General features: G+C 44.3%; 1 protein-coding gene across 2 annotated transcripts; it reads left to right on the forward strand.

Moving 5' to 3' along the window:
• The first annotated feature begins 5,549 nt into the window (after window positions 1-5,549).
• On the forward strand, window positions 5,550-57,545 carry LOC139407850 (metallophosphoesterase MPPED2-like). Of its 2 annotated transcripts, none has more exons than XM_071151723.1 (7): window positions 5,550-5,811; window positions 6,875-7,129; window positions 31,516-31,697; window positions 34,113-34,338; window positions 53,301-53,416; window positions 54,443-54,556; window positions 54,906-57,545. In XM_071151723.1, exons 2-7 carry the CDS (start codon window positions 6,948-6,950, stop codon window positions 55,013-55,015), a joined length of 930 nt encoding a protein of 309 aa, XP_071007824.1. In that variant the 5' UTR covers window positions 5,550-5,811; window positions 6,875-6,947; the 3' UTR covers window positions 55,016-57,545. The 2 variants fall into 2 exon arrangements, with proteins under 2 accessions (XP_071007824.1, XP_071007832.1); XM_071151731.1 differs by having other exon boundaries at window positions 5,607-5,666.
• Window positions 57,546-72,089: the final 14,544 nt, after the last annotated feature.

Consider the following 72,089-nt stretch of genomic DNA (forward strand, 5'->3'; position numbering starts at 1 on the left):
CCGCCTGTTCGGCGCTACGAGAGCTACTCAGTCCGGCGCTTCCAGAGCCTTCCTCCTCTCCAGCGCCGCCAGTGCCGCCCGTCTGCCCAGCGCCGCCAGTGCCGCCCGTCTACCCAGCGCCGCCCGTCTGCCCAGCGCCGCCAGTGCCGCCCGTCTGCCCAGCGCCGCCAGTGCCGCCCGTCTGCCCAGCGCCGCCCGTCTGCCCAGCGCCGCCAGTGCGCCCAGCGCCGCCAGTGCCGTCCGTCTGCCCAGCGCCGCCAGTGCCGCCCGTCTGCCCAGCGCCGCCAGTGCCGTCCGTCTGCCAGGGGCCGCCAGTGCCGCCCGTCTGCCAGGGGCCGCCAGTGCCGCCAGGGGCCGCCAGTGCCGCCAGTCAGCCAGGGGCCGCCAGTGCCGCCAGTCAGCCAGGTGCCGCCAGTGCCGCCAGTCAGCCAGGGGCCGCCAGTGCCGCCAGTCAGCCAGGGGCCGCCAGTGCCGCCAGTCAGCCAGGTGCCGCCAGTGCCGCCAGTCAGCCAGGGGCCGCCAGTGCCGCCAGTCAGCCAGGGGCCGCCAGTGCCGCCAGTCAGCCAGGGGCCGCCAGTGCCGCCAGTCAGCCAGGGGCCGCCAGTGCCGCCAGTCAGCCAGGGGCCGCCAGTGCCGCCAGTCAGCCAGGGGCCGCCAGTGCCGCCAGTCAGCCAGGGGCCGCCAGTGCCGCCAGTCAACCAGGGGCCGCCAGTGCCGCCAGTCAACCAGGGGCCGCCAGTGGCGCCAGTCAGCCAGGGGCCGCCAGTAAGCCAGGGGCCGCCAGTGCCGCCAGTCAGCCAGGGGCCGCCAGTAAGCCAGGGGCCGCCAGTGCCGTCAGTCAGCCAGGGGCCGCCCGAGCAGCTGCCCCTCTGTCCAGAGCAGCTGTCGCCCCTCTGTCCCGAGCTGCTATCGCCCCTCTGTCTCAAGCCGCTGCCGCCCCTCTGTCCCGAGCAGCTGCCCCTCTGTCCCGAGCAGCTGCCCCTCTGTCCCGAGCAGTTGTCCCTCTGTCCCGAGCAGCTGCTTCACCTCTGTCCCGAGCTGCCCCTCTGTCCCAAATAGCCCCTCTGTCCAGTGGGGTCATTGAGAGGGGTGGCCATGGTGAGAAAGCCACGAAGGCGGACAATAAGGCGGACTAAGACAATGATGAAGTGGAGTCCGCGTCCCGCGCCAGAGCCGCCACCGCGGACAGACGCCCACCCAGACCCTCCCCTATAGGTCAAGGTTTTGCGGCCGGAGTCCGCACCTTTGGGGGGGGGGGTACTGTCACGTTCTGACCTCTATTTCCTTTGTTTTGTATTTATTTAGTATGGTCAGGGCGTGAGTTGGGTGGGCAGTCTACGTTTGTTTTTCTATGTGTTGGGGCATTTCTATGTTTTCGGCCTAGTATGGTTCTCAATCAGAGGCAGGTGTCATTAGTTGTCTCTGATTGAGAATCATACTTAGGTAGCCTGGGTTTCACTGTGTGTTTGTGGGTGATTGTTCCTGTCCCTGTGTTTGTTGTCACAGGATAGGCTGTATAGGTTTTTCACGTTCCGTTTGTTGTTTTGTAGAGTTAAGTTATTTCATGTATCGTTCATTTTCCATTAAAGAAACATGAGTAACCACCACGCTGCTTTTTGGTCCGCTTCTCCGTCTACAGACGAACGCCGTTACACAAACTGCTACAGACCTATATCTATCCTACCCTGCCTTTCTAAGGTCTTCGAAAGCCAAGTTAACAAACAGATCACTGACCATTTCGAATCCCACCGTACCTTCTTCGCAATGCAATCTTTTTTCCGAGCTGGTCATGGGTGCAGCTCAGCCACGCTCAAGGTCCTAAACGATATCATAACCGCCATCGATAAGAGACAATAATGTGCAGCTGTATTCATCAACCTGGCCAAGGCTTTCGACTCTGTCAATCACCACATTCTTATCGGGAAGATTCAACAGCCTTGGTTTCTCAAATGACTGCCTCGCCTGGTTCACCAACTACTTCTCAGATAGAGTTCAGTGTGTGAAATCGGAGGGCCTGTTGTCCGGACCTCTGGCAGTCTCTATGGGGGTGCCACAGGGTTCAATCCTCGGGCCGACTCTTTTCTCTGCATACATCAATGATGTCGCTCTTGCTGCTGGTGATTCTCTGATCCACCTCTACGCAGACGACACCATTCTGTATACTTCTGGCCCTTCTTTGGACACTGTGTTAACTAACCTCCAGACGAGCTTCATGGCCATACAACTCTCCTTCCGTGGCCTCCAACTGCTCTTAAATGCAAGTAAAACTAAATACATGCTCTTCAACCGATCGCTGCCCACACCTGCCCGCCCATCCAGCATCACTACTCTGGATGGTTCTGACTTAGAATATGTGGACAACTACAAATACCTAGGTGTCTGGTTCGACTGTAAACTCTCCTTCCAGACTCATTAAGCATCTCCAAGACGAAATTAAATCTAGAATCGGCTTCCTATTTCACAACAAAGCATCCTTCACTCATGCTGCCAAACATACCCTCGTAAAACTGACCATCCTACCGATTTTTGACATCGGCGATGTCATTTACAAAATAGCATCCAACACTCTACTCAGCAAATTGGATGCAGTCTATCACAGTGCCATTTGTTTCGTCACCAAAGCCCCATACACTACCCACCACTGCGACCTGGATGCTCTCATTGTCTGGCCCTCGCTTCATATTCGTCGCCAAACCCATTGGCTCCAGGTCATTTATAAGTCTTTGCTAGATAAAGCCCCGCCTTATCTCAGCTCACTGGTCACCATAGCAGCACCCGCCCGCAGCACGCGCTCGAGCAGGTGTATTTCACTGGTCACCCCCAAAGCCAATTCCTCCTTCAGCCGCCTTAACTTCCAGTTCTCTGCTGCCAATGACTGGAACGAACTGCAAAAATCACTGAAGCTGGAGACTCATATCTCCCTCACTAGCTTTAAGAACCAGCTGTCAGAGCAGCTCACAGATCACAGCACCTGTACACAGCCCATCTGTAAATAGCCCATCCAACTACCTCATCCCCATACTTTTTAAAATTGTATTTATTTTTCTCCGTTGCACCCCAGTATCTCTACTTGCACATCTATCACTCCAGTGTTTAATTGCTTTATTGTAATTACTTTGCCACTATGGCCTATTTATTGCCTTTACCTCCCTTATCCTACCTCATTTGCACACACTGTATATAGACTTTTGCTATTGTATTATTGACTGTATGTTTTTTAATTGCATGTGTAACTCTGTGTTCTTGTTTGTGTCGCACTGCTTGGCTTTATCTTGGCCAGGTCGCAGTTGTAACTGAGAACTTGTTCTCAACTAGCCTACCTCGTTAAATAAAGGTGAAAAAATTGTTTTTATTTTTTTATTATAGAATACATGAAGAGTAGTTACTTTTTCCTTCACACCTTTGCTGGTACTGATTGCACGCATTAGGAAAGCTAAATGCAGTAGCGGGACATAATAGTATGCCATTATCTCTAATAATTTCCTAATTTTATTTGTCACATGCGCCGAATACAACTGGTGTAGATCTTGCCTTGAAGTGCTTACTTACAAGCCCTTAAACAATGCAGTAAAGGAAAAAAAATCAACTAAAGTAAAAAATTTAAATAAAAAGTTACAATAAAATAACGAGGCTATATATAAAGGGGGTACTGGTGCCAAATCAATGTGCGGGGTACAGGTTAGTCAAGGTAATATGTACATGCATAGTGCATTCGGAAAGTAGTCAGAACCCTTCACTCTTTCCACATTTTGTTACATTTAAGCCTTATTATAAAATTTTTTTCCTCATCAATCTTCACACAATACCCCATAATGTCAAAGCTAAATTTATTTTATTTTTTAAAACTGAAATATCACATTTACATAAGTATTCAGACCCTTTACTCAGTACTTTGTTCTTGGATATGACTCTACAAGCTTGGCACACCTGTATTTGGGGAGTTTCTCCCATTCTTCTCTGCAGATCCTCTCAAGCTCTGTCAGGTTGGATGGGGAGTGTCGCTACACGGTATTTTCAGGTCTCTCCAGAGATGTTTGATCAGGTTCAAGTCTGTGGCTGTGTGATTAGGGTCATTGTCCAGTTGGAAGGTGAACCTTTGCCCCAGTCTGAGGTCCTGAGCACTCTGGAGCAGGTTTTCATCAAGGATCTCTTTATACTTTGCTCCGTTCATCTTTCCCCCAATCTTGACTAGTCTCCCAGTCACTGCTGCTGAAAACATCCTCACAGCATGATGCTGCCACCACCATGCTTCACCGTAGGGATGGTGCAAGGTTTCCTCCAGACGTGACGCTTGGCATGCAGGCAACTGAGTTAAATCTTGGTTTCATCAGACCAGAGAATCTTGTTTGTCATGATCTGAGAATCATTTGGCAAACTCCAAGCGGGCTGTCATGTGCCTTTTACTGAGGAGTGGCTTCCGTCTGGCCACTCTACCATAAAGGCCTGATTGGTGGGGTGCTGCAGAGATAGTTGTCCTTCTGGAAGGTTCTCCCATCTCAACAGAGGAACTCAGGAACTCTGTCAGAGTGACCATCGGGTTCTTGGTCACCTCACTGACCATTTCCCCCCATATGCTCAGTTTGGCCCGGCGGCCAGCTCTAGGTTAGAGTTTTGGTGGATCCAAACGTCTTCCATTTAGGATCGATGGTGGCCACTGTGTTCTTGGGGACCTTTTTGGGTACCCTTCCCCAGATCTGTGCTTCGACATGATCCTGTCTCAGAGCTTTACAGAGAACGCCGTCGACCTCATGGCTTGATTTGTGATCTGACATTCATTACCAACTGGGGGACCTTATATAGACAGGTGTGTGCCGGTCCAAATCATATGCAATCAATTTAATTCTCCACAGGTGGACTCCAATGAAGTTGTAGAAACATCTCAAGGATGATCAATGGAAACAGGATTCACCTGAGCTCAATTTCGAGTCTCATAGCAAAGGATCTGAATGCTTATGTAAATAAGGTATTTCAGTATTTATGTCAAAAAAAACTTTTCGCTTTGTCATTATGGGGAATTGTGTGTAGATTGATGATGTTTTATTTTATTGAATCCATTTTACAATAAGGCTGTAACGTAACAAAATGTGGAAATGGTGAAAGGTCTGAATACTTCCCGAATGTACTGTAAAGTGACTATGCATAGATAATAAACATCGACTAGCAGTAGCATTTAAAAAAAAAAGGGGGGGGGGGGGTCAATGCAAGTAGTCCAGGTAGTATGTCATTGTTTTAATATACACTGCTAGGACCTTACATTTAACAGTACAAACGTGTATTTAATTTGGTGTATTTGTCGTTCTTTATATATTATGTATAATACGTTTTAATAGGCAACAATGGCTATGTGAGCCCAATTGTAGGCTATCCAAAAATATAAATAGTAAAAAATAATAATAATAGTTTGCTTGAAATCCTATTTCAAATTCTACAAACAGTGGTCCCAGTGCAGTCCCCTCCGCGTCTCCCTGTGCTTCTGTATTGCTCTCTGACCCCGGTGGCAGTCCTCTCGCACTGCACTGCACTCTCGGGCTCCCCCTCCTTCTCTTTTCACATCGAGGCTCCTTACTCGCTCGTTGCCTGTCTGTCGCATTTCCTCAATAGCCAGCCGAGGGTCTCTCAGGGTCGAAGGTTCTGCCCTGCTTGCCACGACCTCCACCTCTCAAGAGGTGAATTCTCTGCGTTACCTATGGGACCGCGTTTTTGAAAACAGATCGGTTTAACCCGGAGCAGTTATCGGCCGAAGGAAAGGAACTCGCCACCCGTTTGGCAAGAAAATCGTTGGGGAAAAAATAACGAGGCAGGCACAAAGCGGTGGGTTAGAGGTGGCTTGTCATTTACGAGCCATATGGATACAGAGGTTTCTGCAGAGGCTATAGATGTTGCTATTCGTACTATATATTTTTTAGATGCAATAACTTGGTTTATGTTTATTTTATTCTCTGTAATGCAGGATACAATAAATTAGGAACAACACAATCGTGTAATCTCTGGTGTCAGAGGTTCAATTTGGTCTCTTTCCATATTTCTCTTTTTAGGCTGATTGGTGGTGCGTAGTTTTTTTTTTAAATTCCCTCTTCAAAATGTTGCAGTGTGAAACAAAAGAGGGAACCGATTTTTCGTAAAAGATCCTCTTACAATTTAGTTTGTAAGACAATCAGCTTGTTGAAGTTGAGTGGTGGAAAATGTAGTCTTGTCTGCATCTCTGTTAATTTTCTCATGTTAAATTCGTCTGGGTAGTTTTTTTTATTTTGTCAGTTAAGAACAAATTCTTATTTTCAATGACGGCCTAGTGAATTAACTGCCTGTTCAGGGGCAGAATGACAGACGTACCTTGTCAGCTTGGGGGTTTGAACTTGCAACCTTCCAGTTACTAGTCCAACGCTCTAACCACTAGGCTACCCTGCCGCCTCCTAGTTGTGTTTTTGTTTTCACTTTTTATTGTCTTGACCGTTTTTAAGTGGTTTGGTCAGTTCACTTATGTCATCTAGCCAATAGGCCTACTACATAATTCACTTGGTTACATCGTATCAATTTACTGAGTCACTATTACATTTGGTCAAAATATTTTCTACTACATCATTGTTAGGTTTTAATGTCTGAGCTTATTTGTTTTATCCTATCTACTGTAGACAAAATCTAGCAGCAGAAATTAACAAGACATGTATGGCTTCTTTTCTGATATTAGTGGTTGAGTTATTATTGTAACTATGTATTCTGAATGTTTTCTTGCTGAGTTTTTTTGTACAGTACTCAGTTAATGCTGTCATTTAGTTAATTTGAATTAAGGCTCAGTTAATGCTGTCATTTATTGATGATACGGCACAATTATTGTATATAAAGATTTCCTCCTCTCTTTCTGTTTGCGGTGGTACAGATTATCCAGAGGGCCGGTGGGTCTGAGTTGGTGAGCTGAGCGGGGCCATTCTGAATGATGCCTGCCTCCTAGGATGGTCCTGGATCCTGGTAAACTAACTGCCCATGTCCCTAGCAGTGGAGCCATGGCTCACAGAACCCCTCCCTCTCAGGGAAAGGTGACCATCACTGTGGACGAGTACAGCTCCAACCCCACACAGGCCTTTACCCACTACAACATCAACGAGAGCCGCTTCCAACCACCCCATGTCCACATGTGAGTGTCTATCTATCCACAGACTGCGTTATATCTATCTCTCTTTCATCTGAAGGGCCTTTACAGTGCACAGAGTATTGATTGATGGGGTTCAAACTAAAGAAAGTGAATATATAGACATCTGTCCTCACTACCTCTACCACTAACCCCCAGCTGGTGGTGCCTCTATTCTATTCTCACCAGATATTAGCTTGTGATTCATACAGAAGAGTAGATGGAGGATGATTTTATTTCATTGGATTGGTTTGTGAGTTATCAGCCCTGCCAAATAATCTAGAGTGGCGGAGGCCACCTTTTCATGTTACCAACTTAACGGAGGTCAGAGGTGCGGTGGGTTTATAAGCTATTTAACAATGTTCCTTTGACCTCTGGGTCACAGTTCAATTGTAAGTAACTTGCCTATTGACTTCTGAATCATTAGGATGTAATGAGTGTTGCTGTGGATGGAGGTGGGTTGGCCCGGGGTGGTCAGAGGGGGAGGCAGGTGCTTCTGGCTGTCTCACTGGGACTCACTGCCTGGCAGTGACACCCACACAAAACACTTTACCAGCAGAGAGAAAACAAAGGCGTACGGCAGATGTCCTCTTTTATCGAAGTCTGGACTTCCGTTAACCAGTGTTTTTCACTTAGTCCACTGATAACTTTTATTTTTTGAATAGTACGTCTCTCTCTGTCTGTTTGTCTTAGACCCTGAGCAGATGTCTCAGTAGAACAACAAGGTGGACTTTGCTGGATTGTTTTATTGAAGCTTGTTTATTGAACCTATCTGCCACTGCTACAGTAATTCAATCGGATGGAGCGTTCTCGCACAGGACTGTGAGAAGCTAAAAGCCGAAATCACATGGAGAGACGTCCGTCAACGGCGTGAAATTTACACGCAAGAGTAGCAAGTGTCAGTTCAAACGCTACGCTACGTAGCATATGCCAAATTAATTGTCATGAAAATCCATAATACATCGTTGTATTTGTTTTATATTTGCTATGTAGCCCCTTGGGAATTGTTGTTGTGTGTTCCATTTGATTCACCTTAAATGTCCTACGGGACGAAACATTTTGTTATGCTAGCATGAGGAGAGTTGTAGATAATAAAGCCGAGCAGTTTCTGAAAATGTTGGCTAGTCTCGTTCTTTTCCGTATAACATGGCTTCTCTCTTGAAATCGGAGTTCCTCGGGTTTTCCAGTTGTAGCCTGCCTAAAGCTGATATGCCTGCTCGAAATCAATGCAAGTGGGCTATTGTTTTCAAAGAGGTAGCAGGTAAATCCTAGCCTACAGCCCAATGAAACCTCTTTAGTACAACATATTCGGACAGCATTGCTCCGCATAGACGCGAGGAAAAGTCGACTTTCTTTCTAATTTGACTCGCAATGAGGAGGGCTGTTGCCGTGACCTAATTACCGCCACACCGGCAGTCATGACCGCAGTAAAATTCTACCTGACCTTGAGTCACGGTAATCTCCTGTTAGGCACTCTGGACATGCATTAGTAGTACCAAACTTACTAACAATCATCAGGTGTCTAATGGCCTGGTACTCAGGGCTCTATTGTCCCTCTAACCACTCTGACTTTAAATGCAAATGCATTCAAAAATCACATCAAACACTTATCAGAAGAGTATCATGCTTTTATAGCTCACTTAATTGTAATTGATCAATTTGAAGAACGAAGTTCAACAACAGGTTCAAACTGAGTGGAAAACATGGTCATTGTGGATGCTGTTTCAAAGCCTAACACGACGAAATGGACAGCGCTTTCTAAGGTAATGATTAATTCAAATTCAAAACATGCATATTAGAGCTTATGCAAAAGCCTATATATGAGCCTCCCCCCCCCCCCCCCCTCGAAAAACGGAATTAAAATAATGATTGTGCCATTATACAATACATAACCTACCTCATATTACACATGGCCGAAAAACATTAAAACATATATATATACAGTGGGGCAAAAAAGTATTTAGTCAGCCACCAATTGTGCACGTCCTCCCACTTAAAAAGATGAGAGACGCCTGTAATTTTCATCATAGGTACACTTCAACTATGACAGACAAAATGAGGTAAAAAATCCAGAAAAACACATTGTAGGATTTTTAATGAATTTATTTGCAAATTATGGTGGAAAATAAGTATTTGGTCACCTACAAACAAGCAAGATTTCTGGCTCTCACAGACCTGTAACTTCTTCTTTAAGAGGCTCCTCTGTCCTCCACTCGTTACCTGTATTAATGGCACCTGTTTGAACTTGTTATCAGTATAAAAGACACCTGTCCACAACCTCAAACAGTCACACTCCAAACTCCACTATGGCCAAGACCAAAGAGCTGTCAAAGGACACCAGAAACAAAATTGTAGACCTGCACCAGACTGGGAAGACTGAATCTGCAATAGGTAAGCAGCTTGGTTTGAAGAAATCAACTGTGGGAGAGATTATTAGGAAATGGAAGACATACAAGACCACTGATAATCTCCATCGATCTGGGGCTCCACGCAAGATCTCACCCCGTGGGGTCAAAATGATCACAAGAACGGTGAGCAAAAATCCCAGAACCACACGGGGGGACCTAGTGAATGACCTGCAGAGAGCTGGGACCAAAGTAACAAAGCCTACCATCAGTAACACACTACGCCGCCAGGGACTCAAATCCTGCAGTGCCAAACGTGTCCCCCTGCTTAAGCCAGTACATATCCAGGCCCGTCTGAAGTTTGCTAGAGAGCATTTGGATGATCCAGAAGAAGATTGGGAGAATGTCAGATGAAACCAAAATAAAAATTTTTGGTAAAAACTCAACTCGTTGTGTTTGGAGGACAAAGAGTGCTGAGTTGCATCCAAAGAACACCATACCTACTGTGAAGCATTTGGGTGGAAACATCATGCTTTGGGGCTGTTTTTCTGCAAAGGGACCAGGACGACTGATCCGTGTAAAGGAAAGAATGAATGGGGCCATGTATCGTGAGATTTTGAGTGAAAACCTCCTATCAGCAAGGGCATTGAAGATGAAACGTGGCTGGGTCTTTCAGCATGACAATGATCCCAAACACACCGCCCGGGCAACGAAGGAGTGGCTTCGTAAGAAGCATTTCAAGGTCCTGGAGTGGCCTAGCCAGTCTCCAGATCTCAACCCCATAGAAAATCCCAAGCACTTGGGAGTATGGCTAGACGGTGCACTGTCCTCCTCTCAGCACATATCAAAGCTGCAGGCTAAGGTTAAATCTAGAATTGGTTTCCTTTATCATAATCGCCCCTCTTTCACCCCAGCTGCCAAACTAACCTTGATTCAGAGGACCATCCTACCCATGCTAGATTACGGAGACATAATTTATAGATTGGCACGTAAGGGTGCTCTCAAGCGGCTAGATGTTCTTTACCATTTGGCCATCAGATTTGCCACCAATGCTTCTTATAGGACACATCCCTGAACTCTGTAAACTGGTCATCTTTGTATATCTGTCGCAAGACCCACTGGTTGATGCTTATTTATAAAACCCTCTTAGGCCTCACTCCCCCCGATCTGAGATACCTACTGCAGCCCTCATCCTCCACACACAACACCCATTCTGCCAGTCACATTCTGTTAAAGGTCCCCAAAGCGCACCCATCCCTGGGTCGCTCCTCTTTTCAGTTCGCAGCAGCTAGCGACTGGAACAAGTTGCAACAAACACTCAAACTGGACAGTTTTATCTCAATCTATTCATTCAAAGACTCAATCGTGGACACTCTTACTGTCACATTCTGACCTTTATTTCCTTTGTTTTGTCATTATTTAGTATGGTCAGGGCGTGAGTTGGGGTGGGCAGTCTGTTTGTTTTTCTATGATTTTGGGATTTCTAGTATGGTTCTCAATCAGAGGCAGGTGTCATTAGTTGTCTCTGATTGAGAATCATACTTAGGTAGCCTGGGTTTCACTGTTTGTTTGTGGGTGATTGTCTGTCTATGTTAGTTGCTTGTGTCAGCACAGTTCTCATTCTAGCTTCACGGTCGTTTATTGTTTTGTAGTTAGTTCATGTTAAGTGTCTCTTATTGAAGAACCATGAACCATAACCACGCTGCGTTTTGGTCCGCTTCATACGGCGATCGTGACACTTACTGACAGTTGTGGCTGCTTTGTGTGATGTATTGTTGTCTCTACCTTCTTGGCCTTTTGTGCTGCTACCATGTTGTGTTGCTACCATGTTATGTTGTGTTGCTAACCATGCTGTGTTGTCATGTGTTGCTGCCCTGCTATGTTGTTGTCTTAGGTCTCTATGTAGTGTTGTCTCTCTTGTCGTGATGTGTGTTTTGTCCTATATTTGTTTTTTTAAATCCCCGCCGGAGGCCTTTTGGTAGGCCATCATTGTAAATAAGAATTTGTTCTTAACTGGCTTAATAAAATAAATAAATAATTCAATTTGCAGTACGTTTGAGAATCGCTAGTGCTGCCACACCCTTTGCCTCATCCCTCTCAACCATACGACTTTAAAATTCCTCGTCGATCCAAGGGGATTTAACCGTTTTTAGTCATTTTCTTATTAGTAACTGGAATAAGCAATTTCACAAATGTGTAAAGTGCAGCGTCTGGTTGCTCCTCACTACACACCACAGACAAGCAAATATTCTTTACATCAACATAAGAATCACTACAAAAATCTATTGTATGACCTCTTATACACTGTTAGGCCCAGCCTTTGGCACCTTGGTTTTCCTAGATGTGGCTACTATATTGTCATCACTACATCCTATGGATTTGGATGCTACTTTAAAGTACATTTCAACAGCATTAGTGAAGCAGCAGCATTTAATTCCTGTGCTATTTGTAACTACCCTGGTAGTTTGACTGACGACCTGAACCAGGTCACTGGTTACAGGACACTGGTTAGAGTTAGATTTTTTTGTTGTTGAGTGGGCAGCTTGATAAAAGCCAGTCAATATTTAAATCACACAGAAAATATACTTCTCTGTTGATATCACATACATTATCAAGCATTTCACACACGTTATCTAGATACTGACTGTTAGCACTTGGCGGTATTTAGCAGCTTCCCACAAGAACTGGCTTCAGTTGAGGCAGATTAACCTGTGCACAGGGATAACATGTCTTTTGTCTTGCCCCTGTTCTTGACAATTTGGTAATGGGCCATTCTAAATCGAAACTCATTTGACATATTAGTGAAGGAAGACAAGATCAAATGTAAGAATAGTCTGATGGGTGAAAATAGGATCACTTGATGAGGGAACGCAAGCTTCTTTTTTTCCCCGACTTTCTCTAATTTCTTCAGTAGCCTATATTCGCATCAGGCAGCCCTTATATCTTTTGATTTCTAAGGTGTTGTATCACTCACAACTAAAGTTGCCAAGTAACTCTAAGTCTTGTGTATAGGACCTGTTTCAAATGATCACTTTTACGTTCAACATAGCCACCTCTTCATATTCGAGCACTCTCACTCCGGAATGGGAAAAATATCCTATTTTATTCAGCTAAGTTCAATTATATTCTTATTACTATTAAAAAAAAAAATGGCACCCGAGTGGCGCAGTGGTCTAAGGCACTGCTTCTCAGAGCTTGAGGCGTCATTACAGACACCCTGGTTCGAATCCAGGCTGTATCACAACCGGCCGTGATTGGGAGTCCCATAGGGCGGCGCACAATTTGCCCAGCGTCATCCGGGTTAGGGTTTGGCCCGTGGTAGGCCGTCATTGTAAATAAGAATTTGTTCTTAACTGACTTGCCTAGTTAAATAAAGGTTAAATGAAATATATTGTTGCTAAATGAACAAGCCTATGGCATGGCGCATAGCCAGATAACATACAGTAGGCCAACTCATATTCTGTTCTTTTGAAATACATTATGAATACGAAGAAAATGTTTCTTTAGACCTACCTAAAATAAATAATGGATTTATTGTGATGGTGTATATTCAATAGATTTATTATAGTTTTTTTTAAATGTAGATGTTCCAAAGACACTAGCCACTGATACACGTGTGGAAACCTGGAGGTGCTAAACGTTTTTATGTTAATTAATGGTAAATTACCGTAAGACCGGCAGACTTTTGCACGACAATAACCGTCTTAGAAAATGTCATGAAAGCCACAACCCTAGCTATGAGTCATGTTGGAAAATGTTTTTCTGGTGCGTGATGTAATATGGAGGACCTGGCAGGCCAGCCTATATCCTATAATGTAGACACTAACCAAAATAACTTCAAATGTAGAACTTCAAATTAAACCAAATAGTTTGCACCCATGACTACTGTTTTCAATCGAATGTTCAGCCAACTTACAAGCATACGTTATGAATTTATTGTTACAAATTAGCTTACAAGGTTACTAGCCACCTAGCCTGCTAATGTTTGCCCTACCAGCCTACTTCATGAGTCAGACAGTTGCTATCAATACCTAGCTTACATTAAAGTAAACCAACATTGTTGAAAAACACAACCATGATCAAACCAGTTATCAAAGTGTGTTATATGCAGTTAATGTTATCTTAGCCAGCAAACTAGTCAGCCAGTTAACATTAGCTATTTTTAGCTGGCTAGATAGCCTAGCCAGCTAACTCTACAACAGTGAAGAACAGCAAGCACAGGTAGTAACCCACAACTAAAACAGAACCCTCCAGCAGATTTTTTTTTTAAGTAAAGAGAGCGGAGACTTACATATTGACGGCTGGGGCCCATCATTGTAAGGACTGTCGGCTGAGTTAGCTACCAAACAAAATGAGAGCCAGTGAGAGAGGCACTTCCGATGTGAGAAGCCTAGCTATTTTAGCCAGCTAACTAGCCTTGCCAGCTAGCATATCACTGCAGAGGAAACTTCCTCCAGATATGAAATGTCAGACAAAAGCAGCGACTCCGAGCATAGCAGGAACTCTGTTTCCTTTGGGCCAGACTTTTTTGGAGAATCTGATGAAGACGAGGTGGTGGCAGAGCAGGCCACTTTCCCGTTTGGATTTGAGCACGAATCAAGGCACAGAGAGCGTGCTGGTGCTAAACTTGTAGAGCAGGATGCGGCTCCACTTGTGGGGAAGGTTGATTGGTAATATGGCAAGCTAGTTTGCTACTGAGAATACACCCTATAATGTCACTTCCTTTGTAACTATGGCTGAACCACATAAAAATAACTTGTTGTAGGTGCTCATGCAACAGGTGTATTCCCATGGAGTCTGTGTGATGTCAGGAATACTGGCAGACAATGTCCATGGTGACAGAAGGTTAGACAGTGGGTTGTATAACACAACATTCTGGCTTCCCCATAGTCTGCCTGGATGTCACTGTGCTGCTGACGGCCTACAATACCTACCGGCAGGACTACGCCCGTGATGCAGACAGTCCATACTCAACACGAGTTAGTTCATCTATAAATAGAACCTTCACTAGTCGAATGCAATAATGAAATCAAAATGACGTTACACCACTCCTTACCAATAGTAGCACATTTCTTTCCCTGTCTTTTTAGAAAGTTCAGACACGTTTCCCGCAGGCAGTTCATCAGCTGGAATTGGGGCTATCTAGCGTTTGGTGTCAATAGGATAAGAAATAGGTTCCCAAATGACGAGAGCATGCCCTACACAGGCTTCAAGTTACCATAAAAACAATTCAAACCCGTTTTTACCTTTTTTATTCAAAGTTGTAAAAATATGTCATGGGTCATTAAAAAAATGTATCTGTCATTCCAGAAAGACAGTTTTCTATTTCTATGTTATTCAAGTATTGACAATTGTTTAGGCTTTGAATCATTATGATATAGCATATTACCAATATGATAAAACAATCCTGTCTCTTAATGGTGGTGACGCATCCCAGTCAGTTCAGACAGACAGAACATCCCAGTCAGTTTAATATGTGTGTGTGTGTGAGTAAAATACAGTGCCTTGCGAAAGTATTCGGCCCCCTTGAACTTTGCGACCTTTTGCCACATTTCAGGCTTCAAACATAAAGATATAAAACTGTATTTTTTTGTGAAGAATCAACAACAAGTGGGACACAATCATGAAGTGGAACGACATTTATTGGATATTTCAAACTTTTTTAACAAATCAAAAACTGAAAAATTGGGCGTGCAAAATTATTCAGCCCCTTTACTTTCAGTGCAGCAAACTCTCTCCAGAAGTTCAGTGAGGATCTCTGAATGATCCAATGTTGACCTAAATGACTAATGATGATAAATACAATCCACCTGTGTGTAATCAAGTCTCCGTATAAATGCACCTGCACTGTGATAGTCTCAGAGGTCAGTTAAAAGCGCAGAGAGCATCATGAAGAACAAGGAACACACCAGGCAGGTCCGAGATACTGTTGTGAAGAAGTTTAAAGCCGGATTTGGATACAAAAAGATTTCCCAAGCTTTAAACATCCCAAGGAGCACTGTGCAAGCGATAATATTGAAATGAAAGGAGTATCAGACCACTGCAAATCTACCAAGACCTGGCCATCCCTCTAAACTTTCAGCTCATACAAGGAGAAGACTGATCAGAGATGCAGCCAAGAGGCCCATTATCACTCTGGATGAACTGCAGAGATCTACAGCTGAGGTGGGAGACTCTGTCCATAGGACAACAATCAGTCGTATATTGCACAAATCTGGCCTTTATGGAAGAGTGGCAAGAAGAAAGCCATTTCTTAAAGATATCCATAAAAAGTGTCGTTTAAAGTTTGCCACAAGCCACCTGGGAGACACACCAAACATGTGGAAGAAGGTGCTCTGGTCAGATGAAACCAAAAGTGAACTTTTTGGCAACAATGCAAAACGTTATGTTTGGCGTAAAAGCAACACAGCTGAACACACCATCCCCACTGTCAAACATGGTGGTGGTGGCAGCATCATGGTTTGGGCCTGCTTTTCTTCAGCAGGGACAGGGAAGATAGTTAAAATTGATGGGAAGATGGATGGAGCCAAATACAAGACCATTCTGGAAGAAAACCTGATGGAGTCTGCAAAAGACCTGAGACTGGGACGGAGATTTGTCTTCCAACAAGACAATGATCCAAAACATAAAGCAACATCTACAATGAAATGGTTCAAAAATAAACATATCCAGGTGTTAGAATGGCCAAGTCAAAGTCCAGACCTGAATCCAATCGAGAATCTGTGGAAAGAACTGAAAACTGCTGTTCACAAATGCTCTCCATCCAACCTCACTGAGCTCGAGCTGTTTTGCAAGGAGGAATGGGAAAACATTTCAGTCTCTCGATGTGCAAAACTGATAGAGACATACTTACAGCTGTAATCGCAGCAAAAGGTGGCGCTACAAAGTATTAACTTAAGGGGGCTGAATAATTTTGCACGCCCAATTTTTCAGTTTTTGATTTGTTAAAAAAGTTTGAAATATCCAATAAATGTCGTTCCACTTCATGATTGTGTCCCACTTGTTGTTGATTCTTCACAAAAAAATGTTATGTTTGAAGCCTGAAATGTGGCAAAAGGTCGCAAAGTTCAAGGGGGCCGAATACTTTCGCAAGGCACTGTATGTATATATATATATATATATATATATATATATATATATATATATATATATATATATATATATATATATATATATATATATATATATATATATATATATATACACACACACACACACACACACACACACACACACACACACACACACACACACACACACACACACACACACACACACACACACACGGCCCGTTGAAAAAAATACTCGGTTCTTTCAGCTAGCAGAAGGGAATTTGGCTGTATGAACGCAAAATAGACATACAGTTAGACAACACAGCCAAAAGAAATGTGACGAGTAGGCTTATTCAGACAAAAGTAGTATCACTTAACGCAAGACTACACACTATGTTGAGAGAGAGAGGAGGGGGCGGGACTCACTCCTTCCATCTGTTGCCAAGACCAGATCTCCACCCATTTCCTGGAGAGTTTCGACGGGTGCCACTGCTCGACATCCCATGTCTTGAGGACTGCTGGCTCAAGGTGGTTTTGCTGGTGACAGAAGACTGTGCTGCGGTGAATGGTGGCCACTCCCATCATGCCGAGCATTCAGAGGACTTTGGTCGGCATACAACCTGACACCAAAATGGCAGCAGAAATGAGCAGATTGCCTGCTGGCACCCTCCTGATCATAGGCTGGCTGAAGTATTCACTCACATGGTTGCGCGACCTGCAGATCTGCGTGACGTTGAGAGCTGTTACTCTGGCTAATATGTAGTCTCTGGACTCTCCGCACCACAAATCCGATTGCATTGGTCACGTACACATATTTAGCGGATGTTATTGCGGGTGTAGAGAAATGCTTGTGTTATTAGCCCCAACAGTGCAGTAGTATCTAACAATTCACAACAATAAAAACATCTAAAAGTAAATAATATAATTGAGAAATGTATAAATATTAGGAAGAGCAATAATCAGAGTGGCATTGACTAAAATACAGTAGAATAGAATACATTATACAGTGGGGCAAAAAAGTATTTAGTCAGCCACCAATGGTGCAAGTTCTCCCACTTAAAAAGATGAGAGGCCTGTAATTTTCATCATAGGTACACTTGATCTATGACAGACAAAATGAGAGAGAAAAAATCCAGAAAAACACATTGTAGGATTTTTAATGAATTTATTTGCAATTTATGGTGGAAAATAAGTATTTGTTCACCTAAAAACAAGCAAGATTTCTGTCTCTCACAGACCTGTAACTTCTTCTTTAAGAGGCTCCTCTATCCTCCACTCGTTACCTGTATTAATGGCACCTGTTTGAACTTGTTATCAGTATAAAAGACACCTGTCCACAACCTCAAACAGTCACACTCCAAACTCCACTATGGCCAAGACCAAAGAGCTGTCAAAGGACACCAGAAACAAATTGTAGACCTGCACCAGGCTGGGAAGACTGAATCTGCAATAGGTAAGCAGCTTGGTTTGAAGAAATCAACTGTGTGAGCAATTATTAGGAAATGGAAGACATACAAGACCACTGATAATCTCCCTCGATCTGGGGCTCCACGCAAGATCTCACCCCGTGGGGTCAAAATGATCACAAGAACGGTGAGCAAAAATCCCAGAACCACACGGGGGGACCTAGTGAATGACCTCCAGAGAGCTGGGACCAAAGTAACAAAGCCATCAGTAACACACTACGCCGCCAGGGACTCAAATCCTGCAGTGCAAGACGTGTCCCCCTGCTTAAGCCAGTACATGTCCAGGCCCATCTGAAGTTTGCTAGAGAGCATTTGGATGATCCAGAAGAAGATTGAGAGAATGTCATATGGTCAGATGAAACCAAAATATAACTTTTTGATAAACTCAACTCGTCGTGTTTGGAGGACAAAGAATGCTGAGTTGCATCCAAAGAACACCATACCTACTGTGAAGCATGGGGGTGGAAACATCATGCTTTGGGGCTGTTTTTCTGCAAAGGGACCAGGACGACTGATCCGTGTATAGGAAAGAATGAATGGGGCCATGTATCGTGAGATTTTGAGTGAAAACCTCCTTCCATCAGCAAGGGCATTGAAGATGAAACGTGGCTGGGTCTTTCAGCATGACAATGATCCCAAACACACCGCCCGGGCAACGAAGGAGTGGCTTCGTAAGAAGCATTTCAAGGTCCTGGAGTGGCCTAGCCAGTCTCCAGATCTCAACCCCATAGAAAATCTTTGGAGGGAGTTGAAAGTCCGTGTTGCCCGGCAACAGCCCCAAAACATCACTGCTCTAGAGGAGATCTGCATGGAGGAATGGGCCAAAATACCAGCAACAGTGTGTGAAAACCTTGTGAAGACTTACAGAAAATGTTTGATCTCTGTCATTGCCAACAAAGGGTATATAACAAAGTATTAAGATAAACTTTTGTTATTGACCAAATACTTATTTTCCACCATAATTTGCAAATAAATTCATTAAAAATCCTACAATGTGATTTTCTGGCTTGTTTTTTTCTCATTTTGTCTGTCATAGTTGAAATGTACCTATGATGAAAATTACAGGCCTCTCTCATCTTTTTAAGTGGGAGAACTTGCACAATTGGTGGCTGACTAAATACTTTTTTGCCCCACTGTATACATATCAAATCAAATCAAATGTATTTATAGCCCTTCGTACATCAGCTGAAATCTCAAAGTGCTGTACAGAAACCCAGCCTAAAACCCCAAAGAGCAAGCAATGCAGGTGTAGAAGCACGGTGGCTAGGAAAAACTCCCTAGAAAGGCCAAAACCTAGGTTGAAACCTAGATAGGGACAAGGCTATGTGGGGTGGCCAGTCCTCTTCTGGCTGTGCCGGGTGGAGATTATAACAGAACATGGCCAAGATGTTCAAATGTTCATAAATGACCAGCATGGTCCAATAATAATAAGGCAGAACAGTTGAAACTGGAGCAGCAGCACAGCCAGGTGGACTGGGGACAGCAAGGAGTCATCATGTCAGGTAGTCCTGGGGCATGGTCCTAGGGCTCAGGTCCTCCGAGAGAGAGAAAGAAAGGGAGAATTAGAGAGAGCACACTTAAATTCACACAGGACACCGAATAGGACAGGAGAAGTACTCCAGATATAACAAACTGACCCTAGCCCCCCGAGGCTGAGACAGGAGGGGTCAGGAGGCACTGTGGCCCCATCCGAGGACACCCCCGGACAGGGCCAAACAGGAAGGATATAACCCCACCCACTTTGCCAAAGCACAGCCCCCACACCACTAGAGGGATATCTTCAACCACCAACTTACCATCCTGAGACAAGGCTGAGTATAGCCCACAAAGATCTCCGCCACGGCACAAACCCAACTCAGACAAATCAAATTTTATTTGTCACATACACATGGTTAGCAGATGTTAATGCGAGTGTAGCGAAATGCTTGTGCTTCTAGTTCCGACAATGCAGTAATAACCAACAAGTAATCTAGCTAACAATTCCAAAACTACTACCTTATAGACACAAGTGTAAGGGGATAAAGAATATGTACATAAAGAAATACAGGATGACCACATCAGTGACTCAACCCACTCTGGTGATGCACCCCTCCCAGGGACGGTATGAGAAAGCCCCAGTAAGCCAGTGACTCAGCCCCTGTAATAGGGTTAGAGGCTGAGAATCCCAGTGGAAAGAGGGGAACCGGCCAGGCAGAGACAGCAAGGGTGGTTCGTTGCTCCAGAGCCTTTCCGTTCACCTTCCCACTCCTGGGCCAGACTACACTCAATCATATGACCCACTGAAGAGATGAGTCTTCAATAAAGACTTAAAGGTTGAGACCGAGTTTGCCATGGGTAGGCAGACCGTTCCATAAAAATGGAGCTCTATAGGAGAAAGCCCTGCCTCCAGCTGTTTGCTTAGAAATTCTAGGGACAATTAGGAGGTCTGCATCTTGTCACCGTAGCGTACGTGTAGGTATGTACGGCAGGACCAAATCAGAGAGATAGGTAGGAGCAAGCCCATGTAATGCTTCGTAGGTTAGCAGTAAAACCTTGAAATCAGCCCTTGCTTTGACAGGAAGCCAGTGTAGGGAGGCTAGCACTGGAGTAATATGATACAATTTGGGGTTCTAGTCAGGATTCTAGCAGCCGTATTTAGCACTAACTGAAGTTTATTTAGTGCTTTATCCGGGTAGCCGGAAAGTAGAGCATGGCAGTAGTCTAACCTAGAAGTGACAAAAGCATGGATTAATTTTTCTGCATCATTTTTGGACAGAAAGTTTCTGATTTTTGCAATGTTACGTAGATGGAAAAAAAGCTGTCCTTGAAAAGGTCTTGATATGTTCTTCAAAAGAGAGATCAGGGTCCAGAGTAACGCAGAGGTCCTTCACAGTTTTATTTGAGACGACTGTACAACCATTAAGATTAATTGTCAGATTCAAAAGAAGATCTCTTTGTTTCTTGGGACCTAGAACAAGCATCTCTGTTTTGTCCGAGTTTAAAAGTAGAAAGTTTGCAGCCATCCACTTCCTTATGTCTGAAACACATGCTTCTAGAGAGGGCAATTTTGGGGCTTCACCATGTTTCATTGAAATGTACAGCTGTGTGTCATCCGCATAGCAGTGAAAGTTAACATTATGTTTTCGAATGACATCCCCAAGAGGTAAATTATATAGTGAAAACAATAGTGGTCCTAAAACGGAACCTTGAGGAACACCGAAATTTACAGTTGATTTGTCAGAGGACAAACCATTCACAGAGACAAACTGATATCTTTCCGACAGATAAGATCTAAACCAGGCCAGAACTTGTCCGTGTAGACCAATTTGGGTTTCCAATCTCTCCAAAAGAATGTGGTGATCGATGGTATCAAAAGCAGCACTAAGGTCTAGGAGCACGAGGACAGATGCAGAGCCTCGGTCTGATGCCATTAAAAGGTCATTTACCACCTTCACAAGTGCAGTCTCAGTGCTATGATGGGGTCTAAAACCAGACTGAAGCATTTCGTATACATTGTTTGTCTTCAGGAAGGCAGTGAGTTGCTGCGCAACAGCCTTTTCTAAAATGTTTGAGAGGAATGGAAGATTCGATATAGGCCGATAGTTTTTTATATTTTCTAGGTCAAGGTTTGGCTTTTTCAATAGGCTTTATTACTGCCACTTTTAGTGAGTTTGGTACACATCCGGTGGATAGAGAGCCGTTTATTATGTTCAACATAGGAGGGCCAAGCACAGGAAGCAGCTCTTTCAGTAGTTTAGTTGGAATAGGGTCCAGTATGCATCTTGAAGGTTTAGAGGCCATGATTATTTTCATCATTGTGTCAAGAGATATAGTACTAAAACACTTGAGTGTCTCTCTTGATCCTAGGTCCTGGCAGAGTTGTGCAGACTCAGGACAACTGAGCTTTGAAGGAATACGCAGATTTATAGAGTCCGTAATTTGCTTTCTAATAATCATGATCTTTTCCCCAAAGAAGTTCATGAATTTATCACTGCTAAAGTGAAAGCCATCCTCTCTTGGGGAATGCTGCTTTTTAGTTAGCTTTGCGACAGTATCAAAAAGGAATTTCGGATTGTTCTTTTTTTCCTCAATTAAGTTAGAAAAATAGGATGATCGAGCAGCAGTAAGGGCTCTTCGGTACTGCACGGTACTGTCTTTCCAAGCTAGTCGGAAGACTTCCAGTTTGGTGTGGCGCCATTTCCGTTCCAATTTTCTGGAAACTTGCTTCAGAGCTCGGGTATTTTCTGTGTATCAGGGAGCTAGTTTCTTATGAGAAATGTTTTTAGTTTTTAGGGGTGCAACAGCATCTAGGGTATTGCGCAAGGTTAGATTGAGTTCCTCAGTTAGGTGGTTAACTGATTTTTGTCCTCTGGCGTCCTTGGGTAGACAGAGGGAATCTGGAAGGACATAAAGGAATCTTTGTGTTGTCTGTGAATTTATAGCACGACTTTTGATGTTCCTTGGTTGGGTTGGGTCTGAGCAGATTATTTGTTGCAATTGCAAACGTAATAAAATGGTGGTCCGATAGTCCAGGATTATGAGGAAAAACATTAACCTGTTGCGACGACCAAACCCGGATCCGGGATTCTATTTATAGACCTAAACTCATTACCATAACGCAACGTTAACTATTCATGAAAATCGCAAATGAAATGAAATAAATATGCTATCTCTCAAGCTTAGCCTTTTGTTAACAACACTGTCATCTCAGATTTTCAAAATATGCTTTTCAACCATAGGAAAACAATAATTTGTGTAACAGTAGCTAGCTAGCGTAGCATTTAGCGTTAGCATTAGCGTTAGCATTTAGCAGGCAACTATCACAAAAACAAGTAAAGCCTTCAAATAAAATAACTTACCTTTGAAGAACTTCTGATGTTTTCAATGAGGAGACTCTCAGTTAGATAGCAGATGCTCAGTTTTTCCAAAAAGATTCTTTGTGTATTAGAAATAGCTCCGTTTTGAACATCACATTTGGCTACCAAAAAAAAAAAAAAAAAAAAAACGAAAATTCAGCCCTCAAAACGCAAACTTTTTTCCAAATTAACTCCATAATATCGACTGAAACATGGCAAACGTGGTTTAGAATCAATCCTCAAGGTGTTTTTCCACATATCTCTTCGATGATATATCCTTCGTGGAAGCCTGGTTTCTCCTTGCTCTCAAATGGAAAAATAATTGCACCTGGCTTTGCTCTCCAATTTCGACGCAGGGACACCAGGACACTTGGAAAATGTAGTCTCTTATGGTCAATCTTCCAATGATATGCCTACAAATACGTCACAATGCTGCAAACACCTTGGGGGAACGACAGAAAGTGTAGGCTCATTCCTTGCGCAATCACAGCCATATAAGGAGACAATGGAAAACAGAGCTTCAGAGATTCTGCTCATTTCCTGGTTGACGTATCATCTTGGTTTCGCCTGTAGAATGAGTTCTGGGGCACTTATAGACAATATCTTTGCAGATTCTGAAACTTCAGAGTGTTTTCTTTCCAAAACGGTCAATAATATGCATAGTCGAGCATCTTTTCGTGACAAAATATTGCGCTTAAAACGGGAACGTTTTTTATCAAAAAATGAAATAGCGCCCCTAGAGATCCAAGAGGTTAAGATCCACAACATTTATTCCATGGGACAAAACTAGGTCCAGAGTATGACTGTGACAGTGAGTGGGTCCAGAGACATGTTGGTCCAGAGACATGTTGGACAAAACCCACTGAGTCGATGATGGCTCCGAAAGCCTTTTGGAGTGGGTCTGTGGACTTTTCCATGTGAATATTAAAATCACCAAAGATTAGAATATTGTCTGCTATGACTACAAGGTCCGATAGGAATTCAGGGAACTCAATGAGGAACTCTGTATATGGCCCAGGAGGCCTGTAAACAGTAGCTATAAAAAGTGATTGAGTAGGCTGCATAGATTTCATGACTAGAAGCTCAAAAGATGAAAACGTCATTTTTTTTTTGTAAATTTAAATTTGCTATCGTAAATGTTAGCAACACCTCCGCCTTTGCGGGATGCACATATGATCACTAGTGTAGCCAGGAGGTGAGGCCTCATTTAACACAGTAAATTCATCAGGCTTAAGCCATGTTTCAGTCAGGCCAATCACATCAAGATTATGATCAGTGATTGACTATAATTGCCTTTGAAGTAAGGGATCTAACATTAAGTAGCCCTATTTTGAGATGTGAGGTATCATGATCTCTTTCAATAATGACAGGAATGGAGGAGGTCTTTATCCTAGTGAGATTGCTAAGGCGAACCCTGCCATGTTTAGTTTTGCCCAACCTAGGTCGAGGCACAGACACGGTCTCAATGGTGATAGCTGAGCTGACTACACTGACTGTGCTAGTGGCAGACTCCACTATGCCTGGCCTGCACCCTATTTCATTGTGGAGCTAGAGGAGTTAGAGCCCTGTCTATGTTGGTAGATATGGTAGACATATGAAATGAGTAAAGCAGTATGTAAACATTATTAAAGTGACAAGTGTTCCATTATTAAAGTGACCAGTGAGTCTATGTACATCGGACAGCAGGGTGCAGGGTTGAGTAACGTGGTGGTAGCCGGCTAGTGACGGATATTTAACGGTCTGATAACCTTGAGATGGAAGCTCTTTTTCAGTCTCTCGGCCCCAGCTTTGATGCACCTGTACTGACCTCGCCTTCTGGATGATAGCCTGGGTGAACAGGCCGTGGCTCGGATGGTTGTTCTCCTTAATTACCCTTTTGGCCTTCCTGTGACATCAGGTGCTGTCGGTGTCCTGGAGGGCAGGCAGTGTGCCCCCGGTGATGGGTCTTAGGAACCGAGCCGAATTTCTTCAGCCTCCTGAGGTTTGAAGAAGCGCTATTGCGCCACCTTCACCACACTCTGTGTGGGTGGACCATTTCAGATTGTCAGTGATGTGTATGCTGGGGAACTTGAATCTTTTCACCTTCTCCACTTCGGTCCCGTCAATGTGGATAGGTGCTTGCTCCCAGCATTCAACACCAATGAACAGCATTCTGATGTAGGTATTCCTCTTTTCCAGGTGGGATAGGGCCGTGTGCAGTGCGATGGCGATTGCGTCATCTGTGGCTCTATTGGGGCGGTATGCAATTTGAAGTGGGTCTAGGGTGTCAGGTAAGGTAGAGGTGATCTGATCCTTAACTCGCCTCTAAAAGCACTTCATGATGACAGAAGTGAGTGCTACGGGACGATAGTCATTTAGATCAGGTACCTTTGCTTTCTTGGGTACAGGAACAATGCTGGAACCCAACAGACTTGGAAAATCTTCATCAGTTGACTGGAACACAAACATATGTTCCTTGTACGGACTGGCTGAAGCCTGACTCCTTGAGCGTGAATAAAATGTCAGACATTTTTATGGACTCTGTAGGGCAAACAAAGTTGACAATTCAAAATATGCACACCACTACTCACCCAATGACCACGTCACCTTCATCATCCTCCATGTCCTCTCTATTGCCATAGATGTTCTCCTACTCCAAACCCAGGTCCATCTCTTCATCTTCTCCAATGAATGTGCATTGCACAAATTAGGACTGTGCCATAGTGTTGAATTGTTTTACATCCTAGACATATTTCAGTATGTGCGCACACATTAAATCTTCTCAGATTTTATGATTTATAAATTATTGGTATTGACAGCTTTTTCACAATAACTGCCTGGAGGTGAGGTGAGCAGTATACATGTGACATATGAGAAGACAAAGCAACAAAATATCCAATCCAAAGTAACCAGGGCAGAGATATAAGATGACTCACCAATGCTTCTTGAATGTGGCATTAGAAATGACACCAGTGTGCCTTTATGACACGGTCCAGTTGGTCCCAATGCAGATGATGCGACTGGTACTTCAGACTGGGGAGATACAGAGACTACACATGAAGGTGTAGAGAAGCCTCATCCATAATGACAAAGTCAAAACATGTTTTGGCAATCTTTGCTAAAGTCTTTCTGGGTAAATCTAAGACCTTTGCAACCTTGGATTGTACAATATTTGCACATGATTCTTTGAAAAAAATGTCAAGCTCTGTTGGGTTGGTTGTTGATCAAAGCTAGACAGACATTTTCAAGTTTTGCCATAGATTTTCAAGCAGATTTATGTCAACTGTAGCTAGGCCACTCAGGAATATTTCAATGTATTCTTGTAAGCATCTCCAGTGTATATATGACCTTGTGTTTTAGGTTCTTGTCCTGCTGAAAGGTGAATTTATCTCCCAATGTCTGTTGGAAAGCAGACTGAACCAGGCTTTCCTGTAGGATTTTTCCTGTGCGTAGCTCAATTTGGTTTATTTTTACCCTAAAAACTCCCTGGTCCTTGCTGATGACAAGCATACCCATAACATGATGCAGCCTCTACCATGCTTAAAAATATTAAGAGTGGTTCTCAGTGATGTTGTTGGAGTTGCCCCAACCATAACGCTTTGTATTCAGGCCACATTTTTTGCAGTTTTACTTTAGTGCCTTATTGCAAACTGTATGAAGGTTTTGGAAATGTGTTTTTCTGTACAGGCTTTTCACGCTGTCATTTGGGTTAGTATTGTGGAGTAACTACAATGTTGTTGAGCCATCCTCAGTTCTCACAGCCATTGAACTCTTAACTGTTTTAAAGTCACCATTGTTCTCATGTCGAATTCCATGAGCGGTTTCCTTCCTCTACAGCAACTGAGTTAGGAAGGACTCCTGTTTCTTTAGTGACTGGGTGTATTCTTCTTTTTGAGGCATTGGAAAACCTCCCTGGTCTTGTGGTTGAATCTGTGTTTGAAATTCACTGCTCGACTGAGGGACCTTACAGATAACCCTGTGTGGGGTACAGAGATCAGGTACTCATTCAAAAATCATGTTAAACACTATTATTGCACACAGTCCATGCAACTTATGTGACTTGTGACTCCTGAGTATAATTAAGCTGGCCATAACAAAGGAGTTGAATACTTGACTCAAGACATTTCAGCTTTTCATTTGAAATTAATTTGTAAAAATGTCAAAACTTAATTCCACTTTGATAATATGGGGTATTGTGTGTAGGCCAGTGACACAACATCTATATTTAAATTCAGGCTGTAAAAAGAAGAAACGCAAACAGTTCTTGCTAGTATCACTGATCTTTGAATTTTAAATTCAGGCTGTAACACAACAAAATGTGGAAAATATCAAGGGTTGTGAGTACTTTCTCAAGGTACTGTATCAGCTTAATGCGTAATGTACACTGAACAAAAATATAAATGAGAGCGATATAAATGCAACAATTTCAAAGATTTTATTGAGTTACAGTTCATATAAGGGAATCAGTCAATTGAAATAAATTCAGCTCCGGTGGGCATTCAGCATGCAAATTGCACGCTCCCTCAACTTGAGACATCTGTGGCATTGTGTGACAAAACTGCACATTTTGGCCTTTTATTATCCCCAGCACAAGGTGCAACTGTGTAATGATCATGCTGTTTAATCAGCTTCTTGATATGCCACACCTGTCAGGTGGATGGATTATCTTGGCAAAGGATAAATGCTCACTAACAGGGATGTAAACAAATTTGTGCACAACATTTGAGAAGCTTTTTTGCACGTATGTAAATATTGTATTTCAGCTCACGAAACATGGGACCAACAGTTTACATGTTGCATTTTATATTTTTGTTCAGTATTTATAAAGCCAAGCTATCATTTATCACAGCATACAGGCAGTATTAAATAATATAGCTAGTATCTGTAATAATGTTATATTATCTAGATGGTTTGTTCGTTACCTAACTCGCTAAAAGTGAAATAACTAACTTGCTTGCTACTTGACCTAGCTAGCCAGCCAGCCAACTTTTGGTGGACAATTTTGGTATGCAATGCAATTGACATTAATCAACAGGACCAACGTCTAAAAAAAATACTGAACAGAGATATAAAATGCAAGAATTTCAAAGAGTTTACTGAGTTATAGTTCATACAAGGAAATCAGTCAATTGAAATAAATAAATTAGGCTGTAATCTATGGAGTTCATGTGACTGGGCAGGGGTGCAGCCATGGGTGGGCCTTGGAGGGTAAAGGATCAGCCAATCAGAATTTGTTTTTCCCCACAAAAGGGCTTTGACAGGCAGAAATACTACTCGGTTTCATCAGCTGTCCGTGTGGCTGGTCTCAGACTATACTGCAGGTGAAGAAGCCAGATGTGGAGGTCCTGAACTGGCGTGGTCTGCGGTTGTGACGCCTGTTGGACGCACTGCCAAATTCTCTAAAATAACGTTGGAGGCGGCTTATAGTAGAGAAATTAACATTCAATTGTCTGGCAACAGCTCTGATGGACATTCCTGAAGTCAGCATGCCAATTGCATGCTTCCTCAATTTGAGGCATTTTGTTGTGTGACAAAACTGCACATTTTAAAGTGGTCTTTTATTGTCCCCAGCACAAGGTGCACTTGTAATGATCATGCTGTTTAATCAGCTTCTTGATATGCCACCCCATAGAAGGTGGATGGATTATCTTGGCAAAGAAGAAATGCTCACTAACAGGGATGTAAACATATTTGTGCACAAAATTGAAGAGAAATAGGCTTTGTGCATATGGAACATTTTCTGGGAAAGTTTGAGAGGTGGCTGTCTGGCTCCTATGTTTTAATCCCAGAAATGTGTCGACATTCACCATTTGATAAGCCTGCTAGCTAGCAGAGAAAGAGGCTAAGTTAGCTTGTCAAAAACATTGCAGGCGGTGTAGCCTTACTTGTAACATTACTAGTATACAGGTAGAAACCTTATAATGAACGTTAGCTGGCTAGATATAACAATCTAGAAATCTTCTCTAGATTATGTATAGATATAATTTATTACCACATTGAACTTACCCAGTTTATCTCCATCACTGCTGACACCTGCGATGTACCGGTAGGTCGGTAGGAAACAGAGTTTGCAGGCTTCACAATCACAATCACAGCACCTGGGTTCAGTCGGAGTCTCATTCAGAATCCTGCCTTCCACTGGTTATAGCCTTCGAAGTCCTCCGGGTTGAAATGAGCATCCCACACGGTAGACGTGCCCGCGGTTCCCTTACTCCAATCTGCTTCAACTGTACAAACCGGTCCCATTTCAAAGCTAGCTTCATGTTTTTGGGCCACAAATGAGTCGTAAGCCCATCCCCGTGGGTATTATCTCACCCAGCAACAGCACACCTCCTTGGGATATTTAGCTTTTAAAAAAGCTGATTGGCCTGAAATGAAAACTAACGCTAGCTACAGACGGCAGAAAACTACAATGATCACCAGTTCGCTCAGCTACCAAACGCACAGGAGAAGAGCAGATGCAGCTCTTCACATGAATTTATGTTTTCTTCTTCATAGATGTCAAACGTTTTGACACACTACTCATCCCAGGATATTGCTTTATTTTTTTTACTGTTTTCTACATTGTAGAATAATAGTGAAGATATCAAAACTACGGAATAACACATGAATCATGTAGTAACCAAAAAAAGTGTTAATCAAATCAAAATATATTTGAGATTCTTCAAAGTAGCCCCCCTTTGCCTTGACAGCTTTGCACACTCTTGGCATTCTCTCAACCAGCTTCATGGGGTAGTCACCTGGAATGCATTTCAATTAACAGGTGTGGAATTTCTTCTTAATGCGTTTGAGCCAATCAGTTATGTTGTTTCTAGGTTGGAGTGGTTTACAGAAGATAGCCCTATTTAGTAAAAGACCAAGTCTACATTATGGCAAGAACAGCTCAAATAAGCAAAGAGAAACGACAGTACATCATTACTTTAAGACATGAAGGTCAGTCAATACGGAACATTTAAAAAACAGTGCAGTTGAAAAACCATCAAGTGCTATGATGAAACTGGCTCTCATGAGGACCACCACAGGAAAGATAGACCCGGAGTTACCTCTGATGCAGAGGATAAGTTCATTCGATTTACCAGCCTCAGTTATTGCAGCCCAAATAAATGCTTCAGAGAGTTCCAGTAACATTCACGTCTCAACATCAACTGTTCAGAATAGATTGAGTGAATCGGGAGTCTTCATGGTCAAATTGCTGCAAAGAAACTACTACTTAAGGACACCAATAATAAGAGACTTATTATGTTCCGGGATTCTTCTGATGGCATTGAGGAGTATACCCTTCCCTGGATCTGTGCTCCATCTCAATCCTGTCTCGGAGCTCTACGGACGATTCCTTCGACCTCATGGCTTGGTTTTTGCTTTGACATGCACTGTCAACTGTGGGACCTTACACATATATATATATATATATATATATATATATATATATATATATATATGTGTATATGTATATGTGTGTATGTGTATATATATATATATATGTATATGTGTGTATGTATGTATATATATATATGTATATATATGTATATGTGTGTATGTATGTATATATATATATATGTATGTGTGTGCCTTTCCACATCATGTCCAATCAATTGAATTTCCCCACAGGTGGACTCCAATCAATTTGTAGAAACATTTCAAGGATGATCAAAGGAAACCAGATGCACCTGAGCTCAATTTTGAGTCTCATAGCAAAGGGTATAAATACTTATGTAAATAAGGTATGTCTGTTTTCCTGTATTTAGTGCATTTGCAAACAATTCTAAACCTGTTTTCGCTTCGTCATTATGGGGTGTTGTGTGTAGATTGCTGAGGGAATGGTTTTATTTAATTCATTTTAGAATAAGGCTGTAACTAACAAAATGTGGGAGAAGTATAGGGGTCTGAATACTTTCCCGGAGGCACCGTAGGTACGCCCATTTATTCATATCTGACAGGGCAGGAGAATGGAGTTCTGAATAACCTCCTGGATGTTGTGGAGGTTTGCATTAAAACGCCTCGGGTGACTCATTGAAGCTGGCAGCCTAATCTCTCATTTGCCAGCTTCATTCCATGCATCACAGTTTGGCACCTGTCTAGCCCTGCCAGCCCCAAATCCCACATGACCTCGCAGTCACAGCCTGGCTGCCTCAGTCTGGCAAGAGGCTGAGGGATGAGGGACCTGCACTAGCTTCACTTCAAAGTCTAAGCCGTTCGGGGGGTGTGTTTCTACTAAGCTAACACATGGAATTAGTTATTTGATTTTGAATTTTAGGACCCATTTAGATATATTACTTATTCGGGGGGATAAAATGTTGACTTCTGTCTTTACTACAATATAGCCCATAGAAACGCAATGGATAACACATTCATAAATTGCAAAAAAGACAATAAAAACTCAATCATAAGGAAGGACAGACACTTCAGAACTGTATATGTCTAGGAGATATAAGTGAGCTCTTTATGTTACTTTGTAGGCCAAACAATTCAGACGCTACGTTTTTTGTGAGAGAAGTGATTTTTCGAGATGTATCATGGTCTGACAAACACCAATGTAGCCTGGCCACCTTCCACCGTAGATGCGGAAGACCGAAATGTTTTGAATAAAAAAAGTTTCATCTTTGGCTTAAACTGATGGATTTCATGGGGATTTTAAAAAATGTGATTGACACAGGGCTGCTTTAATAATTTGATACAAGCTAAGAAACTGATTATGCTGTCCCTCTTCGATGACAGGGTGGAGCCCATTCCCTATGACACCCCTAAGCCCTCCGGTCATACACGTTTCGTCTGCGTGTCGGACACACACTCCAGGACCGATGGGATCCAGATGCCATATGGGGACATCCTGCTCCATACTGGAGACTTCACTGAACTGGGCCTACCCTCTGAGGTCAAGAAGTTCAACGATTGGCTAGGTAAAGTGTCTCTTTTTAATGCACACACAATGCTGTTTCGTAAACACTCATCATACTGTAACATGTAACCTCTATCTAGGCTAATCACTGTTTTGTGCAATCTGATCAAATGTAAATATCTGTAAGTTACTACAAGAACAGCGTTTAGTCTAATGTGGTCTTCTCATGTCTGCTTTGACCTTTATTTAATATTTACTACTGCAATAAAACATTTTAAGATTAAGAAGCTACGAAAAGGAAGAAGTCATTTTCCCTGAAGGCCACACATTATTAAAACACTGCCATCCTCCTTAGTTTCAAATTCATTTTAGCCTACAGCCGAGAGAAAATGGAGTTGAGCTTTCAGTTTGAGCTCTATACAGAACTGTCTTAGCGTGGTAATAGATGAAGTAACTGGGACAAAGGACCTTTATCTCCAAGAAAGTTAAAAGGTCAAATGAAAATGTTTAAAATGTCACTTGTTGACTTTAATAGATGTCCGTTGACTGGGTAACTAAGGTCTTCATCTGCAGTTATTGCTCTTTGGTAAGACAGGGAAAATGTTTACTGTGATCTGAGGAGGTCAAGAAGCCTTCACCTTTTCATTTGTGGCATTTTACTTTCATGGACCATTCCCTTAACCTCTCCTTAGACAACTTTCTATTTCAGTAAATATTTATATACTGCATGACCAAAAGTATGTAGACACCTGCTCATTGAACATCTTATTCCAAACTCATGGGCATTAATATGGAGTTGGTCCCCCCCTTTGCTTCTATAACAGCCTCCACTCTTCTGGGAAGGGTTTCCACCAGATTTTGGAACATTGCTGTGGGGACTTACTTCCATTCAGCACAAGAGCATAAGTGAGGTCGGGCACTGATGTTGGATGATTAGGCCTGGCTCGCAGTCGTCATTCCACAATTCATCCCAAAGGTGTTCGATAGGGTTGAGGTCAGGGCTCTGTGCAGGCTAGTCAAGTTCTTTCACACTGATCTCGACAAACCATTTCTGTATGGACCTCGCTTTGTGCATGGGGGCATTGTCATGCTGAAACAGGAAAGGACCTTCTCCAAAATGTTGCCACAAAGTTGAAAGCACATAGTTGTCTAGAATGTCAATGTATGCTGTAGCTTTAAGATTTCCCTTCACTGGATCTAAGGGGTCTAGCCCTAACCATGAAAAGTAGCCTCAGACCATTATTGCTCCTTCACTAAACTTTACAGTTGGCAGTATGTATTCGGGCAGGTAGCGTTCTCCTGGATTCCGCCAAACCCAGATCTGTCCGTTGGACTGCCAAATGGTGAAGGGTGATTCCTCACTCCAGAGAACACGTTTTCCCTGCTCCAGAGTCCAATGGCGGTGAGCTTTACACCACTCCAGCTGACTCTTGGCATTGCGCATGGTGATCTTAGGCTTGTGTACAGCTGCTCGGCCATGGAAACCCATTTCATGAAGCTCCCAACGAACAATTATTGTGCTGACATTGCTTCCAGAGGCAGTTGGAACTCGGTAGTGAATGTTGCAACCGAGGACAGACTATTTTTACGCGCTTCAGCACTCGGCAGTCCCGTTCTGAGTTTGTATGGCCTACCACTTCGCATCTGAGCCGTTGTTGCTCCTAGATGTTTCCACTTCACAATAACAGCACGTACAATTCACCACGGCAGCTCTAGCAGGTCAGATATTTGACTAACTGAGTTGTTAGAAAGGTGGCATCCAATCCAAGCTCAGCGTTCAACACCATAGTGCCCACAAAGCTCATCACTAAGCTAAGTACTATGGGACTAAACACCTCCCTCTGCAACTGGATCCTGGACTTCCTGTCAGGCCACCCCCAGGTGGTAAGGATAGTCAACAACACGTCTGCCACGCTGATCCTCAACACGGGGACCCCTCAGGGATGTGTGCTTACTCCCTGTTAACCAATGACTGCTTGGCCAAGCACGACTCCAACACCCCCAGATCTGGATCCCCAGATCTTCATAAAGTTCTATAGCTGCACCATTGAGAGCATCCTGACCAGTTGCAATACCGCCTGGTATGGAAACTGCTCAGCATCTGACCATAAAGTGCATACGGCCCAGAACATCACAGGGGCCAAGCTTCCTGCCATCCAGAACCTATGTACTAGGCGATGTCAGAGGAAAGCCCCAAAAAAATGTCAGTCACCCAAGTCATAGACTGTTCTATCTGCTACTGCATGGCAAGCTGTACCGGAGCGCTAAGTCAAGGTCCAAAAGGCTCCTTAACAGCTTCTACCCCAAAGCCATAAGACTACTGAACAATTAATCAAATGGCCACACGGACTATTTACATTGAAAGAAATGTGTTGTTGGTTTAGGGCTTGTAAGTAAGCATTTCATGGTGTGTTCTGAGTATTTAAATTTTTTATTTGATATTCAACAATTCTTTCTGTTTCCGTCTTTCCTGCAGGGAGTCTACCGTATGAATTCAAGGTGGTGATTGCAGGGAACCATGAACTGACGTTTGACAAGGACTTCATGGCTGAGCTGGTCAAGCAGGATTACTATCGCTTTCCATCCGTCTCCAAGCTGAGACCTGAGGACTTTGACGATGTTCAGGCCCTCCTCTCAAACTGTACTTACCTGCAGGACTCTGAGGTTACAGTCAAGGGTTTCCAAATATTCGGGGCACCGTGGTAAGTTTATCTCTTGTCTTGGGTTAAATATCATGAGTGCTATGCAGTGTTATTCTACAGTGACTATAGGTCAGATTTGAGTTTTTGAGTAAAAAAACAACAACAGGAATTCAGATAAAAATGTGTTTAATTTAGGAAGTTTGTTCAAGTATTACCACAAAAAAAGAGACGTGTCTCATGTAATTAAGGTGTGAAATTATTATTTAAAAATCATCTCTTTTGGGGTTTAATTGTGGTCAATTTGCAGTGTCTAAATTATTATATTTTCTGACCCCCTTGACCATTCACTCCGACAACAATCGGCTCATGGCTGAATCTATTTGCCCCTACCCCTGCTCTATAGGCTAGTAGCTGAATGACAGACTACATAATATGGCCTCAGTGACACGGATCACTGTACCCGAGTTGGCCGTGTTGCTCAAATACCTTATGCTTTACATACAGTGGAGGTTATGACAGAATGTGTGTGGTGACTCGCTTTGCTTGCTTGTCAAGACCCTGAATGAGTCTAGTTTATTTTTTTCTTTACTAGTGTGTGTCCATGGTGGATATCAAACACTCTACAGAGTATTCACTGCTTCTATGTTCTAAACCCGTTATTGCTTTTTACCATTTCCATACCTCATTGAGGTCATGGCCTTGTTGTCCTGAATCCTGACAGGGGACTCCATGTTTTTGGTTAGACACAGAGTGCCTGAGACACACGTCTGATTGATTGGGTGTGGGTCAGTCCCAGCCATGTCACCTCCTGTCCTAGACTTGTGGCATGTCCTACCTAACATGTTACAGGCTGCCATGGAGACATGTACTTATAGTGTACTCAGTGTACTACAGTGTCTGCGAGGGGATGACTGATCTCTGATTTAGATTAGGAAGTCCGACTCAGAGGTAGTTCATGAGACAAGTGAAGTTCTTCGCTGCAGGCCTGTCATATGATTCTTCGCAATTTTCTTTAATGCTGTGCCAGTGACACATTTTTTATATTTCTTCCTCTAAGACACTTTATTGACCTTTTTTTAAGAGGCTAGACTTACAAAACATAACCGACTGTAAACTCCACCCCCTGGTATTCTCCCCAGCAGGATGGACAGAGACATGCAGCCTGGCTAGCTGTGCAGAGGCCCTGGGTGGCTGGAGAGGGCCAGAGCAGTGGAATCATGGCATTGTGTGTCAGTCTGCCTGACCCCCTGTCTGGCCATCACAACTCCCTGCTGGCTGGCACACACCAACCTCCTTTCACAGGCTCTTTCCCCCCCCTTCCCAGAGCTAATAATCTCTCTGTCAACCACACGCCTCCATCTGCCTGTGTTGTTCTTCATCAGCCCCTGGACGTTTGGTCTCGGAGAGAGGTCATGGGGCTTTTGTCTCCTCAAGCCCCAGTTGAATAGGTATGACTCATCTGACAATGAAAGTCTGACCAGGTGTAATGTTATGCTGATGATCGTGCGAGAAGTAGTGCTTTTAGGTCTTCATACCTTAACCTGGCTCAGTCAGTATTATATTATATTTGCTTCTCTCAACTCTCATTCTCAGTGTCAAACCTTCCTGTCTTGAGGGTAACTCTCCTAGCTTGATTTAATCCTATATCTTCCACTTCAAAGGTTTTGGTTTTCCTGGTGATAGTGGACAGTTTCTCACAATGCAGGCCGTGAGGAAAGAGCAACAATGAGGGCAGAACTGTGTTTTCACAGAGTAGTGCTGAATAAAATTATTATTTTGGCAAGAGGGGCGGGGACATGAAGGGGAGCGAACCACCAGCCGACAGGATGCATGATGGGAGGTCTTTGGTGCAGCTCTGGGGTGATCTTTACCGGGGCGATTTCCCAGCCTCTCCAGCAGGAAGTGGCCTTTTGTTCCGACACATCCTGGTTCTTTTGTTGGGGCGTACGGATCAAACCCTGGGCCTGACCCCGCTCCCTTAGGGACAGCCCTCCCTGCAGGCCACGGTGGCCCCTGCTACCTCTGAGCCTAGTGATCACAGAGGTAATTCCCACCGCCCACAAAGAGCTCAGCCAGGCTTGACACACACTGCAGGCCTGCTCTAAGTCTCAGGGTCAATGCTGACTGATATCATCTAAATGAATTGTTTTTGGGGGGTGATTGTCAAAGCCAGTAGTTCATGACCTTGACCCCTAGATATTCTGATAGCAGTGCAACAGACTTGCCACAAAGCATGTCTGTCTGCAAACGTAACTGGTAAAGTTAAAGGGATACTTTGGAATTTTGGCAATGAGGCCCCTTATCTACACTGAACAAAAATATAAACGCAACACGTAAAGTGTTGGTCCCATGTTTCATGAGCTGAAATTGAAGATCCCAGAAATGTTCCATATGCACAAAAAGCTTGTTTCTCTCAAATTCTGTGCACAAAGTTGTGTACATACCTGTTAGTGAGCATTTCTCCTTTGCCAAAATAATCCATCCACCTGACAGGTGTGGCATATCAAGAAGCTGATTAAACAGCATGATCATTACACAGGTGCACCTTGTGCTGTGGACAATAGAAGGCCAGTCTAAAATGTGCAGCTTTGTCACACAACAAGAATGCCGCAGATGTCTCAAGTTTTGAGGAAGCATGCAATTGACTGCAGGAATGTCCTGATGCCAGAGAATCTAATGTTTATTTCTCTACCATAAGCCGCCTCCAATGTTGTTTTTGAGAATTTGGCAGTACGTCAAACCGGCCACACAACCACTGAGCACGAGTAACCATGCCAGCCCAGGACCTCCACATCAGGCTTCTTCATCTGCATCTGCGTCTGAGACCAGCCACCTGGACACCTGATGAAACTGAGGGTTTGCACAACCGAATATTTTCTGCACAAACTGTCAGAAACCATTTCAGGGAATCTCATCTGCGTGCTTGTCATCCTCACCAGGGTCTTGACCTGACTGCAGTTTGGCGTCATAACCGACTTCAGTGGGGAAATGCTCACCACTGATGGCCTCTGGCACGCTGGAGAAGTGTGCTTTTCACGGATGGATCCCGGTTTCAACTGTACCGGGCAGATGGCTGACAGTGTGTATGGCGTTGTGTGGGCGAGGGGTTTGCTGATGTCAACGTTGTGAACACAGTGCCCCATGGTGGCGGTGGGGTTTTGGTATGGGCAGGCATAAGCTACGGACAAGAAACGCAGTTGCATTTTATCTATCTATGGCAATGCACAGAGGTGCCGTGACGAGATCCTGAGGCCCATTGTCGTGCCATTCATCCGCAGCCATCACCTCATGTGATGGCGGTGGGGTTTTGGACAACAAAGTCAAGGTATTTCCAGCATGATAATGCACAGCCCCATATCGCAAGGATCTGTACACAATTCCTGGAAGCTGAAAATGTTGGTCACATACACATGGTTAGCAGATGTTAATGCAAGTGTAGCGAAATGCCTGTGCTTCTAGTTCCGACCGTGCAGCAATATATAACAAGTAATAAATAACAATTCCACAACTACCTAATACACACAAATCTTAAGTAAAGGGATGGAATAAGAATATGTAGATATAAATATGTGGATGAGCGAGGGCCCCCGGCCCCCGGTGCCCCCGGTGATGCCTCTGGAAAGCCTTGCGGTTGTGGGCAGTGCAGTTGCCGTACCAGGCGGTGATACAGCCCGACAGGATGCTCTCAATTTTGCATCTGTAAAAGTTTGAGGGTTTTTGTTGACAAGGCATGTCACCCATTGAGCATGTTTGGCATGCTATGGATCGATGCGTACGACAGAGTGTTCCAGTTCTGCCAATATCCAGTAGCTTTGCACAGCATTGAAGAGTAGTGGGACACCATTCCACAGGCCACAATCAACAGCCTGATCAACTCTATGCGAAGGAGCTGCATGTGGCAAATGGTGGTCACACCAGATACTGACTGGTTTTCTGATCCATGCCCCTACTTTTCTATTAAGGTATCAGTGACCAACAGATACAGTTGAAGTCGGAAGTTTACATATACCTTAGCCAAATACATTTAAACTCAGTTTTTCACAATTCCTGACATTTAATCTTAGTAAAAAATGTCCTGTTTTAGGTCAGTTAGGATCACCACTATTTTAAGAATGTGAAATGTAATAATAATAATAGAGTGATTTATTTCAGCTTTTATTTCTTTCATCACATTCCCGGTGGGTCAGAAATGTACATACACTCAATTAGTATTTGGTAGCGTTGCCTTTAAATTGTTTAACTTGGGTCAAACGTTTCGGGTTGCCTTCCACAAGCTTCTCACAATAAGTTGGGTGAATTTTCACCCCTTCCTCCTGACAGAGCTGATCAGGGCTTTGTGATGGCCACTCTAATACCTTGACTTTGTTGTCCTTAAGCCATTTTGCCACAACTTTGGAAGTATGCTTGGGGTCATTGTCCATTTGGAAGACCCATTTGTGACCAAGCTTTAACTTCCTGACTGATGTCTTGAGATGTTGCCTCAATAAATCCACATAAATTTCCTCACTCATGACGCCATCTATTTTGTGAAGTGCACCAGTACCTCCTGCAGCAAAGCACCCCCACAACATGAGGCTGCCACCCCTTTGCCTCACATTTGGGATGGTGTTCTTTGGCTTGCAAGCCTCCCCCTTTTTCCTCCATACATAACGATGGTCATTATGGCCAAACAGTTCTATTTTTGTTTCATCAGACCAGAGGACATTTCTCCAAAAAGTAGGATCTTTGTCCACATGTGCAGTTGCAAACCGTAGTCTGGCTTTTTTTATGGCGGTTTTGGAGCAGTGGCTTCTTCCTTGCTGAGCGGCCTTTCAGGTTATGTCGATATAAGACTCGTTTTACTGTGGATATAGATACTTTTGTACCTGTTTCCTCCAGCATCTTCACAAGGTCCTTTGCTGCTGTTCTGGGATTGATTTGCACTTTTCGCACATAAGTACGTTCATCTCTAGGAAATCGAACGCGTCTCCTTCCTGGGCGGTATGATGGATGCGTGGTCCCATGTTGTTAATACTTGCGTACTATTGTTTGTACAGATGAACGTGGTACCTTCAGAAATTGCTCCCAAGGATGAACCAGACTTGTGGAGGTCTACACATTTTTTTCTGAGTTCTTGGCTGATTTCATTTGATTTTCCATGATCTCAAGCAAAGAGACACTGAGTTTGAAGGTAGGCCTTGAAATACATCCACAAGTACACCTCCAATTGACTCAAATGATGTATATTAGCCTATCAGAAGCTTCTAAAGCCATGACCTCATTTTCTGGAATTTTCCGAGCTGTTTAAAGGCACAGTCAACTGGAATTGTGATACAGTGAAATAATCTGTCTATAAACAATTGTTGGAAAAAGTACTTTGTCATGCACAAAGTAGATGTCCTAACCGACTTGCCAAAACTATAGTTTGTTAAACAAGAAATTTGTGAAGTGGTTGAAAAACAAGTTTTAATGACTCCAACCTAAGTGTATTTAAACTTCCAACTTCAACTGTACATCTGTATTCCCAGTCATGCGAAATCCATAGATTGGGGCCTAATTTATTTCAATTGACTGATTTACTTAAAAGGGAAAGGGGGATACCTAGTCAGTTGTACAACTGAATGCATTCAACTGAAATGTCTTCCTTATATGAACTGTAACTCAGTGAAATTGTTGCATTTATATTTTATAGTGTACCCCAGAGTCAGATAGCATGCTAGTAGATACCCATGGACTTCCAGTCATTGCGCTAACGCTAGTTAGCATTGGCTGGCGAAACTACCTCTAACTTCCTTCATACTGGACACAGAGACATACAAATGGTATCCACTAGTTCATCTGACTCCGGGGAAGTAGATAAAGGGCCTCATTGCCAAAATCCTGAAGTATCCCTTGAAGCCTAAAATGTTACAACGTTTACTTGAAATGTTCCATATCTCCTAGTAGCATTGAACAGCTAATACCTCCTCCTTTCATGGCAGATATATCATGACCTGACCTAGAAGCGTTCTATGTGTGTGTGTCAGTGGGACTGAGGGCAAAGGGAGCTGAGCTGCTATGCTATAGGCAGCAAGGTGACAGTGGCAGCCTGAGTATGGCTTTAGAAATGCTAAGACTTCCTCTAATCCTCCTATGACTGCGGACACACTGGTCATGTGACCTCTGGGTTCACATCGGGTGAGAGCCCGCCAGGCAGAGCCACAAAGAAGGTGTGGTTCTCTGTTCCCATAGAAACCGTGGCACAGCCGTGTGTGTGTGTGTGTGTATCATCCTCAGTGTGTTTGCTATTTAAATCAGTTCCACTGGGTGTGTGGGTCAGTGAGGACAGCGTAGCTGTGAGGTTAATGCAAGCTCAATCTCTCACATGGACACTCATGCTGGGATAGCAATGTACTTTATTGACTGGTTGACTGGCCATTGTCTTAATGTCATGTGTGGCTTTTTTTCCCTGTCCATCTGTGTAGCAGATGAATAGATGGGAATGGGAAAAGCTGCCTGACTAATCGGCAACAGTATGCGAGCATAGCCTCAAATGACCCTGGTGTTTTTATGCAAGGAAATAAAGGGCATATCTGAAATGAGGTTCCAACTCTCGGTGTCACTTGGTGGAAATCCCTGTTACCCCTCAATGTGTTAATCCTGTCACCACAACAACTTGTCTGATAACAATTACCTCACACAGTATGACTTATTATATTATTTGGAATTATTATTATTTTGTTGCTAGGTAGCGTTAGCTAGCGCTAGTTGTCTGCACCTCTGCCAAAACTCTCCTATTTTTCATCCTATAGCTTGTTCTCCGTATTCTTTTTTTAAATAGTGAGCCAACGTGTTTTCAGCACTTATTTTCGATGATTGATCAAAACAAATTCTCTCATGCTCTCTTGTCTCTCTGCGGAAGACATGTTGTGAGCAATATGTTTGGAAACCGCAATAAAATCGCAGTATCGAATCGTAAAACATATAGAATCATGAGAATCGCAAATACATATCATATCAGCACAAAACAATTGCCATAATATCATACCGTGAGAACCCTGGCAATTCCCAGCCCTAGTTTTCTGACAAAATACTTCACCTCACTTTTCAATAAAGACTTTCCAGAATATAGCTGGATATGATAATGTAATAATACAATATGTAAAAGAAGTGCCTTTGGGATAGCAGCGGTTTTGGTCAAGTTTTGAATGTCCGTCTGTCCATTGGCGAGTGGACTGTTCCACAAGATCCATCACTTCAGAGGAAGAAGCAGTAACGTGAGAGCCTGGGGAAAATAGGCCACGGTCTGTTCTCCTTCCCCAAAATCAAAACCACAAGGGACTCTATGGTTATGCTCAGCCTCTGGGAGCGTTGGTTTTCACTGGGGAGGTGTTGAAATGCTGCTCTGCTCTGCCCTACAGGCCCCTGCGAGGCCTTATATGCTGACATCACTGATTGTGAAGTGACCTTTGACCCGGAGGTGCAAGCTGCACGTCAGTGTTAATTAGCTGCTCGTGTCTGCTACCCTCCTCAGATCTTTCAGCAGTGCATTGTCCTGCTCTGGCTGACTGCAGCCCAGCGCTGGAGGCTCTCACACAGCGCCAGGCAGGCAGGGCAAACTTGTGCACAGGAAGAGGGGTCAGGTTGCCACGAAGGCGGCAGGCGGGGGTCATAAGGGTGGTGGTGGGGGGAGAGAGAAGGAAAGGAGGGGGGGATGAACACCCACAGACGAGAGGAGGAGACGCCTGCCCTCTCTTTTGGATGAACTCCAGCCTACCACAAGGCCACAGTGGATTCGGATGGCTAGGGCCTTTGTGTCCAGGTTGAATGATGTTCAGGTGTTAGGGGCAAATCCCACCGCTGACACCAATTTCTCTAGCTATGTGTTTCTGTGAGCCTGCCCCTCCTCAGTCCCTGTATGTGTCAGTCAGCAGTAAGAGGCCTTGCTATTGCCCCCCCCCGCCAGGAGCCAGCCAGAGCCTTGTTACCTCAACATCTTCCAGAATTTTACAGTGACATCACAAGTGCTTTAACAGCCTCCGCCTAGCACCACAATGTAATGATCTGTGAAATAACCAACCAGTGCGGTGCCCTTTACCACAATGAATTATGCGGCTCGTTTGACTAACCAGGGTCGTCCAGAGCCATCTCGGTAGAGGAGACCTTGAATGAGACGACGTGTGTGTGTGTGTAGCCCTCTGGTGTGTGTAGACTACTGATGATCACTCCCAGGCTTCAATGACTAGCAAATTAATGAATGCAGAAAAGCTGATTGTACTACCAGGTGACATTCAGACTGAGGAGGATGCAGCTAGCCTACTCAGTGGGGTTGAGTGGTTGACTGGACCACCAGTGCAGTGTCACAACAAGCCTGGCTGAGTACACGACACCGTCGAGTGTAGTGTGACTAGTGTTTGCTAGAAGCTAAGACCATCTGTCCAGGCCAGGCGATAGAGAGAAACGGGAGATGGTAGGCTTTACACAGAGAAAATGCAGCATTTTACCATTTTAGCTTCCTCATGTCAGTATTGTGACTGACAGAGTATGTTACCAGGTATGTAGCATCAAATGCCATTGCAGACAGACAGGAAATCCCCGGGCCCTTAATTTCCCTCTCAGTAACACTCTGCTGCAGCAGAGAGCTGTTCAACATTACAGCCGTACACAGCCCTATGCCCCTCACTTCTAGTCTAGTACCTACTACCCACAGATAGTCCTGACCGAGTGGATTAATATTTGAAGATTCCAGTAGCCCTTTTAGATTGGAGAGACAAGAGGGACTCGCGAGGCAGTGCATTACTGGCTGACCTGACCCCTTTCATAAATAACCTGAAGCTAGGGGTGCGGCTGGGGCACTGTTTTAGAGCGAAAAATGTCTGGCCCATGTCTGCATTCTGTGTTCGGTTCAGCTGACAGGTCACCAAGCTCACATGCTGATAAAAGTTCCAACCAATGACACACGTGGCTTGTCGTGTCAAGACGATGTACACTGTACAGATTGGCATATTTAACAAGAGGATGTTGTCAGATCTATGCTTGGAAAAGCAGAAATGTGTGTTTGCATTTGCGTGTGTGTACGCTGTGTGTGTGCACACCTACATGTGTGTACTGTGCGTGTGGGTGTAATGACAGAGAGTGAGGTGATGATCAGATAGCAGCAAGTCCAGACAGTGGCTGTTATTGCAGGGCTTTATCTGCTGAATGTCTGCCTGCCTGTCGGGGGGTGGGGTGTGGGGGTGTCTGCAGAAACGCTAGCCCTAGCAATGATGAAGGATTGCACCCGTGTGTATACCCCCCGACACACCATGCTCTAAAGCAGGCACTGTGCTTTATTTACTCTGCCATCAATCACGATCAAGCTGCCACTGGCCTCTTAAAGCAGAGGGCCCAGGCATGCAGGACAGGACCTAGCGTTATTGTATATATTTTTTTAACAGCCTGAGTCCGGGCAGCCAGAGCACCGCACGTCCTGATGGATCATTCCCCAACAGGAGACAACAGCAGTGGCCAGAGGTAGTCTATCAGTTAGCCTAGTGATGACAGGCACGCAGAGTTGAATCTCATCTGATCTTATCTCATGTCTACTCATGTCTACCCGCAATATCCTACCCCCCCCTATGTTTAGGCCTATGTGGGCACTTTAAAATAATTTTTGTCCATGATTAAACTGGGGGACGCTAAGGTTGTTGTTTCTTCTGTGTGTGTGTGTGTGTCCCGCCCCCCCCCCATTTCTGGTCTTTGTCTTGTTGTGAATCCTCTGACGGTATGACAACATAGAGATGTATCTGTGTACTTTCTTCCCAAGGGCCCCCCCCCCCCCCCCCCTCACAACGATGCTCCTGCTCCCCCTGCTCCAGCTAATGGAGTCCTCCCCCCCCCCTCCACTTCCTGTCTCTTACAGGCTCCTGTATTGAGCAGCACAGCTCATTGTTCACCTCTCATCTCTGTCTGCTCTGCTGGGATCGAGAGAGACGCCGGGGGAAAACGCAGGATTAATCTGTGCACTGGTGTCAGCGGTAGGATCCAGTTCTAACACAGAACAGGCTCAGCTTTTAGTCACAAGGTTGGAGAAGGCAGTGTTACCCAGCCTGGAGGGAAATATATAGGTGCAGTCAATATGAATTGGCTGTTTGTGAGCAACGCAGTGCAGAGCTGTGTCAGCAGGCCTTTGCTATCGCACAGTGGGGGGGGTTTAACAGAAATGCTGATATGTAACGAGACCATACAAATCAAATTTGCATTTGAATTGAACTTGGCAGTGTGTGAGTTTGATGTTTTCATTTTGTTGAAAGCCACACAATACAAAATGTGCCTGATTCAAGCTCACATTACTCGATGTGAAAGTTGGTCCAGAGGCTGGTCCAGAGGCATCAGGGGGAAATGGAAGCAGTGCCTGGAGTTTAACAGAGGACACTGCATCTTAACCCCACATTTACTGGATTGGTTGAACAGTGCAGAAGAGAACCTCACCCTGACATTTTTTGTCTCTCTCGCCAGGACCATTAAGAAAGGAACGGAGCTCATGCGCTTCTTATACGCCAGAGACTTTAGGTTAGGACCGGAATGACTCGAACCGTGAAATGTGTCTTTGGTCAGAAGGGAAGCATCAATCTGGAGTGTTTTGTACGTAGTTAATGTCCCCCGTAGGCAGCAGCAGCCCTGGGTTGAACCCTGCAGAGAGACCTGCGCCACGGTGTAGCCTAGGCTGTCCAGGCAGGTTGATAAATGCCCCACGGGCCACATCAGTCATAAGGCCACAGCTATCAGCGTTCATTTAGTCGAGACCAAAGAGCTTCCACTCCGCCCCCCCGTCCGTCCGTCTCCCCACCCTCTCCCAGGCAGCTCTGGCCAGATTTAGCCGTGGCCTGATGTGTGCTGTGCTGTCTGGCCGTTGAGGCCGGGCCATCTCTTTACCTCCCTGTGCCCTGGCTGTCTGAGCAGTCGCTATAAAGGCGGCAGTCAGGGCAGGGCTGCCCATACATACTGATGTGTGTGTTACGAGGCCTGTCCCAGGAGAGACATAAATCTCTTAACATGCTCTTTCTCATTGGTGCTGACAGCTTAATCAATTTGCCTCCTCTTTGGATGACCTCTGTTATGCTGTGGCACAGCCGTGTGGCCAGAATGAATGTCCTGGTCGTCTAATAGCCCTCTATCTCCCTCTATGGCTCGCTGTCTTCAGCTCTCTCTCTCTCTCTTTCTCGCATTTTCTCTGGGCATCTTCTAGCGATCTAATGATAGGATAGGCGCCTGTCAGTCATAAAGCGAGTGATAGCAGACTGCTTTTACCTGTCATCTGTCCCGCCTTCTGGTACAATTTGTGTAGTGGTTGGTTGCAGTCAAATTTCTTTACACGGAGGATGGAGAGAGCATGATGCTTGTGAATTTGCACATACCGTGTAAGTTGTAACAATGAGTCGAAATCCACTTAGCCTAATTATTGTTTTCTGGCATATTCATTTATTTTCTTTCATAGCCAGCCATGCGGACTCATGGTGCATTGGCTATTTACCATAGATGTCACTAGAGATTCATGAATAGGGGGGGCTAATCCTCTTTTAGGGGGGGTCTGGGCATCCTCCCCCGGGATTTTTTTAAAGCCCCCAAAACATATTTTCATGTTTTTTTAAAGGAAGGAGGAGGCAGGTAGCTGGGTCCAGGGGCAGACAGAATGTCATACACAGGGGGTCCAAAAAGGCAACAACACAGGCAGGGAAAAGGCTAGTAACGTCATCCAGGAGATCAGGCAATAGATTGATAACAGGAAATCCGATAGGCTAAAGTACAGGCAGGGAATAGGCAAAAGGTGTCGTTAGTGAGGCAGGCAAAAACTATCATACACAGGAGGATTAAATTACGGGAAAAACAGAGTTCCGAATAGACGTGTCACAAAACAAACAATACCTCACAATGATGCGGTGCAGATAACTGAACTAAATAGTGTGTGATAATGACATAGAGATGTGCGATCAGAATTCAGGTGGTTGGGATCTGGAGAGTGGGCTGCGTTCAGGGGGATCTATGTGTTTTGAGAGTGTGAGCTGTAAGTAGATGTTACATTAGGTTAGACACTGATCTAATATGACTTACTTAAATGATATCCAAATAAAGAAATTAAAGTCTACTCTGTCCCCATCCATCCAACAACAAAAGGCACAAAAATGGGAGTACTATGTATCAAAAACACTTTGGGATTTTATTTGGAGAGAGAGAGAGGAGAGAGCGAGAGATGCAGATCATGTTATAACATTAGAAAAAAAACAGTATCATTCATCCACAAAGGGGCAAAACTAAATTCAACTAATGAGCTAAATAAAATAGATTAGGAATAAAATCTGATAAAGTAAGATCCCAAACAAATATTACAACCTATATTAAGGAACTGCTCCTCCTGCTTCTCTCTTTTGATGCTTATTTTGTGGGTGTACGCATCAGTGTACCTCCTATTTTTAAAGGTGGCAAAGCGGTCAATGACACTTAGTGACCCAAACACTTCACCCTCAATGGACATGGCTCCAATACTTTTCTGAACCATTGTCTTACGCAACCAGGAGTGCATCCGGCGCAGTGCACTAAAGGACCTTTCACAGGAGCAGCTGCTCACAGGAACTGTCAGGGCAAGCTGAATGATTTCCTTCAGAGAAGGAAACACTTCATCATCCAGGAGGTTATGCCCAGCAAGTATATCTTTGGGAGGACATCCAGCCTCTCTTTTCCGGGCAAGAAAGTTTCTGGCCACCAACATCTCTTGTGTTTTAACATCAATACTGTAGTGCTTGGCAAACTCAGTTAAGCATGAGGTATCGAGGAATTGTTTTGTTTGAGTTGGGGCTGCCTGCCTGTATGCCTTTGAGCAGACCTGCATCTACAGTTAGAGAATCCATCTTGTCCAAGCATGGGGAGCAACAACTCTGTTCTCATTGTTTGGGATCATGACAATTCTCTACCTAAACCCAAGGAGGTCTCCACCACACAATCGCTCTTTGTTTGCACTTTCTTGCTGCATCTGCCTCTGGAATAATGTGAATTTTCACGGAGTGCTTTGGTTCTGTCATAAAGTTCTGTGGCAAATGCATCTGTGCGTTTGCCTATCGGTGTGTCACATACAGCTTGTTGGCCGAAACGAGCTTCTGCCAGGTTTGCAGTCTCTTTCCGGAGGAACTTGTGAAGCCCCTCAGTTACAGAAAGGAGGGACTGAAACATCAGTAGCAAATACATGGTGGAGAACTGAACACGATTTCCCCCCCCCCCCCCCCGTACAAAAAGGCCCAGCGACGTCCCTGCTATTTACTGTGCTTTGATTTGACAACTGAACAAGCGTGGACTAGTTTATAAAAAGTTTCGAACTGAACGAATAAAGTACATCTATAACCCTTTGCCATTCATAAATCACGCAATGTGTTTATGTCCACGATATCGCATCGGGACAAGTATATGTAGATAAATGATGAAAACATGTTATGAAGATGGTGAATCGTAACTACACCAATAGGTGATGGAGAGCCTCATTATGTTCCAAATATGATGATTAGGGCCCTCGCAGAATCCAGGCATTAAAATAGAATTCAACAATATTCCCAAAATGTATTGACCTAAATTCACTTGTCCAAGTTTATCATAAGATATGAACAACTGTAACGGTTTTCTATATGAGAAGGAGAGTCGGACCAAAATGCAGCGTGTCGATTGCGATCCATGTTTTAATAAACAAACGTAAAACACGAATCAATACAAACACTACAAAATAAAGAACGTAATGAACGTAACGAAAACCTAAACAGCCTATCTGGTGAAAACACATAGACAGGAACAATCACCCACAAACACACAGTGAAACCCAGGCTACCTAAATATGGTTCCCAATCAGAGACAATGACGAACACCTGCCTCTGATTGAGAACCATATCAGGCCGAACATAGAACTAGACAAACTAGACATGTAACATAGAATGCCCACTCAGATCACACCCTGACCAACCAAAACATAGAAACATACAAAGTAAACTATGGTCAGGGTGTGACAGTACCCCCCCCCCCCCCCCCCCCCCCCAAGGTGCGGACTCCGGCCGCAAAACCTGAACCTATAGGGGAGGGTCTGGGTGGGCATCTGTCCGCGGTGGCGGCTCTGGCGCTGGACGTGGACCCCACTCCATAATAGTCTTAGTCCACCTCCTTAGCGTCCCTAGATAGGTTACCCTCCTAAATGACAGCTCGGGACAGAGGGGCAGCTCGGAACAGAAGGACAGCTCGGGACAGAGGTAGCTCGGGACTGATGGGTAGCTCAGCACTGAGAGGAAGCTCAGCACTGAGAGGAAGCTCAGTACTGAGAGGAAGCTCAGGCAGGTAGTTGGATCCGGCAGATCCTGGCTGGCTGGCGGTTCTGGCAGATCCTGGCTGACTGGCAGATCTGGCAGATCCTGGCTGACTGGCAGATCCTGGCTGACTGGCAGATCTGGCAGATCCTGGCTGACTGGCAGATCTGGCAGAGTCTGGTCGACTGGCAGATCTGGCAGAGTCTGGTCGACTGGCAGATGTGGAAGAGTCTGGTCGACTGGCAGATGTGGAAGAGTCTGGTCGACTGGCAGATGTGGAAGAGTCTGGTCGACTGGCAGATGTGGAAGAGTCTGGTCGACTGGCAGATCTGGAAGAGTCTGGTCGACTGGCAGATCTGGAAGAGTCTGGTCGACTGGCAGATCTGGAAGAGTCTGGTCGACTGGCAGATCTGGAAGAGTCTGGTCGACTGGCAGATCTGGAAGAGTCTGGTCGACTGGCAGATCTGGAAGAGTCTGGTCGACTGGCAGATCTGGAAGAGTCTGGTCGACTAGCAGCTCTGGCTGCTCCATGCTGACTGGCTGCTCCATGCTGACTGGCAGCTCTGGCTGCTCCATGCTGACTGGCTGCTCCATGCTGACTGGCAGCTCTGGCTGCTCCATGCTGACTGGCTGCTCCATGCTGACTGGCAGCTCTGGCTGCTCCATGCTGACTGGCTGCTCCATGCTGACTGGCTGCTCTGGCTGCTCCATGCTGATTGGCAGCTCTGGCTGCTCCATGCTGACTGGCTGCTCCATGCTGACTGGCTGCTCTGGCTGCTCCATGCTGACTGGCAGCCCTGGCTGCTCCATGCTGACTGGCGGCCCTGGCTGCTCCATGCTGACTGGCGGCCCTGGCTGCTCCATGCTGACTGGCGGCCCTGGCTGCTCCATGCTGACTGGCGGCTCTGGCTGCTCCATGCTAACTGGCAGCTCTGGCGGCTCCTTGCAGACTGGCAGCTCTGGCGGCTCCTTGCAAACTGGCAGCTTTGGCGGCATCCTGCAGACTGGCAGCTCTGGCGGCTCCTTGCAGACTGGCAGCTCCCTGCAGACTGGCAGCTCCTTGCAGACTGGCAGCTCCTTGCAGACTGGCAGCTCTATGCAGACTGGCAGCTCTATGCAGACTGGCAGCTCCTTGCAAACTGGCAGCTCCTTGCAAACTGGCAGCTCCTTGTAAACTGGCAGCTCCTTGCAAACTGGCAGCTCCTTGCAAACTGGCAGCTCCTTGCAAACTGGCAGTTCTGAACAGGCGGGAGACTCCGGCAGCGCTGTAGAGAAGGAAGGCTCTAACAGCGCTAAACAGGCGGGAGACTCCGACAGCGCTGAAGAGGAGGAAGGCTCTGGCAGCGCTGGACAGGCGAGGCGCACTGTAGGCCTGATGCGTGGTGCTGGCACTGGTGGTACTGGGCCAAGGACACGCACAGGAAGCCTGGTGCGGGGAGCTGCTACCGGAGGGCTGGGGTGTGGAGGTGGTACTGGAAAGACCGGACCGTGCAGGCGTACTGGAGCTCTTGAGCACCGAGCCTGCCCAACCTTACCTGGTTGAATGCTCACGGTCGCCCTGCCAGTGCGGCGAGGTGGAATAGCCCGCACTGGGCTATGCAGGCGAACCGGAGACACCGAGCGCAAGGCTGGTGCCATGTAAGCCGGCCCAAGGAGACGCACTGGGGACCAGCTGCGTAGAGCCGGCTTCATGGCATTAGGCTCGACGCTCAATCTAGCCCGGCCGACACGCGGAGCTGGAATATACCGCACCGGGCTATGAACCCGCACTGGAGACACCGTGCGCACCACTGCATAACACGGTGCCTGTCCGGTCTCTCTAGCCCGCCGGTAAGCACAGGGAGTTTGCGCAGGTCTCCTACCTGGCGTAGCCATACTCCCTGTTAGCCCCCCCCCAAGAAATTTTTGGGGCTGGCTCTCAGGCTTCCATCCGCGTCGCCGTGCTGCCTCCTCATACCAGCGCCTCTCCGCTTTCGCAGCCTCCAGTTCTTCTTTGGGGCGGCGATATTCTCCTGGCTGAGCCCAGGGTCCTCTTCCTTCTAATTCGTCCTCCCATGTCCATACCTCCTCTTTGGGCTGCTCCTGTTGCCTCTTCACCTGCTGCACCTTTGGGCGGCTACACTCCCCTGGTTTAGCCCAGGGTCCTCTCCCGTCGAGGATTTCCTCCCATGTCCAGAAATCCTTATTGCTCATCTCCTCGCGCTGCTCCTGCCTGTTGACACGCTGCTTGGTCCTTTTGTGGTGGTTGATTCTGTAACGGTTTTCTATATGAGAAGGAGAGTCGGACCAAAATGCAGCGTGTCGATTGCGATCCATGTTTTAATAAACAAACGTAAAACACGAATCAATACAAACACTACAAAATAAAGAACGTAATGAACGTAACGAAAACCTAAACAGCCTATCTGGTGAAAACACATAGACAGGAACAATCACCCACAAACACACAGTGAAACCCAGGCTACCTAAATATGGTTCCCAATCAGAGACAATGACGAACACCTGCCTCTGATTGAGAACCATATCAGGCCGAACATAGAACTAGACAAACTAGACATGTAACATAGAATGCCCACTCAGATCACACCCTGACCAACCAAAACATAGAAACATACAAAGTAAACTATGGTCAGGGTGTGACAACAACTTTCTGAAAGGGCAAGGAAGATGTCCGTGTGTGCTGTTCGCACGTCTACCACTTTGTGTAGGCGTTAGTATTGATGCTAATGAAAACAGTCCTCTGGTAGATGGAAAGGCTTTCCCGAAAACCTTCTCATTTACATGCTAACTACATAGTAGCCTATGCTTACCATGATGTCACATAATCAATGATATCATGATTATTGTTTTTGTTTGCGAACTCTACCACTAAAACACCACTAAACAACTAAATAAGTACATATGTAAATAAGACTTCAATCTCGAAGACCGGTTAAAGGCTTAAGGTTCTCAAACTTAGAAAATGGTTCTGATTCTCATAGGCGTACACCCAGATGATATGCCCCCAAAATAACATCACACTGAATTTAAACATTTTCAGTAAAGTCAAGTCTTTCTACACCAATAATACAAAAAAAAAATCCAATCTGGGAGGGACCCCCCGCCCCCCCCCCCCCCGAAAGAATTCAGACCCCTTGACTTTTCCACATTTTGTTACGTTACTTATTCTAAAATTGATTACATATATTTTTTCCTCATCAATCTACACACTACCCCATAATGACAAAGACATCACATTTACATAACTATTCAGACCCTTTACTCAGTACTTTGTTGATGCACCTTTGGTAGCGATTTACAGCCTCAAGTTTTCTTGGTATGACGCTACAAGCTTGGCACACCTGTATTTGTGGTTTCTCCCATTCTTCTCTGCAGATCCTGTCAAGCTCTGTCAGGTTGGATGGGGAGCGTCGCTACACAGCTATTTTCAGGCCTCTACAGAGATGTTTAAGTCCGGGCTCTGGCTGGGCAACTCAAGGACATTGCGACTTGTCCCGAAGCCACTCCTGGCTGTGTGCATAGGATCGTTGTCCAGTTGGAAGGTGAACCTTTGCCCAATTCTGAGGTCCTGAGCGCTCTGGAGCAAGGATCTCTTTGTACTTTGCTCCGTTCATCTTTGCCTCGATCCTAACTAGTCCCTGCCGCTGAAAAACATCCCCACAGCATGATGCAGCATGATGCTGTCACCACCATGCTTCACCGTAGGGATGGTGTCAGGTCTCCTCCAGACGTGATGATTGGCATTCAGACTAAAGAGTTCAATCTTAGTTTCATCAGACCAGAGAATCTTGTTTCTCATGGTCTGAGAGTCCTTTAGTTGCCTAATAGCAAACTCCAAGCTGTCATATGCCTTTTAATGAGGAGTGTCTTCTGTCTGGCCACTACCATAAAGGCCTGATTTGGTAGAGTGATGCAGAGATGGTTGTCCTTCTGGGAGGTTCTCCCATCTCCACAGAGGAACTCTGAAGTTCTGTCAGAGTGACCATCTGGTTCTTGGTTACCACCCTGACCAAGGCCCTTCTCCCCCGATTGCTCAGTTTAGCTGGGCGGCCAGCTCTAGGAAGAGTCTTGGGGGTTCCAGACTTCTTCCATTTAAGAATGATGGAGGCCACTGTGTTCTTGGGGACCTTCAATGCTGCAATGCTGCAGACATTTTTTGGTACCTTTCCCCAGATCTGTGCCTCAACACAATCCTGTCTCAGAGCTCTATTGACAACCTCTAATGGCTTGTTTTTTTCTCTGACATGCACTGTCAACTGTGGGTCTGTATATAGACGGGTGTGTTCCTTTCCAATAATGTCCAATCAATTTAATTTACCACAGGTGATCAATGGAAACAGGATGCACCTGAGCTCAATTTCAAGTCTCATAGCAAAAGGTCTGAATACCTCGGTAAATAAGTTTTTACTGTTTTATTTTGAATACATTTGCAAAAAATTACAAACTGTTTTTGCTTTGTCATTTAATTTCTCATTATGGGGTATTGTGTGTGGATTAAGGGATTTTTTTTTTTAATCCATGTTGGAATAAGGCTGTAACAAAATGTGGAAGAAGGGAAGGGGTCTGAATACTTCCCGAATGCACTGTATGTCCTGGTGGAAAAAAACTGTTTCTCTCTTTCTCGCAATTTACTTAAAAAAAACATTGTACTCAGTTCTGTGTTCATGTTTGAATTGCATGTATGCCCATATACTGTATTCAGTATTTAGCGCAGGTGTGTGTAATGTAGATTTCTTTAAACTGTTTCTACAGGACGCCATGGTTTAATGGCTGGGGTTTTAACCTTCCCCGCGGTCAGTCACTACTGGACAAGTGGAATCAGGTTCCAGAGGGTATAGACGTTCTCATGACCCATGGACCTCCCCTCGGTGAGTTGAGTTCATATAACCGCAAAACACACTATCCCACAGACTGCTAAAACTGGTTGCTGTATTGCTGTGATTACTGTGTCACATACTGGAAGTAATTCCACAGAGAGCTGATATTCAATAAATAGGATGAAAACCGGAATCTCATGCTTATCTGAACACTTGCGGTAATTCTCATTATTGTCACCATGTTAGAAATCAACGTTTGAAGCATATTTCTTAGACAATTGCTCTTTTGGGTGGCACACGAGAATTCAGTATTGGGAAAAAAAATCCCTGCTGTTAAACCAGTATATTAGCAGATATATCAGTATAGGTCAATTTTCCCCCTCAAAAAAATCTGAATCGGTATCGGACCCAAAATATCATATAGTCTGGGCTTTAACTGGTAGTAATGGAAGCAGAGTTAGGGTGACCTTTTCCTCGCGGTGAAACACGTGCAACGAGCTACAAAGCCTGTGCAATGACGAGCTGGGTATTTTCACCTCACCTGTATGTGCTTCTGCGTAGGTGGAGCCAAAAATGGAAGTGTCAAAAGAGGTTTGGGGGAAGAGTATGCTAATTAACCTTCCCACATAAAGTATAATTACATGAATGTATTGATGTAGGCTACAAGATAAGAATAAAACAGGGACAATAATGGTAGATGATGAATAGTGCAGAGTAGGCCATCATAGGCCCATGCTTGAAATGAGGCTGGTGTTGTTGCCTATGTTTTTAATATTTAACTAAAATAATATTATTGTCTGTGTATTATATTGGTAATGTTTTAAACTCTTGCCAGTAAAAACAAAATCTATAATCTATTGCCTAAGTTCCATTCAAACATTCACAGCACATATGTTCGTAACACATTATTGTTTTATAATGTAATTCCGAACAGCGTTAAGACGGAGAATATGTCGCCCTTAGTTTGTGCCTACATGTTATAAATTAATTTGTTGTTAAAAGTATTTCCGTTACAAATGTATCCTTCTTATGCTTAATCAAGTGTGTTAATCAATCTATTGGTGTGGTTTGGGACAGGTTTCCGTGACTGGGTCCCCAAGGAGCTCCAGAGAGTGGGCTGTGTGGAGCTGCTGAACACGGTACAGCAGAGGGTCCGACCCAAGCTCCACGCCTTCGGTGGCATCCACGAGGGTGAGTATTCTGTACCCTGTCCTCCATAGTCCTGGTTCTACGCAATAACAGATTGGTAGAGTACTGATGTACAGCATCCATATTGTATTTATTATGGATCCCTATTACCTTAATTTTGCTGCCTTGGCACCTACTCTTCCTGGGGTCCCGCAAAATTAAGGCAGTTTACACAATTATAGGAAGGAGTCCAATTTCAGGCAAAACACTTCCTAACATGGATGCTGTACTAGGGCACTTAATACTGTATCAGTGGGGGCTATCCTGTGCCATGCATCTCTAGCTTAACAGACCTTTTATTGTCTCTGTTTTGACTCTGGTGTCGTCTTATTTCTCTGTCCTCTGTCTGCAGGGTACGGCATTATGACGGATGGATGCACAACTTTTATCAACTCCTCCACCTGTACAGCCAGTTTCCAGCCCACCAACCCCCCCATCATATTCGACCTCCCCAACCCATAGAGCATCGTAAATGAACCAGCATTTTTTTAATCAAATGAGTTGTACTAAATGTTAATCTTCAAGATATTTGGCTTTTGTAAAAATGCTTGTAAAAATGCATGAAAAATCTGATTCTAGTAATGAAATGATGAACTTCGTAAAATATTTCATATTTTCCAATTGTTTGCATTTGCTGCAATAACGGGTTTTCTGTGCCATTTGTCATTCTTTGTTTTCTCTCTCAAGACGTACAGTTGAAGTTGGAAGTTTACATACACTTAGGTTGGAGTCATTAAAACTTGTTTTTCAACCACTCCACACATTTCTTCTTAAACTATAGTTTTGGCAAGTCGGTGAGGACATCTACTTTGTTCATGACACAAGTAATTTTTCCAACAATTGTTTACAGACAGATTACTTCACTTATAATTCACTATCACAATTCCAGTGGGTCAGAAGTTTACATACACTAAGTTGACTGTGCCTTTAAACAGCTTGGAAAATTCCAGAAAATGATGTCATTGCTTTAGAAGCTTCTGATAGGCTAATTGACATAATTTGAGTTAATTGGAGGTGTACCTGTGGTTTGTATTTCAAGGCCTACCTTCAAACTCAGTGCCTCTTTGCTTGACATCATGGGAAAATTAAAATAAATCAGCCAAGACCTCAGAAAAAACATTGTAGACCTCCACAAGTCTGGTTCAGCAATTTCCAAATGCCTGAAGGTACCATGTTCATCAGTACAAACAATAATATGCAAGTATAAACACCATGGGACCACGCAGCCGTCATACCGCTCAGGAAGGAGATGCGTTCTGTCTCCTAGAGATGAACGTACTTTGGTGCGAAAAGTGCAAATCAACCCCAGGACAACAGCAAAGGACCCTGTGAAGATCCTGGAGGAAAGTAAAACCCGAAAGGCCGCTCAGAAAGGAGGAAGCCACTGCTCCAAAACCGCCATAAAGCCAGACTACGGTTTGCAACTGCACATGGGGACAAAGATCTTACTTTTTGGAGAAATGTCCTCTGGTCTGATGAAACAAAAATAGAACTGTTTGGCCATAATGACTATCGTTATGTTTAGAGGAAGTGCACACTTCGGCTTGCAAGCCGAAGAACACCATCCCAACCGTGAAGCATGGAGATGGCACCATCATGTTGTAGGGGTGCTTTGCTGCAGGAGGGACTGGTGCACTTCACACAATGGATGGTATCATGAGGGAGGAACATTATGTGGTTATATTGAGGCAACGTCTCAAGACATCAGTCAGGAAGTTAAAGCTTGGTCGCAAATGGGTCTTCCAAATAGACAATGACCCCAAGCATACTTCCACAGTTGTGGCAAAATGGCTTAAGGATAACAAAGTCAAGGTTTTGGAGTGGCCATCACAAAGCCCTGACCTCAATCCTATAGAAAATGTGTGGGCAGAACTGAAAAAGCATGTGCGATCAAGGAGGCCTACAAACCTGACTCAGTTACACCAGCTCTGTCATGAGGAATGGGCCACAATTCACCCAACTTATTGTGGGAAGCTTGTGGAAGGCAACCCGAAACGTTTGACCCAAGTTAAGCAATGCTACCAAATACTAATTGAGTGTATGTAAACTTCTGACCCAATAGGAATGTGATGAAAGAAATAAAAGCTGAAATAAATCATTCTCTCTACTATTATTCTGACATTTCACATTCTTAAAATAAAGTGGTGATCCTAACTGACCTAAGACTGGGAATTGTTACTAGGATTAAATGTCAGGAATTGTGAAAAAAAACTGAGTTTAAATGCATTTGGATAAGTTGTACGTAAACTTCTGACTTCAACTGTATACGCTTTTTGTCTGACAGGCAAATACACTACCTGACAGTAATCGTACCCTCTACATCAGCAATACTTGACCTCATGATGATAATAGAACATGCATTTGGCATTGTAACATAAGTTATTTTGTCTCTCTTAAAGCCCTGTGTATTGTTGAAAATGAAACATTTTGAGTATATGAAATGTATCCAATTATTATATACTGTAGTCCCTTGGGCTCTCACGTTTTGTTTTGGAAAGGTATGTACTGGTGCATCATCTACCTTGATCTGGGGCACATTCAAACAGGACGCAAAATATTATGTATATTCTCAAATGTCCCCATCTTCCATGGAGTACATGTGAATTGGTGTTTGTGTGAATTTATATAGGCCCACTAAAAGCCTTTCAAAAATGTATGTTATATGCTATTCAAAGCACACATGCATTTTCATCTCACTTTTATATTTTTATCGATATTCAGCAAACAGCTGTTTTAAATTATATTTCACAACTGTCTAAGCAGAAGTGAGTTTTTCCCTAAAATACAGTAATAAGAATTTTGCTAATTATTTTTGTTTTGTTGCACAGTGTGAAAATGCAATCTTGCTAGCACAAAAAAAAGTTGCCAACGGTAGTCTTCTGTCATTGTAAATGCCTGTTTAGTTTCCTGGTTTATGAACCTTTTGTTTAACTTGTAATACATTTAGTTGCCTTTATATGCAAATAAAATTGCCATATTTGTACCTGTTGAATAGCTATACAGTTTTGTTTTTGACCTTTTATATACATTAGTAGCGGAGCACACTAAAGGAAAGCGTACATTGCTCAAGCATCCCCCTATCTCTCGCTCCAGTGGCTAGAGGTGAAGCTGTATTTGTGCACAATCTGTCTAGGCCAGACTGATTGCGGGGTGGATTCCATCTGTTTCAGTAAAGTTCACCGTTATATACAGATTGAATCAAGCCCTAAGTCTATTACTTATCCCCTGACTGACCGCAACATGGATTAATGGGTGCTCTTGACAAGGATGGCTGTGGCCCTATGCTGTCCTGACACCTACTATTGATTGGGCAGAATTGTCAGGGTGGCCTTGGCGTTGATGGATGTCAGGGGCATGGTGGGGAAGGAAGGCTGACTGCCACCCTGTGTGTGGGGGTGTTTGCTTGATTGTCTCCGCTTGAAGGTAGAGAGCTGCAGAGCTGAGTAAAAATCAGACGACCATGTGTACTTGAAGGGTAGGAGGCATGAGTTTTTAAAGGCCAATATAACCGCAGTGTAGTCCAGATCTGGTTACCTATAAGCACAAACATAGTTGTGTTTTTGGGTGATTACATAACGTATTTCCAGGTAACTTCTAAACTATACACAATGCACTATTTCTCAACGTCACGTGGAGGATCTACTCTGCTACAGAGTTCAAATGCTAGCTCAGTAGCTTGATCAAGCTGGCTAACGTTAGCCACACCTCATGCTTTTCAGACTTTGTGGTTGTGTTATCTAGTGGGAACCCATTAGCACGGCAGGCTCTGGTGCCTTCTTGCCGTGTGCTCAAAACAAAAGAGAAAATCATACATGCTTGCTCCAAAAGTGTAGTACCTCGTCTGTTCTCCTTTTTGTTTTGTCAACTTTTTGTCATGTTCTCTGTAAAGTAGGCTACGGGTGTTTTGTAACTTTTTCCACCTGACTGACATCTGGAATCAATCTATTTTGGTCCATTGAAATGCCCGCCTCCCCTTCGCTTTGGTAGCTAACTCTTTTAAAAGTTTAACCATCAGATGGGCCCCAACCATCAATCTGTAAGTCTCTGCTCTCTCTTTGATTTTAATCTGCGGTTATGCTTTAGTTGTGTTGTGTTCTAGCTGGTCTCAAGAAGTAAGGCTTTAGCTTGCTTACCATAACCATGGTGGATGGCTAGGCTAATAGCTAGTTGGCTAAATAGCTAACGTTAGCTACTTGACAAACTTGCTGGCAAAGATCACTGCATATAGCTAAAATTCTTTGATAGCTGGAGTTCTAAAACTTGGTTTACTTTAATGTACACTATATACAAAAGTATGTGGACACATATAGTTGATTTCTATTAAAACACATAGAATGTCATTGTGTGTTGTAGTGTGAAGATTTCCAATTACTGGAAATAAGGGGCCTAGCCCAAACCATGAAAAACATCCCCAGACCATTATTCTTCCTCCACTAAACTTTACATTTGGCACTATGCAATGGGGCAGGTAGCGTACTCCTGGCATCCACCAAACCCAGATTTGTCCATCAGATTGCCAAATGGCGAAGTTTAATTCATCACTCCAGAGAACGCATTTCCACTGCTCAAGAGTCCAATGGCGGTGAGCTATACACCACTCCAGCCGACGCTTGGAATGATCTTAGGCGTTATGCGGCTGCTCGGCCATAGAACCCCATTTTCATGAAGCTCCCGACAAACAGTTCTTGTGCTGATGTTGCTTCCAGAGGTAGTTTGGAACTCGGTAGTGAGTGTTGCAACCGAGGAGAGAGATTTTTACACACTACGCGCTTCAGCACCCGGCGGTCCACATCTGTAAGCTTGTGTGTGGCCTACCACTTCCCGGGCTAAGTCGTTGTTGCTCCTAGATGTTTTCACTTCACAATAACAACTCTTACAGTTGACCAGGGCAGCTCCAGCAGGGCAGAAATTAGACAAACTGGCAGGAGAATGGCCTTACTGAATATCTCAGTGACTTTCAACGTGGCAGCGTCACAGGATCAAATCAAATCAAATCAAATTTTATTTGTCACATACACATGGTTAGCAGATGTTAATGCGAGTGTAGCGAAATGCTTGTGCTTCTAGTTCCGACAATGCAGTAATAACCAACAAGTAATCTAACTAACAGTTCCAAAACTACTGTCTTGTACACAGTGTGAGGGGATAAAGAATATGTACATAAGGATATATGAATGAGTGATGGTACAGAGCAGCATAGGCAGATACAGTAGATTGTATCGAGTACAGTATATACATATGAGATGAGTATGTAAACAAAGTGGCATAGTTAAAGTGGCTAGTGATACATGTATTACATAAGGATACAGTCGATGATATAGAGTACAGTATATACGTATGCCTATGAGATGAATAATGTAGGGTAAGTAACATTATATAAGGTAGCATTGTTTAAAGTGGCTAGTGATATATTTACATCATTTCCCATCAATTCCCATTATTAAAGTGTCTGGAGTTGAGTCAGTGTCAGTGTGTTGGCAGCAGCCACTCAATGTTAGTGGTGGCTGTTTAACAGTCTGATAGCCTTGAGATAGAAGCTGTTTTTCAGTCTCTCGGTCCCAGCTTTGATGCACCTGTACTGACCTCGCCTTCTGGATGATAGCGGGGTGAACAGGCAGTGGCTCGGGTGGTTGATGTCCTTGATGATCTTTATGGCCTTCCTGTGACATCGGGTGGTGTAGGTGTCCTGGAGGGCAGGTAGTTTGCCCCCGGTGATGCGTTGTGCAGACCTCACTACCCTCTGGAGAGCCTTACGGTTGAGGGCGGAGCAGTTGCCGTACCAGGCGGTGATACAGCCCGCCAGGATGCTCTCGATTGTGCATCTGTAGAAGTTTGTGAGTGCTTTTGGTGACAAGCCAAATTTCTTCAGCCTCCTGAGGTTGAAGAGGCGCTGCTGCGCCTTCTTCACAATGCTGTCTGTGTGAGTGGACCAATTCAGTTTGTCTGTGATGTGTATGCCGAGGAACTTAAAACTTGCTACCCTCTCCACTACTGTTCCATCGATGTGGATAGGGGGGTGTTCCCTCTGCTGTTTCCTGAAGTCCACAATCATCTCCTTAGTTTTGTTGACGTTGAGTGTGAGGTTATTTTCCTGACACCACACTCCGAGGGCCCTCACCTCCTCCCTGTAGGCCGTCTCGTCGTTGTTGGTAATCAAGCCTACCACTGTTGTGTCGTCCGCAAACTTGATGATTGAGTTGGAGGCGTGCGTGGCCACGCAGTCGTGGGTGAACAGGGAGTACAGGAGAGGGCTCAGAACGCACCCTTGTGGGGCCCCAGTGTTGAGGATCAGCGGGGAGGAGATGTTGTTGCCTACCCTCACCACCTGGGGGCGGCCCGTCAGGAAGTCCAGTACCCAGTTGCACAGGGCGCGGTCGAGACCCAGGGTCTCGAGCTTGATGACGAGCTTGGAGGGTACTATGGTGTTGAATGCCGAGCTGTAGTCAATGAACAGCATTCTCACATAGGTATTCCTCTTGTCCAGATGGGTTAGGGCAGTGTGCAGTGTGGTTGAGATTGCATCGTCTGTGGACCTATTTGGGCGGTAAGCAAATTGGAGTGGGTCTAGGGTGTCAGGTAGGGTGGAGGTGATATTGTCCTTGACTAGTCTCTCAAAGCACTTCATGATGACGGAAGTGAGTGCTACGGGGCGGTAGTCGTTTAGCTCAGTTACCTTATATACCGTATAGGGATTGATTGAATATGTCCGTAAACACACCGGCCAGCTGGTCTGCGCATGCTCTGAGGGCGCGGCTGGGGATGCCGTCTGGGCCTGCAGCCTTGCGAGGGTTAACACGTTTAAATGTCTTACTCACCTCGGCTGCAGTGAAGGAGAGACCGCAAGTTTTCGTTGCAGGCCGTGTCAGTGGCACTGTATTGTCCTCAAAGCGGGCAAAAAAGTTATTTAGTCTGCCTGGGAGCAGGACATCCTGGTCCGTGACTGGGCTGGATTTCTTCCTGTAGTCCGTGATTGACTGTAGACCCTGCCACATGCCTCTTGTGTCTGAGCCGTTGAATTGAGATTCTACTTTGTCTCTGTACTGACGCTTAGCTTGTTTGATAGCCTTGCGGAGGGAATAGCTGCACTGTTTGTATTCGGTCATGTTACCAGACACCTTGCCCTGATTAAAAGCAGCGGTTCGCGCTTTCAGTTTCACACGAATGCTGCCATCAATCCACGGTTTCTGGTTAGGGAATGTTTTAATCGTTGCTATGGGAACGACATCTTCAACGCACGTTCTAATGAACTCGCACACCGAATCAGCGTATTCGTCAATGTTGTTGTCTGACGCAATACGAAACATGTCCCAGTCCACGTGATGGAAGCAGTCTTGGAGTGTGGAGTCAGCTTGGTCGGACCAGCGTTGGACAGACCTCAGCGTGGGAGCCTCTTGTTTTAGTTTCTGTCTGTAGGCAGGGATCAACAAAATGGAGTCGTGGTCAGCTTTTCCGAAAGGGGGGCGGGGCAGGGCCTTATATGCGTCGCGGAAGTTAGAGTAACAATGATCCAAGGTCTTTCCACCCCTGGTTGCGCAATCGATATGCTGATAAAATTTGGGGAGTCTTGTTTTCAGATTAGCCTTGTTAAAATCCCCAGCTACAATGAATGCAGCCTCCGGATAAATGGTTTCCAGTTTGCAAAGAGTCAGATAAAGTTCATTCAGAGCCAACGATGTGTCTGCTTGGGGGGGGATATATACGGCTGTGATTATAATCGAAGAGAATTCTCTTGGTAGATAATGCGGTCTACATTTGATTGTGAGGAATTCTAAATCAGGTGAACAGAAGGATTTGAGTTCCTGTATGTTTCTTTCATCACACCATGTCACGTTAGTCATAAGGCATACGCCCCCGCCCCTCTTTTTACCAGAAAGATGTTTTTTCCTGTCTGCGCGATGCGTGGAGAAACCTGTTGGCTGCACCGCTTCGGATAGCGTCTCTCCAGTAAGCCACGTTTCCGTGAAGCAAAGAACGTTACAGTCTCTGATGTCCCTCTGGAATGCTACCCTTGCTCGGATTTCATCAACCTTGTTGTCAAGAGACTGGACATTGGCAAGAAGAATGCTAGGGAATGGTGCACGATGTGCCCGTCTCCGGAGTCTGACCAGAAGACCGCCTCGTTTCCCTCTTTTTCGGAGTCGTTTTTTTGGGTCGCTGCATGGGATCCACTCCGTTGTCCTGTTTGTAAGGCAGAGCACAGGATCCGCGTCGCGAAAAGCGTATTCTTGGTCGTACTGATGGTGAGTTGACGCTGATCTTATATTCAGTAGTTCTTCTCGACTGTATGTGATGAAACCTAAGATGACCTGGGGTACTAATGTAAGAAATAACACGTAAAAAAACAAAAAACTGCATAGTTTCCTAGGAACGCGAAGCGAGGCGGCCATCTCTGTCGGCGCCGGAAGTCAAAAAAAAAAAAAAAAAAAAAAAAAAAAAGGATGCCACCTTTCCAACAAGTCCGGGTTTGTCTATGAAGATTGCATGGTTGTGTGTTCGATTTTATACACCTGCCAGCAACGGGTGTGGCTGAAATAGCCGAGTCCACTCATTTGAAGGGGTGTCCACATACTTTTGTATATATTGTGTATGTAATGGGGATTGATAGACACTAACGATCAAACGCAAACAATTCACACAATGATGTTATGAAACAATGAATGTGAAAATCGATGAGAGAGCGCATTCTGGAGAGACGTGTATTGTGCATCTTAAAGGCTCTGCGTGGTCAATCTGACATCTGCAGTGGCTGTACAGCTTTTACTGTGACATGGCCTCTGTAGAAGTCAGGTATTCATACTTCTCGCACTTCGCAGAGCTGTTGTGAATAAAGTTGTCAAGTCAGCGAGTTTTTGTTTATACAGGATCTCCCACCCCCACCTACCATCAGCGAATCATGTCAATGCAGAGTTATGAAGAGCTATATGGAGCCCTGTGCATTGTTTTAAACACTTTTCAAGCCTCCGGAGGCTTCACAGTCGTGTCCTTCTATACAGAGCCTATGGACAGCATTGCCAGATCAAGCATCAACAAACTATTAGCCACACTCCCCTTCTTCCTGGACTGCACCATCCCTGCAGCCTCCGCAATGCATTCGTTTACTGAGATGGGCACGAATCAGACAGGTGTCTTGTTGCATAAAACTGAATATATTTGCTACTGCTCGACTCAAGAATGATTGGTCGACTAACAGCCTATCGACCAAACAATGGACCAGTCGACTAATTGGGATCAGTCCTAGAATTGACTGGCTTGCAGGGTCCTCCATATTACATCACACACCCGGAAAAAAAAACCATCCCGACTTGACTAAGCCCTTCTGCGGAATTATGTCCAGTTTTATGTAACAATGACAAAAATTGAAAAGTGATGTGTAACTTTTCATTGGGACTTTTGATGCATATGCTAATGAAAATCTCTGTGTTACATGTGGTTATGTTTATGCTACCTACCCTTTTTTAAAGCAGTGGGTGGGCGTCCTGTTGCCTCTGGCCACAGATCATCAGCCATCAATTACCATCGGCCTAATTTCAGTTAATTTCCAGACAATTCTACATCAGCTAAAGATAAGAAGCGGCTCCAGTGGGCACGCTACCACCAACACTGGACAATTGAGGATTGGAAAAACATGACCTGGAACATGACAGAGAGTTCAGTTTACTTGAGTGGCCTGTGCAGTCCCTAGACCTCAACCCAATAGAGCATCTTTAAGATGATATGGAACGGGCTGTTCACAGCATTAATGTAACGCCGTCCAATCTGCAGCAACTACGTGATGCCATCGCTTCAGCATGGACCAACATCCATGTGGAATGTTTCCAACACCCTGTAAAATTCCCTGAAGAATTCAGTCTGTTCTGGAGGCAAAAGGGGATCCGATCCAGTCCAGATGGGTGCACCTAATAAACTGTCTGGTGAATGTATCTCTCAGATATAGGACAGACACTTTATCGGTATTAAATGCATTTCTATGCTATAGGGTCTGGCTCCAGCATATGCTGTACCTCCTCAAGCCACAGATGCTGAGGCATAGTAGTGTGTACTAGCTAGCTAGCTGCACATGTAACCTTTATTTAACTAGGCAAATAAGGAACAAATCCTTACAATGACAGCCTACCCCAGTCCCTAAGGGACTCTCAATCACATCCAGATCGGGGCCCTTAGACACTAGGGCAGGGATCATCAACTAGAATAAGCCACAGGATGATTTTTCCTTGAGTGGATGGTCAGGGGGCCAGAACATAATCGCGGCAGGCAGCCTAGCGTTGGGCCAGTAACCGAAAGGTCACTGGTTCGAATCCCTGAGCCAGTAAGGTAAAAAAAATATTCCATTCTGTCCTTGAGCAAGGCAGTTAATCCCGAACAACAACTTTTCCCCGGGTGCCGATGACTGAACGCCGATTAAGGCAGCCCCCCCCCCCCCCCCCCACACACACCTCTCTAATTCAGCGTTAAATCTGGAAGACACATTTCAGTTGAATGAATTCACTTGTGCAACGGAATGGGTATCCTCTTTCCTTTTATTTACAAATCATTTGTAGACTGCAAATTGACCGTAAGAAGCCCAAACAGATATAATATTTGACTAAAACATAATTATTTCAAAACTTGCTTACATTTGTATACAATCACATATATCTCTCTTTTATGCATGGTAATACTTTGGAACAGATTTACAAAATTAAAATCACTTGGAGCTGATTTGCTGGTGTTTTTTAAAGTATTTTATGTCCAACAATTTTTAAAAATTAATTCTGAAAACTTGAGGACCAAATAAAATCACGGGCTGCCAGTTGGGTAACCCTGCTCTAGGAGAATACACTTTCTATTTCTTTAGTAAAAAGACAGGTGCTGCTGCTAATACTGCCATCTTCGTCGAGGCAGAGGAAATGTACTGTATGTGTAGCCCATTTATCTGATGCTGTCTGGCCAAACAGATTATGGCATGTCATACTCTTTTTGGCCAGATAGCATCAGATACATGGGCTACATATAGTAAGACAGAGGGGCGCTGTTTCGCAAGTTCGGATGCTTTCTCAGGTGAGATAGTTTCTGCACATGTAACCTTTATTTAACTAGGCAAATAAGGAACAAATCCTTACAATGACAGCCTACCCCAGTCCCTAAGGGACTCTCAATCACATCCAGATGTGATGCAGCCTGGATTTGAACCAGGGACTGCAGAGATGCCTCTTGCACTGAGCTGCAGTGCCTTAGACCGCTGCGCCACTCGGGAGCCGAAGCAACAGTGCTTAATAAAACACCCTGGCATAGCACACTGAGCCCTGGAACAAAGCTAATGACTCACACGAGACCAACAAACGTCCATCTGAGACTCACGCACGCGGGCTTTGAGGTTCGCAGACCACACAGCATCAGTGTGCATAATCTGCAGCTGGTTTCTTCTCTTTCTGTCAGCTTCTAGCCAAATTCAGTGTAAATGATCCATGGAACTCTTCAGAATCACTTCGAAACCTCTGTCTATGACAAAACAAAAATGAAATTCTTCAATTTGGGCAGCAGGTAGCCTAGTGGTTCGAGCATTTGGCCAGTAACTGAAAGGTTGCTAGATTGAATCCCCAAACGGACCAGGTTAAACATCTGTAGTTCTGCCCCTGAACAAGGCAGTTAACCCACTGTTCCTGGGCTGTCATTGAAAAATAAGAATTTGTTCCAAACTGATTTGCCTAGTAATAAAAAAAATTCTGACACGCCAAGTGAGCCAGCAAACATCTTGTAAAATGTTGAAAACAGAATGCTGCAGGTTGCATGGTCACTACCACAATGTTTGCATTTACAGTGTATGTAATATTTTTTTTAAACTGCCAGGTATGAATACTTTTCTAACATGTTTATGTCACTGCACACCGCCATCTCTGTCAATGTAGGTAAGCTGGTGGAGCATGAGGGTTTGCTATTTTTATTCAGTCAAAACGCCTAGGAGCCTGAAGGTGATGTTTCTGACCAGATGTTGTCTGACCAGATGTATGAAGCTCCATGTGCAGCTGCAAAACAACATCAAGAAGATACCCTTTGACCTTTTCAAGTTGGGACCTGTTAACTCTTACGGAGTATGGCTCTATTCACATAGTCAACATATTTACACGTTTGCAGTAATGATCAGGAATTCCGTCAGCATTGCAGAGTTGAGGCATTTAGCATGCAAAGTTTGCTCTAAAATCTCCCATTAGACAATGACCGTTATTCTCCTCTAAACACCAAAATTAGGCTACATATTTAATTCATAAAAATATAAAACAATGCAATCATGAGACTGGACTCGTCTGCAGGTTAACCTGGTACCGGGACGAAAAATGAATGGATTTGAATAGTGCATTTCCTTCCATTATTTTTTATTTTTTTCAGCTTTCTTATATCTCTCAGATTTAGGACAGACACTTCAAAACATACTTCCTTCTGAGTACATTTTGGACTGTTTTTCCATTTATGAATCTGTTATTCAATGTGTTTCTATGGGATAATAGTCTAATTCAATGTTCCATCAATGAATGTTTTTGTATATACATTTGTCATACCTACAGCGGTCCTACATTTCTAAATCCAAGCTAAATGATCCTTGGTATGACCATCTTAAAACAATTACATATGTTAGCTTAGTAAAAACCCAGCCCGGGGCCCTTAGACACTAGGGCAGGGATCATCAACTAGAATAAGCCACAGGATGATTTTTCCTTGAGTGGATGGTCAGGGGGCCAGAACATAATCGCGGCAGGCAGCCTAGCGTTGGGCCAGTAACCGAAAGGTCACTGGTTCGAATCCCTGAGCCAGTAAGGTAAAAAAAATATTCCATTCTGTCCTTGAGCAAGGCAGTTAATCCCGAACAACAACTTTTCCCCGGGTGCCGATGACTGAACGCCGATTAAGGCAGCCCCCCCCCCCCACACACACCTCTCTAATTCAGCGTTAAATCTGGAAGACACATTTCAGTTGAATGAATTCACTTGTGCAACGGAATGGGTATCCTCTTTCCTTTTATTTACAAATCATTTGTAGACTGCAAATTGACCGCAAGAAGCCCAAACAGATATAATATTTGACTAAAACATAATTATTTCAAAACTTGCTTACATTTGTATACAATCACATATATCTCTCTTTTATGCATGGTAATACTTTGGAACAGATTTACAAAATTAAAATCACTTGAAGCTGATTTGCTGGTGTTTTTTAAAGTATTTTATGTCCAACAATTTTTAAAAATTAATTCTGAAAACTTGAGGACCAAATAAAATCACGGGCTGCCAGTTGGGTAACCCTGCTCTAGGAGAATACACTTTCTATTTCTTTAGTAAAAAGACAGGTGCTGCTGCTAATACTGCCATCTTCGTCGAGGCAGAGGAAATGTACTGTATGTGTAGCCCATTTATCTGATGCTGTCTGGCCAAACAGATTATGGCATGTCATACTCTTTTTGGCCAGATAGCATCAGATACATGGGCTACATATAGTAAGACAGAGGGGCGCTGTTTCGCAAGTTCGGATGCTTTCTCAGGTGAGATAGTTTCAGTCACTTGCAAATTGAAGGAGAGTTAGCGGGTTCATAGTGCACTGTTCGGATGCTGGAATTATTTTGTATGAACATGCAGAGCTAACCTACTTTTTTAAGTGACTTGACAATCAGATGAAAACATGACGGGTTGTGTTCATTGCACATTAAAAGGTCATACAATTTTACAGGTAAATGACATGTCTTTACTATACACTACCGGACAAAAGTTTGGACACACCTACTCATTCAAGGGTTTTTCTTTATTATTGGTTCAAACGCATTAAGAGAATAACTTCTAAGAAATCACACCTGTTAATTGAAATGCATTCCAGGTGACTACCTCATGAAGCTGGTTGAGAGAATGCCAAGAGTGTGCAAAGCTGTCATCAAGGCAAAGGGTGGTTATTTGAAGAATCTCAAATGATTTGATGATTTGATTTGTTTAACAAATGGTTACTACATGATTCCATATGTGTTATTTCATAATTTTGATGTTTTCACTGTTATTCTACAATGTAGAAAAAAGTTTAAAAAATAAAGAAAAACCCTTGAATGAGTAGGTGTTCTAAAACTTTTGAACAGTAGTGTAAATCCCATTACAGTTTTTGGAGGGGGGGGGGGCTCAGATCTGCCCCTACCTACCCCATAACAATATGAAAAATACGAGTTACGCTTACAGTATCCACTCTTTTGTTATTCCACGTTCCTTCTATCGCAAGGATTTGATTTACTTTGCATAAAAAAAGGCTGGGATTCAATCTGATTGCAGATCTGGACAATACGCCATTTAAAGGTAATTTCCATTGACTGACATATGCAGCATTTACTGTGAATATGGTCTCCACGAACGTGGGAACATTGCGCTTTTCCGCAATGATTGTTTTCACGACCTAACACCTCAAAAATAACGTACCACTCGCTGTGGATATTTTTGTTGTTGTTGAAACCCGCTGGACCTCTCAATTCCATTTACTTTCATTAGAGGTGACTCCAGGCAACCCATTTCTAGTAAGAGCTTGAGGCAGTTACATATTGTGTCCTCTGGTTGGCTGCTTCATTTGTTCATGACACTCAACACTGAGGACTCAGAGCAAGCCCCGTCATCTCAGACGGCGTGTGAGTTACACACATACAAACACACACACACACTCACCCCACACAACATGCAAACGACATAGGTTAGGGTGACACTGGCTCCCTCACACTCACACAATGGCAGGCGTGCAAGGGGAAGTAACCCACTGTGTGAATTGAAGCGCAATGGATAACAACATCCCCCAAATGTCTTGGCCTCCAGATGGATCAGTGGGGTCAGCAGGGTATTTCAGTTGGTCTAGGAAACACAGCAGGCCCTGAGGCCTAGCAGTGCCTTGTTGCAAGCTTCTACCTGTCAGAACAACTCAGTCAAATGCAGAGGAAGATTGACAGGGGCATGTCAGTATTAGTGTCCGTGTTAGATGGTCAACGGTTTGTTTGCTTAACCCATTATTTGGGCAATAGTATTACTATTTAAAGGCAGCATTATACTTAAATAATCAGAGACATCAAGTTTCTTATGTTCTCTGTCTTTCACTAAATCTTTACATTTGACCAATATTTTGTGATTGTTGTTTTAGTTAAATGTATTTTTCAAGACAACATGCCGCAATTAAAGGAGTCATGTACTGTGCTGGTAATCATCCATTCAGGTTTCATTCACAGTTTGTCCCATGTTACCTTGCTTCATGTCCCAGTCAGGTGGCTGACCTAGAAATGAACCTGCCAGAGGTGAGGGGATTTCAGATGCACAAAGAGAAACTGGCACACAAACAGAGGGGGCCATAAGAGGAGCGAGACAGACATCAGGAACCATGAGCCTGCTGATTCAATGCTGTGTCAGGAAGACACTGTGTCAGGAAGAGCAGGGGAAGAGTGTTACTGAACCTGCCTAGCTCACGTTGTCTGTTTACAAGCCACTCTGCTGCCACCTTACGTTTGGCCAATCCTGGTCAGGAAAGGATATTCTGCCACCTTCTTGCCGTACATTTAACATGCTACCTCACTTGAAAAGAGGACAACGATGCCCTCCTTTGGTCATAATTCGCTAACTCTCCTTTATGCATTGGAGATGGGGCAGATTTGTTTTCAACAACTCTCTTTATTCATCAAACGCATTCTGTTTTCTTTTGTTGTTGTTTTCTTTTGCTATACATAAATCACTATTGACGAGACAACATAAATCGCTTGAATGAGCTTGATGGGTCATGTTTAGATGTTGTTACTCTATATGGAACAACGTTAGTTATCCTCAGTGTAAACTAATGTATGAGCTTAATTCATTCTTTGTCCTGGAGCTCTGTGGCTCAGCGGCTCAGCGCTCTGTTGGTTTGTCCCAGGATCTGTACACTCTCCTGCAGTCCCTGAGCTTCTGTGTCCCTCTGGGGCATGTTCATCAGTACTCCATACATCCCTTCCCAGCCCAGCACATAGAGAAACACCTCTTCCTCTAACATGCTCTAGAAAAAAACACACACACACACGCCACAAAATACACAATCACAACACCCACACACATCATATTGTGGTGGCAGCTGTTGTAACTTCTCCAGGGATATGTTCTGTGTTGGACTGTGATGTTATGCCTTTCATAGACTCCTGGTATGTCTGCAACCTAGCACGATGCCATTGTGTTCTGGAACTGTTGCTTGTATTAAAGAACTGTTGTGTAAACGATATGATTGTATTTTTACCTCGCACTATGTAAGGGACATGTTGCCATTTACTCTTTGAGTTCTTCAAATCCAACTTTGTTTGTCACATGCGGCGAATATAACAGGTGTAGGTAGACCTTACCGTGAAATGCTTACTTATAAGCCCTTTACCAACAATGCAGTTCAAGAAAGAGTAAACTAAAGTAAAAAATAATAAAAAGTAAGTCAATAAAATAACAATAATGAGGCTACATACAGGGGGTACCGGTGCGGAGTCAATGTGCGGGGGTACAGTTTTTTCGAGGTCATTTGTACATGTAGGTAGGGGTACTATGTGACTATGCATAAATAATAAACAGCAAGTAGCAGCAGTGTAAAAACAAACGGGGGGGGGGGTCAATGTAAATAGTCCGGGTGGCCATTTGATTAATTGTTCAGCAGTCTTATGGCTTGGGGGTAGAAGCTGTTAAGGAGCCTTTTGGTCCTAGATTTGGCACTCCGGTACCACTTGCCATGCAGTAGCAGAGAGAACAGTCTATGACTTGGGTGACTGGAGTCATTGACAATTTTTTGGGCTTTCCTCTGACAACACCTAGTACATAGGTCCTGGATGTCAGGAAGCTTGGCCCCAGTGATGAACTGGGCCGTACGCACTACCCTCTGTAGCACCTTATGGTCAGATACCAGGTGGTGATGAAACTAGTCAGGATGCTCTCGATGATGCAGCTGTAGAACTTTTTGAGGATCTGGGGACCCATGCTAAATCTTTTCAGTCTCCTGAGGGGGAAACGGTGACGTCGTGCCCTCTTCACAACTGCCTTGGTGTGTTTGGACCATGATAGTTCGTTGGTGACGTGGACACCAAGGAACTTGAAACTCTCGACCCGTTCCACTACAGTCAATGTTAATGGGCGCCTTTTCGACATGCCTTTTTCTGTAGTCCACGATCAGCTCCTTTGTCTTGTTCACATTGAGAGAGAGGTTGTTGTCCTGACACCACACTGCCAGGTCTCTGACCTCCTCCCTATAGGCTGTCTCATCATTGTCAATGATCAGGCCTACCACTGTTGAGTCATCAGCAAACTTAATGATGGTGTTGGAGTCGTGTTTGGCCACGCAGTTGTGGGTGAACAGGGAGTAAAGGAGGGGACTAAGCACGCACCCCTGAGGGGCTCCTGTGTTGAGGATCAGTGTGGCAGATGTGTTGTTGCCTACCCTTACCGTCTGGGGGAGGACCATCAGGAAGTCCAGGATCCAGTTACAGAGGGAGGTGTTTAGTCTCATGGTCCTTAGCTTAGTGATGATGTCAGAGAAGACACTTGTCAATTGGCCCGCACAT

The sequence above is a fragment of the Oncorhynchus clarkii genome, chromosome 1, assembly GCF_045791955.1.
Source record: "Oncorhynchus clarkii lewisi isolate Uvic-CL-2024 chromosome 1, UVic_Ocla_1.0, whole genome shotgun sequence".
Classification (NCBI taxonomy): domain Eukaryota; kingdom Metazoa; phylum Chordata; class Actinopteri; order Salmoniformes; family Salmonidae; genus Oncorhynchus; species Oncorhynchus clarkii.

What these genes read in the sequence shown, in the direction of transcription:
- LOC139407850 (XM_071151723.1), top strand. Translation starts at nt 6,948, where the DNA reads ATGGTCCTGGATCCTGGTAAACTAACTGCCCATGTCCCTAGCAGTGGA. An exon ending in GAAGTTCAACGATTGGCTAG is followed by an intron (nt 31,698 to 34,112) that starts GTAAAGTGTCTC and finishes TCTTTCCTGCAG; the next exon opens with GGAGTCTACCGTATGAATTC. An exon ending in GACCCATGGACCTCCCCTCG is followed by an intron (nt 53,417 to 54,442) that starts GTGAGTTGAGTT and finishes GGTTTGGGACAG; the next exon opens with GTTTCCGTGACTGGGTCCCC.